Source organism: Bidens hawaiensis, unplaced genomic scaffold (genome assembly GCF_021521415.1).
Source record: "Bidens hawaiensis isolate Kalapana, Puna unplaced genomic scaffold, B.hawaiensis_p1.1 tig00020413_1, whole genome shotgun sequence".
NCBI lineage: Eukaryota > Viridiplantae > Streptophyta > Magnoliopsida > Asterales > Asteraceae > Bidens > Bidens hawaiensis.
In genome coordinates this window covers 62,164-134,252 of record NW_027493107.1, presented here as the reverse complement: position 1 = coordinate 134,252, position 72,089 = coordinate 62,164, and the positions used below count along the sequence as shown (strand labels likewise).

General features: G+C 37.2%; 3 protein-coding genes, 1 long non-coding RNA gene and 1 pseudogene across 4 annotated transcripts; 3 read left to right on the top strand and 2 right to left on the bottom strand.

The window, feature by feature from the left end:
• The first annotated feature begins 29,375 nt into the window (after positions 1–29,375).
• LOC143560577 (BTB/POZ domain-containing protein At1g55760-like) lies at positions 29,376–33,120 on the top strand. The gene is made up of 4 exons (XM_077048855.1): positions 29,376–29,639; positions 31,116–31,264; positions 31,353–31,471; positions 32,332–33,120. Exons 1-4 carry the CDS (start codon positions 29,440–29,442, stop codon positions 32,932–32,934), a joined length of 1,071 nt encoding a protein of 356 aa, XP_076904970.1. The 5' UTR covers positions 29,376–29,439; the 3' UTR covers positions 32,935–33,120.
• Positions 33,121–36,066: 2,946 nt separating this feature from the next.
• On the bottom strand, positions 36,067–36,255 carry LOC143560588 (uncharacterized). Its single transcript, XM_077048864.1, has one exon. The coding sequence runs from the start codon at positions 36,253–36,255 to the stop codon at positions 36,067–36,069; it is 189 nt and encodes a 62-aa protein (XP_076904979.1).
• A 10,439-nt stretch (positions 36,256–46,694) lies between these two features.
• Positions 46,695–47,691, top strand: LOC143560576 (uncharacterized). The gene is made up of 3 exons (XR_013140145.1): positions 46,695–47,403; positions 47,482–47,541; positions 47,634–47,691. It is a non-coding gene; the product is annotated as an uncharacterized LOC143560576 (long non-coding RNA).
• A 370-nt stretch (positions 47,692–48,061) lies between these two features.
• Positions 48,062–51,158, top strand: LOC143560583 (uncharacterized). The gene is made up of 4 exons (XM_077048859.1): positions 48,062–48,685; positions 48,776–49,833; positions 49,913–50,445; positions 50,534–51,158. Exons 2-3 carry the CDS (start codon positions 49,187–49,189, stop codon positions 50,100–50,102), a joined length of 837 nt encoding a protein of 278 aa, XP_076904974.1. The 5' UTR covers positions 48,062–48,685; positions 48,776–49,186; the 3' UTR covers positions 50,103–50,445; positions 50,534–51,158.
• A 283-nt stretch (positions 51,159–51,441) lies between these two features.
• Positions 51,442–55,844, bottom strand: LOC143560582 (protein FAR1-RELATED SEQUENCE 5-like; annotated as a pseudogene).
• Between the last annotated feature and the right edge of the window lie 16,245 nt (positions 55,845–72,089).

The window sequence follows — 72,089 nt, the reverse complement described above, 5'->3', positions numbered from 1 at the left end:
ATTTTATCTACTGTTCATTGATTATGATTGGCTAAACCCCTTTGGTCTACCTAGGTTAGATGATTATTGTTCATTTTTGATGAACTAAATGGATTGTTTGATTAATATGACTCGAATTTCTATTGAAAGTTTGGTTTAATAATGAATTAGGTTGTGTTTAGTGGCTGTGATTTTATTGGTTTTATCTCATAATCTCGTGCTTCGATTAAATGAATTGGTTTTGATTAATAGTTGCATGTTCAATTTTTACTTTGTGTTTAGAGTTTGTTTGCTGTAGGTATAACCGTAGGGTTCTGTTGAGATTATTGATTGATATAATTCAGCGGTTAAGAATCTTCTTATAGACCGAGAGGTGATAGAAAGTAAAGTCGTCTCATAGCCGTTGCTTGTTAGGATTAGGATTGCGCGAGAGCGGGTTCGGTTCTTGTCGTGTTTGGGTTCGTGAGCGATTAGTTGGTCTAGTTTATGTTAAATCAAATTGTTCCTCTATCCTTGGTTGCGTAGTATTCGTTTCCATTAGGGTCGTGTGTCGGTAAGTCCGAGAGGAGAGTCGACATTAGAACACCTTAGCATTCGTTTCCCGGTTTGTTCTTAAATCAATTAAGCGTAAGCTAGAGTTTGTTAGTAAGACCGAGAGGTGATCTAGCTTTCTTGAGCGAACCTTAGTTGTGTCATCTTTGGATACCGGTGTAATGAGATCATTCAATCCATTAGCTTGTTAGACCGTCAATTTGATTCTTACCTAGGTAGACGTTTCTCCATATTCGTTAAGAGCTCCGTTAGTGTCGTTAAGTTTTCTTATTATCGTTAGTTCCGTTAAGTTTTATCGTTAGTTAAGTTAAATTAGTTAAGTTCAGTTAGTTTAAATAATTAAGTTAAATAAATATATTATTTAGGAAGGTCTTGTCTAGGGTTTAGTGATCATAGGCGTTCTCACGTGTCCTTGTGTTCGATACTTGGACTTCTTAGTTCTATATTACTTATGATCGGTACACTTGCTGGTTGTGTGTGGTTTTATTAGGAAAATCCGTTTTAAAAATTTAAAGCTTAGTTGTGAGTTCCAAAGAAAGAAACACCCTTTAGACACACATCAAGGCTCAACAACAACAAAAATAAACACTCGTGCACGTAAAGCATATGAGGCATATAACACACAATCGGACAATTATTCAAGGTATCATACACCCTAGAGTTTGTGGTTTGAGGATCTAGTATCTTAAATCAATATTGTTTTGAGTAGGTATGCATGTTACCCCATAGTATAAAAATGAAAACGGGGGATGAAATGACTCACTTGGAATAAGTGACTTGAAGATGAACTTGTCCAAAAGATATCTTGGGAAAGGGCTCGACGAGTTAACGGGCGAATCCTAGATTAAATTAAACAAAGTTTTAGGTTTAAAGTGAAATAAAACTTAAGAAAATAAAATGACGGTTTAAAAGTAAGTTATCTCGGAATCGGTCTCGGTGTTTTTATCCATAAGTTTTACTTAATTTGTTAAGTAAATGTGTGGGGATTGGTTTAAAGCAACAGTGCACGACCCTTGTTAGATAAATACCAAAACGGGATTTAACGAGTGTTCGGTTTAGTCGGTTCGGGTCTTGATAATTGGTCAAGTCCGAATCTGGTATTCCAAAATGACAAATGTTATGAAAATACTCATTAAAAACAGAAAGCTTAACTAAGTTAGAAGTCCTATGAGGAAGAACTCCAAACGCCAATGTTAAGCGGGTGTTCGGTCTTGTCGGTCCAAGCTTGTTATAAGATCAAGTTGGTTTCGAAATCCCAAGTACTTTAAGAAAACATTTATAATCAGTTTATAAAATGATCTTTTAAAGAAAATATGAGATTCCGTGGTCCGAAACACAACTAGTGTGTTTTAAGCGAGTGAACTCGGTTTGGTTCGGTTTGTATGGTTTGGTTGGTTCAAGACTTGGTATATGACCAAGTTTGGGTCCAGCATAACCATATCATAGTAACAAATATAAAAAGTAAATTAAAAACTTTAAATATTTGAATTTTATATACAACTTTGTTTTAAAATAATGAAATAAAGAGTTAAACGAGAGTTCGGTTTCGATTCGGTCCATGACTTGGTATGAGACCCGAGGTTCGCTGTCACATACCCAAAACTATAGAACTAATATAAACTCTTAAAACTCAGATCTTAAACACAAACATAAAGCTTAAATGAATCAAAACGTTAAAATGGACTAAAATAGCCTTTTCATACATATTTGCCTTAAAATGGCATAAGCACCTAATCCAACCATTGTTGGAGAAGGGAAAGTAAAGAAGAATGGTATTATAATATAAAAAAACTGAAAATACAAGATTTAATTACCAAAAACAGATTCAAATATAAGATTAGCTTCTGTTTGACTTTAGAAAGTCAAACTATCAAGAACATGGTAAAAGAAGCTTATAACTAAGATTTGAGAGGAGGTTTGAGCAACTGAAAATGCGTGGGAATGGGTTGGTATTTATAAGGAAAGAGTTAGGGGGTTGCCACCAAGTTCCACCAATAGGACAACATACATTTAAGATGGTTGGTTGGAGGTTAATGAAGTTAAAACCTTTAATTTATATATATTAATTAAAAGAATTATAATAATTAAAACTAATCAGGTCATAAATTATATTTTATAGTTGGTAAAATATTTACGGGATTTATCTTGGTTGGTTTTAGGCAACTTTGGTCTTTGTAGTTCGTTTTAAGTCGTTTTTAGCCATAAAAGAGTGTTTTAAAATACCGTAAATGGTGTTTTCTTGATCCGACAATTGTATAACATAAATGAAAGACAACTGAAAGACAAAACGGGTCGGGTTTTCAATATAAATACAAATACGAATTAAATCAAAATTGACGAATGTCACAATTCGGGCCGAGCCCATTAGTTACTGTCTCAACTGTTTGGGCAAAGCCCATCAATGTACGATCGCTTCCACTATTAGATTAACATCACACTTGGTATCTAAAGATAAGGTTTTTTTTTAAAAAAAAATCTAGCCCTATTTTTGGGGGTGTTACATATAGGCTGATTTTGGATCCCATCGCGTATCGCGGTGGCCTTTTTCGTAGGCCATCGCGTATCGCGATGACTCATCAATGTCTGAAGTTGCCACGTGTTGACACGTGGCTGATGGTTGGTATTATATATATATATATTAGTGTATTAATTATGTAGTTCTATTGAGTATATTGTTAGAACTTTGGTACTTCATACGTGCTTTTGTATTTCATGTCATTGATCGTTAAAGATGCTAAATTGGAGACTTGTACGAGCATGGAATGATATCTCGAGAAGACGGGAACATGATTTGAAGTCTTGGGAAGTGTTAGAAGGATTCAGGAAAAGTATGGATGAGAAATCATAAGCCGATGCTAAAAATGAACAAGATGGGTTGACAAAATGCGACCAAGAAACTTTGGTACATCATACATGCTTTTGTATTTCATGTCATTAATCGTTAAAGATGCTAAATTGGAGACTTGTACGAGCATGGAATGATATCTCGAGAAGACCGAAACATGATTTGAAGTCTTGGGAAGTGTTAGAAGGATTCAGGAAGAGTATGGATGAGAAATCATAAGCCGATGCTAAAAATGAACTAGATTGGTTGACAAAATGCGACCAAGAAGTAAAACGAGCATATCATGGGCTAGAAAACGAGTTACGGGACCCAAAATATATGAATTTTGGGTTTCTCGACGAGAGGAATCTGAATATGAAGTTATCTTTGGCCGCGGTATATGACAAGATGGGAATATGTTAATCATGATAAGCGATGGACGTAAAAAAAATGTGAAAAATCGGGTTTTGGCTTATATCTTCTAATTTTCAAACCCTAAACCATGATGACGACTTCCAGCAACTTTTAGGTGATTTTGGGTGAATTCCAGGGCTACCAATCATATCTTGATCAATCCTAGTGGAATTCCTCATTATAATTGAATTTATATCGATGACGATGCTCGGCTAGTCTTATCGAATCATACCCGGGATGTAGAGTATTGTAGTTTACAGTTTTTCTCATGTCTTAAGAACGAATTATTTGTAATTGTTTATAATTAATCTATGAGTATTCCAGTTTGGTGTTACTGTGCACTCAGTCGGTTTAGGTTTATTTCGATCAGAACGATTAGTTTGCCAGTTGCTATGATAATTTCTTATAGGGTTGTTTTGACTAGTTTGAATATGATGAAGCATACAATTGCCATTAGTTGAGTCACACTGGCAGGGAATGTTTGATAACCAGTGCCGTGTGTTAGCGATTGTTGATGGCTAAGGTTTGCCTAGTTAGTCAGTCTGATTTGATTTTTGACAGTTAATCTGTTTAGTAAACATGAGAAAACTGTATATTTGCTTACTTGAAACCCGATTGTGATTTGTCTTAATTAATTGTTTAAAATTTGTTTAATTGCTTTCTTAATGTTAGAACCAAAACTTGTTTGATAGTGTGATCAACATTGTTATTGTTACTTCATAATCTTAGAAATCTGTTGCATGTTACATTGACCACATACTCAACGTGGTTCGACACCCTACTTACACTAGCTTTCTTAGGTGATTAGGACTTGATTTTAATTGTTTTGACTAGATAGCGACAATCTAGTATTAGTGGCTTGCCTAGTGGCCGCCACACGTCTTTGGTTGCTTAGCCTAGTTATCGCATTTCGCGATGACCCAAGGTTTAGAACTGTCGAGAAGCGCGACACCGCCCTTTCTAGGGTTTGGTGAGACTTCCATCGCATATCACGATGGTTGGTTGGCTATGCCCGTTGCATAACACGATGGGTTAAAACATCATAATTTTCATTTTTGGTCCGTTGTCTTTGGTAACTTGTCATGTCTTGGTCTTACTTCAATTTTCCAAAAATACTAAGGTGACTCTCAAGTGTGTGAAGTGCAAAGTGCGCCGTCAAAGTGCCACATTGCGCCTATAGCCTGAGCCCGTGCGCTTCAGGTTCTTCGTACCCTCCGCTAGGACCACCGAGTGCATCTTGGCATATAAGAATATTACTATGGAAATTCTTTTTTCTATTTATGCCCACGTGAAATGCTTTTGTTTTCTTCTTTCTTCTAATATGGGATGAACCCACTTCTTTATCTCACTTATTCCATCACATATCTTCAATTTAATTTTGAGCCCTCATATTTTCTAATTTGTCAAATTTAAACCAAAATTTTTGGGATGTTACATCCTCCCCACCTTGGAATGAATCTTGTCCTTGAGATTCGTCGTCTAGGGATTGATAAATCTTCTTTCTAGAATCTGACTTTCATAGTCTAAGATTCATTTTGAAGTTTCAAATTTTTCTTGTTTACTCTCTATCTTTAAATAATGCTTTAGTCAATACTACAATTTGCTAAGCGTTTGTTTATCATAACATTTGTGTTTAACTACCGACTTTCTGCATTCCGTGCATGCACTGTTGATAAATAAATTAGTCCTTCTAATTCAGTTTGTCGAATCTTTTCCATCATTGATCTTGACCAATACTTATCATTGGTTTTCCTTATATTCTAACAGTACCTTTGTACTTTTGCTTAATCATATATGTTATGCTATCAACTGTTTTTCTTGAATATTCTCGAGCTCTTTTTCTGTGACTTTTTTTTATCAACAATATATGACATTCTATCAGTTTTGTTCCTTGATTTCTTGTGGTTAATCAAAAATCCTTTCTATAATATACTCTCCTTGTATATTTTGATGTCTCCAAACATTTGATTTATCTTTCCTTTTCTAGTCATCCTTTGGGATGATAAGTTAAATCAACCTTTTATTTCCTTTTTACTTTTCTAAAAATCGTTTAAATATGAACATCTGGCTGTCTCTTCCTTGAGATAATAAATATAAGCATTATTTTGTATTGACACGATCGGTATGCGAATATTTTCGTTTATAATAATATAGGGAATTAAATACCCTTAGTCTGTTTACAAAATTTCTCGTTTTAAAACGAGTTACAACTAATGTATAAAAGTTAACTAATCTATCTGGTATTCCTTTGATATGATCTTGTTGGCTCTTGACTTGATTGTTGTCAGAGTTCTTAGGTTTTCTTCCAACACTAATGTCTTATCACACGTCAGTTTTGATTAACTTTCCTTTTTGCCCAATCTGTCTTAAAATGGCCCATTTCTCCACATGTAAAACATACTTCTAATTTCTTTTTGCATTCTTCTATTGAGTGTTCTGCTCTTTTGCAGTATGCACAATTTTCTGTATTCTATAATCGATATTTCCCATATAGTTTTCTTCCACAAGTTTTGCAGGCAGTCTTTGGTGTATTTTCTTCTTTTTCTGTCTTCACATAATCTTTTGGTTTCTTGGTTTCTTTTTCTTCTTTTCTTTTTGTATTAATTCTCCTTTCCTCTTCTTGATTTATGATCGTACTGTTGATTAAGTATCCAGTCAATTCCATAGACGAATCAACTGTTTATGGCATATGGGATCTTACCAAGTTTCTTATCTCTCTTGCTAACCCATATATATAGCGTGTAACTTTGTTGTACTCTGGAGTGACTAAATGCGGAACTAGTCGAAAATATTCTAGAAATTTGGTATTATATTCCTTGAGATTTGTTCCAATAACCTCATGATTCCATAGTTGAGTTTGTATCTGATACATCTCGTGGATTGGGCAGAATTTCTTTAAAATGAGATCTTTAAACATTTTCCAGTTTAGATTGTATATTGTTTCTCTACCATTATTCGGAATCCGGGCATTCCACCATTCAAGAGATTCTCCTTTTAACATTTGAGAAGAGTACTGAATAGCTTCTTCACCAGTGCATTTGCTAATGATGATGATTGATTCTTGTTCTTCTAGCCATCTCATAGCGGCTATAGCATTCATTTCTCCACACAATTCTTTAGGGTTGTAAGCTTTAAAATTTCTAAAGCTGCATCCTTTTCGGAGTTTTAATCTCTTTCTAGTTCCTTCCCCTGAATTACTATCTGCTGTAGAGCTGTCATGGGTTTCTTTTTTTCTTGAACGAACGGAATTACTTCGACTTCTCTTGTTGGATTTTGATTGACTTTGACTTGTTATAAGACCCCGTCACCGGTGCCTCACATTTGGACGTTGGATTTACTCATTAACATAGTTTTAATCATCAAAGTTAATAAAAACATTCGCGAATATAAAACTTTCATTAAATAATACATATTACTTCATGAATATGTCTTAACAACATTCCCATCTTTCAAAATAAACGTTAGTAACATTAAAACATCTTGAGTCTTCGGATGCCAGTCTCTTATTTGCCCACCATGTGCCCGCTCAAGCTAGCTGCCTCAATTTACTCACCTGCGTGCATACTAAAATTTATCTACGCTGAGTGAGTTCTAGTTAATCATACAACATACAATATTCTCATAACTACGTACTTTCATACATACTGCATATTCTCATACTTGGTTCATAACATACATACTTACCTTCATACTTTATTTTAAATTCTACTTTACTTTATTCTATTCTGCCTCGGATATTATTAGGGTCCGGTCCCATTTCTGCCTTGGATATTATTAGGCTCCAGTCCCTTTTTCTGCCTCGAGATTATTAAAGGGCTCGGTCCCTTTTCTGCCTTGGATATTATTAGGGTTCAGTCTCTTTTCTGCCTCGAGATTATTAAAGGGATCGGTCCCTTTTCTGCCTTGGATATTATTAGGGTCCAGTCCCTTTTCTACCTTTCTATCTCTTACATTCATTCATAACATACATACATATCATTCATAGTTCATACATAACATTATAACTTGACAGTGCGTGCAATATCCGAAGATCATTCATGTACCGACAAGCAATCATTCTTACCTTTCACATAATCACATAAGACATACACTTATCACTTAGGATAAATGTATTAACAATCACATCGAGTATGCACACAGCCCCGAAAAAATAACACAGAAATAGGGCTAGAAACTCACCTGGATTCGGTTACGTCTTCCGAATGGTTATCCTTTTCTTGAGCTGTGCGCGACTAACTGTTTAATAAAATGCAATATTAAATACCGCTCTAGTCATTCTCATTGCTACTTAATTAGGCTTACGCGTCTAAGCCGGTTTTACTTCATTGAATCTTTACCCGGTTAGTTAATCGTTACTCGTTAACCTTTAAAGGTATCTTTCATAAATTATCAAAGTCCAAGGGCTATTATGTAATTATATCATTCTTTTCTAAGTTCGGTGACCATTCTGTAATTCTGCCAAACTTCTAGTTCGTTATACAGCCCTTAATGAATGGGGTTTTTAACGAATGAACCCATTCGTTATAACGAACTGACTATAATAACGAACTGGTCCTTGTAACGAACTGGACCTTAACGAACTGGTCATCATAACGAACTGGACCTTAACGAATTTCCTCTAGTTCGTTATCCCTTCATAACGAGCTGTTTCTAATTCGTCATTTCGGCTTAACGAAAGGGCATAACGAACTACTCGCTAATTCGTTATGTCTCCGTTAACGAAACATGGTTAGTTCGTCACGTTCCCGCTAACGAACTAGGATTAGGTCAAAACATTCCCTGACAAGACCTTAACATCGTACCACACTCTCCGGCGCCGTAGTGCCGGAAAACCGTATCTTACCCCCATTTACCCATTTTTCATTTCAAACAACTTATTTATGTTAAAGTTTACATCTTTCTCACATAATAGGGTCCGATTTACTATCCTACCAAGTTTCATGCAAAACCGACTTCGTTTACCCGTCATTTTTACAAACCGAACACTACTCGTTTTACCCAAAACGAACCAACTAACCCGTTTACTATCAAGTTCATTACTTTATCAATAACCATGACCCGATCTATCATCCTACCAATTTTCATTTAAATCCGTACACGAAAAGTAAACCTTTTTAACAAAAACGTACCTTTGAGGTTTTTGTATGAAATCACTCGAGATGCTCAAAACCATATCAAACGAACTCTGATTTGAGTGATTCAAGCGGCTACGGAACCGTCTCGTCCCGATATACAAACCCATCAGCTCAAATTCTCCGGAAACTGCCTCTACAGTCGCCGAAACAGCTGAACAGTTTCCGGAATCTTTACTTTTGAGCTGCTATGGTTTTGCTGATAAAAATCGGACTTCCCGACCTCTGATCTAAGATCTAATCGTTGGACATCTTAGTTTATATACCATGAACACTCAGTTAAAATTTGAGAATGATCCGACGGCTAGATCTCCGGTAATCTTTGTGTCTTTGTGGGTGGTTTTCTCAAAAACGGGAATTGGGTTAAGTGTGTTTTTTGATGGTGTAGGCTATTGTGTGAAGATGTATGAAAATGGAAAGAATTAGGGTTTTAAGGGGTATTTATACTACCTTAAGCCCATGGACCTTAGGTCCATCTTTCCCTTTTGATCCATAAATAATTCAATGTAATTAGCTTACTTGTCCTTCCATATTTATTATTTTACAATTTTTTATTATTAACTCAAGTAAACTTAAATAATATACTAATTATTTATTCTTAAAAATTTCGGGATGTTACAAGAGATGTCCTTGAGTGCATCAAGAACTGGAGTCATAGCTTCCTGATCATCTTTTGGTTTCCATCCATATATTGGGTGGGAATTTCTCTATTTTCATATTTAATGTTCTCCTCATTTCTAGTTTCTTGGAAGGATTGTTATGAGAATTTGTGTTTTCTTCTCTTCACGTACTATAATAAATTTTAAAGATAAGTTCAATATTTGAGGAAATCAAAACATATCTTTTATTTATTTATGTTGTAGTTACAAGAGTGCACAACATTATTACAAGTATATTGTTTACAACTATTAAGGTTCTTATTGTCTATTTCTTCCAACGAACGATTAATTTATTGATCTTGCTATCATTCTTGGTGTTTTTATCTGTCTCATTTTCCGTTTTCTTCTTTTCCATTTATATTTCTTTATAGAGCATTGTTTCTGCTAACTTGGTAATATCGATTTCATAATGAGTTGAATATTCTTGCATGACACATACTATTCTTGGATACTGTGAATTCATGGAAGTACATTCACCATGATTATATGAAAAGTAGGGATCTTGAATTGATGGAAATTTAAAATATTCTTGTTCCTGAGGATATCTTCTGGATAGGTCATTACTTTTTTTCCCTTTGACATTATTGGTTTCTTGGATCTACTTGATCCTGCTCCATGCATTTTCTTATTTGAAATTATCTGAGCTAGTGGGATGTAAGTATCAAATGAATCTGAATCTGATCTTCCTTCATTGTTGTTTGATATGAGTCTTCATTATGTAAGATTAAATATATAATCTATTTATATATATATGACCATTATAATCATTTATATTATAATAGATCAAAATATTAATTATACCTTATTATATATTAGTATGGTAATTGTTGATGGGTCGTATTACCCTTACTAACTAATAAAGGGTTTCCCCATGGGTGTATAAAAAGAGAGATAAATATTAACATCATAAGCTAGTCACACACACATAATAATTTTGTGTGCCTCCTCTCTCCTAAGTCGGGTTCCTCTCAAGAGCCCTAACATCATCCTTAACTATACATCCTAAAGGGGAACTCGATCAAGCTGACACCATGTTGTCTACACCCTTCCCTGCTGCGATTACTACTCTATCTGCTGTAACAGGTTCATAGGTTTAATATTTATCATGTTTTCTATTACTTACATGAAGAACTGATCAACATGTGACATCATAGTGATGCTGATTAATGAGTTCTTAATGTATTCCCTAAATCTGGAATTAAAATCGAAAAACATGAATTTTGATTAAAACCCTACTTTTTTCGGTTTTCATGTTTTGTTAAGAAAACTGGTTATAATTGCTAAAATTCATATTTAAAACTCTAATATATTCGAAATCTGTTAAAAATATGTTTAAGATTTCGATTCTAGAGAAAAATGACTAAAGATTCTTCGAAGATATTCTTCATGTTCATCATAAAAACCGAAGAATCGTCCTTATTTTGGATGATCGTAGGATTAAAATATGTTGTTTCCAATTTTGATTGCTTTTTATCTATTAAAAATTTTAAAACATGATATAGTTTTATCAATAAAAGATTTCAAAATCTTGGATAATTATAATTAAATCTTTTAAATTTGGAAACAAGATAATCCATTAAAATTCGAATTCCATCTTTATCATAAATTAGTTTATGGGATATAAAAATAATTGATGGGATAAACTAATTATGGGTTAAAAATAGTTTATGGGTTAAGGATTTAAAATTAAATATCGGTTTTTTTTTCTATAATGGTTTTGGTTTACCAAAATTTTGAAAACCTTATAAAATCTGAAAACTCTCATAATCCCGAAAACGCACTAAAAACCGGGCTCACTAAAATTCCTGAGAACTCATAATTCTCAAGAACTCAAAAGACTCGATAACTAATTTCCCGAGAACTCTAATTTTCCTATAAACTATTCCTAATTAAATGTTTTGTAAACAATCAAATCTTATAAAATTTTACAAAACATAAAAGCTTAATTTGAGTGAATTTTGATGTATCACTTCTGCCCAAAGGTGATGTGTTACACTCACCATATCATTCAAGTCTAATTGAAAGATTTTGTTAGTTTTTGCATAACATGATGTAAATATCTCACTTTTGCCCAAAGATGATGTGTTACATTTTTATCTAGCAAAACTAGCCCGTGCATAATTAAAGTAATTGTCTCACTTCTGCCCAAAGGTGAAGTGTTAAAATTGTTTTGCATACATACTTAAATAAATTTTAATTCTGCCCAAAGGTGATTTATTTTCTATTTAAGTAGAACTTTTAATTATAGTCTATTAGTTTGATGTTAATAATAGACATATCACATCTTCAATAAAATATAATGATCCTTACATTAATGACCCTTCATTAAGCTAATGATCATAAATTTTAATCTGTATTATTTTAAATCCCATAACATTACTCACTATAATTTTCTTCAATAAATAACTATCTCATCCAAATCATCCACTTTAATCTCAAAACACAACTGAATTTTGTCTCATAAAGAGTTTTCATAACATTTAGCTCTTCTCAGTTTTAATTATCCACTAAGACATGATATGACTATCCTACTGCTCTTTCTAATAACAATAATTATATTGAAAACTAAAGCATAACAAATGGGATGAGTCAAACGTAATGTCTCTTATGATAATAATAATCAAGAACTTATTTAAATAAATGTTATCACTAGAGTTATTCTAGATTTAGTTTTTCCTAAGACTAATCAAAATAACTCCTCAGATGTATGCATTTCTTCTAAATTCTAACTATAAGGTTAAATGGTACCCCTGAATACATCATAATGCACAATATCATGACCCATAAAATTAAGGGTTCGTACATGAAAATAACTACAATTTTATAGTACATTACATACTAAATTTTTCAATAGTACAATTTGGTGCCTTACGAATCAACTATAACACTCAGAAGTACCAAAGGAAAATGAGTGTGTTGATCAGCAACATATGTACATGAAAAGAAACGTCTGGTACTAGAAATAAGATGTTATTCAACTCACTACCACTAAAACCTAAAAGAGAATAATTCTAAGGTTCATAGACAAAATACAAGTATTACTTCCAGCTTTAAGTTCTTAAGGAGAAATCCCATTGCAAATATATGTCATTAGATTAGGCATAGGCATTTGTAAGGCTTCGTTACCGGTAGCCCTACTTTAGCGTCGGATTTACTCATAAACACAGTTCTACAAATCAGAGTTCATTAAAACTTTCGCGGAAACGTTAACTAAAATCATTTGTTACAAAACATTAAGTCTTTTCTTTGATACCATAAAACAAATCATTATATTTAAAACATCTTTTCTTCCATCTTCAGATGCCAGCCGTTCAATCCATGCCATGTGTCATCCTCATGCCATCTCGATAAACATGTATACCTGCGTGCATACTAAAAGTCAGCTACGCTGAGTGAGTTCTAGTTAATCAGGTAATCATACATTACATACACATATCGTACATACTTACGTATCCGAAGATACATACTCATACTTAACTAGTTACCCTTCTGTTCTACATACATACTTACTACCATACATATCTACAATCACAATCCTCAGTCTACCGAGAGTACGTTCATAGTCCGCCGTCTATACCTGTACTCAAGGTCGTGAACATGTAAAAGGTCAGCAGTCCTTACCTATGTTCACCGATTATGGTACGTGCAAGGTCCGCAGTCCTTCCCTATACCATCCTATATTAACAACACGTACAAGGTCCTCAGTCCTTCCCTATGTTGCAACCCAACCATAGCACGTACGAAGTCCGCAGTCCTCCCCTATGCTACCACAACACAAATACAGCACATGTAAGGTCCACAGTCCTTTCCTATGCTGCCACAACACAAATATAGCACGTATAAGGTCCACCGTCCTTTCCTGTGCTGACGCCTATCTACAGTACGTATAAGGTCCGCAGTCCTTATCTACGTTGACGTCTATACCTATAACACGTATAAGGCCCACTGTCCCTATCTACGTTTACATCTATCATCTATATCACGTATAAGGCCCACAGTCCTTAACTACGCCATCACCTGCCAAGTCCATGTCTAACGGGCGTTAGAGGGATTTGCCATCCTAACTCGCTACGTCGGACGTAGAACTACCACACTGTTCCTGTACCTGCATACACATTCTTCACATATACAGTTTATATCATAAGAACACTCTAAGCGTTCTTCACATCATTCTATTAACAATCATACTCCTTGTCGGCATGTGCAATATCCGAAGATCGTTCACACCCCGACAAGCATTCATTCATAACAATCATACATCATCCATATATAATATTTATATCTTTATTTATAACCTGACAGTAAGCGCAATATCCGAAGATCGTTCGCGTACCGACAAGCAATCATTCATATCTATCACATATATCACATATGGCATACACTTATCACTTAGGATAAATGTATTAACAAACACATCGAGTATGCACACAGCCCCGGAAACATAACAAGGAATGGGGCAAGAAACTCACCTGAACTCGGTTACTTCTTCTGCTAACGGTTACTCCTTCTTGAGCTGTGCGCGTCTAACTGTTTAATAATTACAGTATTACGTACCGCTCTAGTCATCTCATTGCTACTTAATTAGTCTTACACGTCTAAGCTGTTTTACTTCATTAAATCATTACCTGGTTAGTTAATCGTTACTCATTAACCTTTAAAGGTATCTTTCATAAATTGCCAAACTCCAAGGGCTGTTATGTAATTATATAATTCTTTTCTAAGTCCAGGGACCATTCTGTCTTTATATTAAACTCCTAGTTCGTTACTTTGCCCTTAACGAATTGGGTAAAGAATCATCCTCTGATTCGCTAAGCTCCCATAACGAACTAGCTAACGAATATTCGCTAAGCTCCCATAACGAACTAGCTAACGAATCACCCTCTGATTCGCTAAGCTCCCATAACGAACTAGCTAACGAATCACCCTCTGATTCGCTAAGCTCCCATAACGAACTAGCTAACGAATCACCCTCTGATTCGCTAAGCTCCCATAACGAACTAGCTAACGAATTACCCTCTGATTCGCTAAGCTCCCATAACGAACTAGCAAACGAATCACCCTCTAGTTCTCTAAGTTTCCTTAGCGAACTAGCTAACAAATCACCCTCTAGTTCTCTAAGTTTCCTTAGCGAACTAGGGTTAGGTCAGGGAACATTCCCTGACACCTTTATCTTTTCCGGCGCCGCCTTTCCGGCGCCGTCATCGCCGGAAAACCGTGTTTTCGCCGGAAAAACGAGATCTCACTCGTTCTTCCACCGTTTTCATCGTTTTTAGTCCCGTTTGATCCAGATTTGAGCTAGGGTGATCCCTAAACTCATCTTAGGTTCGGTTTATACCTGATTCCACCCGGATCTTGTGATTTAAACGGTTTAACGGTGTCGGCTCGTCGTTACGCGAGTATAACTAACGGGTTTGAGTATAAATAACATCATACTACCATTACCTCGGGTCGGAAATCGTTTATCCTTCTTCTTACTCTTGATTTCGGGAGAGAGAGAGAGTAGGATGAGAGAGAGCTAAGTGTGTGTTTTGGTGGTGTATGGAATATGTGTGAAATGAATGAAAAATGGGGATTAAGGTTTATATAATTATGGATCATGGGCTTAAGCCCATGGTCTCTTCCTTCCCAAGTCCATAACCCATATCCATTACCCAACACTAGCCCGACCCATACTAGCTTCTACTCTATTAATTATTTCCCGACTAACCCGAGTAAACTTTCCCACTGATATTAATTAATTTAATTATAATATTCTTAGAAATTTCGGGATGTTATAGCATTACAAGACTATCCATAATTCAAAAGAACGACTGACTAAAATTGATAGTTTTATAATAATGATATATAAGTATGCTAATCCTAATATTCTCTTTAACACATGATTTGTTGAGTCTAATTCTATATGTTTACCCGAAATCAACAAATAACTAACATGAGTGTCAGTGACAAATTTAAATGTTAAGGTTATTAGAACCATGATAAACTGTCTTCTAATTACGCTTTATGATACCTTAAATATTCTGGAGATTAATCAAAATTTAGTATCAATACTTAAGCCACATTATGACATTTATGAGGTTTGCATAGCCAACATAAATTCACTATTACCTTAAACTCTCATATTATTTGTTATCAATACTTGGATTGAAACATTTATAAAACAAAACTAGATGAAACTATATACTTTCACAACTTTTGTTATCATGCAAATAAAAATTTAACAAAAGACAAATGAGACCTATAAAATTCATCCATTAAAATCAAATTTCATGAGAAAAAATGACATGGTTGATGAGGGTAACTTTTCATATAATCTCATTCTTAGTGATTTTAAATCATGTATTAGATGCCCTAAACTTTGTTTGGCTTAAGAAATAAGTATGGGTCCACCATAAGTTATATTTCAATTAAATTCGTGAAACTTATTCAAACAGAATATTCAGACATAATTCTTTTATCAATTAAAAGCCTATTTACTTGTATCTAATATGTATTCCATGGTACAAGGTCTTAAAGAAATCCATTCATATATACTTAATATGATTTCTTCTACTTATGTTCCTATATCTCTTATGACATCTGAACGTTAATGGATTTCAAATCAAGTCTAACATATATATCCCACGTCATATACATCATTGAAACCTTTCTTGTATTTTTCTTAGAGATATCTAAGATCAGTGGGAGCATTAAGTGTCTCAATCATAACTTACACGATTTGCAAGAGGCGGGGGAGTGAAAACTTGATATTATTTCAATTACACCTCTTGCACAAGACACTGCTCCATAACAACACTATTCCATCAAAACTTATCGTTTTAAAATTTATTACTACTCTTACAAAAGTTTCATTATTTATTAAAAGTGGGCATACTCTGATTTCTTACTAAAATAATCCTCACAAGAGAAACTATAACAACTTATATTATTAACTTGTTTCTCTGTTAGAATCTATTGGTCTTTAAATATTGACCCTAAGCATGCTAATTTCTTAAAGGTTTCTAAAGTCAGTAGGAGCAGTAAAAGTCCTTATAATGTTGTTAAAAGTACAAGAAGCGGGGGAAAGAGAGTCATTAAATTTTACTCCACCAGTTACACCTCTTATACACCATACAACATCAACTCTTATACACTTAGAATTCTGAAAATGATAGCAACCTAACCAAGAGCTAATCCATAAAACCGAGACTTTTAAAATTACCCAATAATCAACTTAGGAGGCCATCTGGGTTTTAAAAACTACTGACATTGATGATTATGTAACCTCCCTAACTAAAGTTGAAATGGATGTTGGAAAGTTTAATGATCCTACCCCTTCTAATTAAACCATTAAATCAATAAATCTTCTGAATGGAATAAAGCTAGTATTAGCAAAATTGACTCCATAAGTCAGAATAACATTTGAGATTTGGTTGAATCACCTAAGAGTGTTCATAACTAAACTAAATCCCAATAAAAAAAAGTTAAGACATTAAGAAGCACGATTGATTGTTAAAGGTTATATTCAAGGAGAAACCAATTATCAAAGAATCTTCTTCCCTATATTACAAAAGATTTCTTTAAGTATCATTATTGTTCTAGTAGCTTATAATAGTTAAGAGCTACATTAGATGAACATTAAAACAACTTTCCCTAATAATCGGATTACATACTTATTTGTTCATAAAACAACCTAAAAGTTATAAACCAAAGGTTAAAGAACTTTTAGTCTATAAGTCAATAAAATCCATATATGGGTCAAACATCAAAATGTGATGAAATCTTTATACAATTATTTTCATCAAAAATCAAGTGGATTAATATACCTACCTCAAGATGAGTGGGAGCAACTAAAAATAAACTTGTCCTTATATAGATGACATTATTCTGACAAGTATATGTTACATAAGTCAAAGCATTGTTCACACACTTTGATATTATAGATCTCAGAGATATTCCTTACACATGTAACAAACAATATTGCTCTACTTTAGAGGATAATAGAAACACCTAGATTATTTCCTTATGCTTCATTAAGTAGAAGCCTTATATAAGTTCAAGTCTATACTCGTTTAGATATTACTCAAAATTGCAACACACTAGATATGTCTAGATTAATGTGAAGAGTCTAAAAGAGTACTTAGATATCTTTAAAGGAAACGAAAGACTATAATTTAAAAGAAGAAGTGAGAATTTAAACCGTTAGATAACTCTAAACTTTATCATATTCAGAGATAAGAAAATATAATTTTCGGGATATATTCTTATGTTAGCAGATAAATCTATCTCATGGAGGAGTAATAATGAACTGATAACAATAATCTAAGTTATAATGGCATAATGTGTTGATTAATCACAACACAATTAGCAATAAATGTTGTTGAAAATTTGTCAGTGGACTCATAAGTTTATTAACTCCATATAAATAATATATTAAAGATTCATAGTGATAAAGTCAGCTACCATGTAATCCCAAACAGTAACAGTTCGAGAAGTGCTGCACCAAAATTTCGATATGAAATTAATTATTTGTTTATAAACGAATTGAGGAATCTAAATTTTCGTATCGAATACATTCATGATATGCTTAAGGATCCAATAACTAATGGTTTGTCACCCATAAGTCTTATGAAAGCGCTTAATAATTAAGATGAGATTACTAATGACCATTTTAATTGCATATCGTACTATGAATGACTTACTATTAATTTTTCCTCAGTTTTGATTTTGTACGTCTCCTAATATGTTCTGCATGCATAATGACATATAAACGAATTATTATACAAATCAAACCATCTGAAGGGCTTACTTGAAATTTTTTATCATAACTACTTAGGTTTTAAATAAGGACTGCAATATGATTAATGGGGTCTTGAGCTTATGTTCAATTCAATGATTGTATTTCTCTGCTCTAGTTTAAGTTTAAAGCTAAAATGAGTGTTAACTCCTGATCATGCTTATCTAATACTCATAATAAATTATTACTTGGCCAAGTGGTAGAATGTAAGATTAAATATATAATATATTTATATATGGCCATTATAATCATTTATATTATAATAGATCAAAATATTAATTATACCTTATTATATATTAGTTTGGTAATTGTTGACGGGCCGTATTACCCTTACTAACTAATAAAGGGTTTCCCTTGGGTGTATAAAAAGAGAGATAAATATTAACATCATAAGCTAATCAAACACACATAATAATTTTGTGTGCCCCCTCTCTCCTAAACCGGGTTCCTCTCAAGAACCCTGACACCATCCTTAACTATACATCCTAAAGGGGAACTAGACCAAGATGACAACCATGTCGTCTACACCCTTCACTGCTGCGGTTACTACTCTCTCTGCTGTAACATGTTCATAGGTTTAATATTTATCATGTTTTCTATTACTTACATGAAGAACTGATCAACACATTACTGAATACATGAATTGGGAATAGAGTTGTCCCCATATATCCTTTTCCTTTACCAAATGTAGGTTGATATGATCCTCGACTAGAATGATTGTGGTGATCGGGCATCTGTGCGGGGTTTGTTTAGGGATAGGAGTGTGTTCCTATCTTATATGTATTGTTATATCTTATCCGTAACAATTTTAATCATTTAATGGTTGCAATTATGTTACTTTCAATCAAGTATCTAATTTGTTGGAACCAATATATGTATAATAAGTATTGAAACTTATTCCTGATCAAAGCCTATGTATACTAAATACCTAATTCTCTAAGATCGATGGCTTTAATACTAACCTGACACACCCCGATTTAGGGCCTATGCGTGTGACCCATTAGTTTATACCTGTTTTGTAATATATCAGAGTTACATTTATTTAGCGGGAGTCTTTGAATAAAATATTATTATTTTAAAAACTCGGGATTTAAATACACGTTTGATAATTCAAATACATGATTTTTTTCAAATATGATTATTTTATTCTTAATAAAATATGGAGCCACCTGATAACATCTAAAGACTATGTCTCCAATCTTCTATCCTAACTTGCTTGTCTAATCTAACCTTTCTGATTTCTTGTAAAATGGGTTGGAAAGCACATTAGAACACAACTAGTGAATGACGTTGACTCTGTTATAAAATCTTTACATTACCATTGTGAAATCAACAATAATACCTTTGTGACTACTCATTACGCACCCAACTTAATTGGAATAAAATTACCCTAAGTACATGTACAATTAATCATATACACGATATCATTTCTCTAAACAGTCCCGTAGACTTTCAGAGACATGTTGATGATATGCATGGCCTTAGAGAACCCTGAGTCACCACGTATAAATGGATCTAGACACATGTATACTTTTAATCGGAGTGTTTGTTTCTTATTATTGTAACACAAGGTTTTGAGGATTCATAGAACATATGCAAACATTCTGACTCTTAAAGAGTTTGTAAAAGTTTATGGCGTATTTACCTATTCTGTTTATGATCAGTTTCTGTTACTAATTTTTGCTTCTGATTGTTACCTCGGACCTGTAGTACGAGAATAACCTTTGTGTAAATATCTAGATCAACGATCTAGCTACAGACATTTAGTTTGTTTTGTATGGCTTTAAACCTTGACATATTATTTATTTATATAAAACTTTTGGACCTTTAGTTCCTTTATTTATTTACCAATTATATGCTATGTTCTTCTTCATGAAGATATATTGAGTTTCTTCTTCGAGAAGAAACATTAATTTAACTATAACCTATGTATTTAAATATTATATTTCATAATCCTCAAAAAATATTATATTAAATATACCCCTTGTATATAAAAGCTTTTTACGTTTCTTAATCATGAAGAAACAATATCTTACTATAACCTCTGCCTATGAAATGTATATTATGTTTAAATGTGATACCCCCGACTATGTTCATCTACTATAATAATAATAAAATAACAACTTAAGCAGAACTCCTACCTTACACGGGTATGTGAGTTATATGTCTAAGAATGATCGAGCAACACTTATACTCTATGTTGCGTTCTAGGGCTTAAACCGTTAGAACTTCGGAGCTTGGCACACAAATCGAGGTAAACTATGTGAAAGTGGAGGTGTTTTGGTGTGTGAGAAGTGAGATGTCGTTCACCTCTATTTATAAGCTGATTTTGGATCCCATCGCGTATCGCGATGGCCTTTTTCATGGGTCGGAAGTTGACACGTGACCTGCCACGTGGCAGACACACGTCTTCGGTTGCTTAGATTGGTCATCGCATATCGCGATGACCTAAAGTTTAGAACTGTCGCGTAGCGCGATACTGCCCTTTCTATGGTTTGGTGTGAGTGCCATCACGTATCGCGATGGTTGGTTGGCTATGTCCGTCGCAAAACATGATGGGTTAAAATATAAGAATTTTCATTTTTGGTCCACTGTCTTTGGTAACTTGTCACGTTTTGGTCTTGCTTCCATTTTCCAAAAATACTAAAGCGGCTCTCAAGCATGCGAAGTGCAAAGTGCGCCATCAAAGCACCGCATTGCGCCGATCATCCGTACCCGTGCGCGTCGGGTGCTTAACACTCTCTGCCACGACCATTGGGTGCATCGTGACATATAAGAATATTACTGTGGAAATTCTTTACCTTATAATGAGCTCACAAGTATTATAATTTATCAATGTGGGAGGCAATTCTCTTTTCTATTTATACCCATGTGAAATACTTTCATTTCCTTCTTTCATTCCAATGTGGGATAAACCCACTTTTCTTATTTGACTTCTTTCATGTCATATATCAGAATTATTTTAAGTCCCTCATCTTTTCTAATTTGTCAAATGTGAAATGAAATTTTCGGGATGTTACTAGAGCGGTTTGAATGGGTGCTTCAGGTGAAACAGATTGTGGTGGTTATGAAGATTCGGTTGATAATTGGGCAACTTTGGTAAGGGTAGATGAGTGGGTTAGTGTTTGTTGGGTCTTAATGGGTGATTGAGGTGAGTTAGTGTCATCACGTAATGTAGGTGGAAGAGCAGGATCGTTGGGATAGGACGAAAAAACAGGGTTGGGTTGGTGGATCAAAAGGTTGGGATGGGGTGGTTTTATCAAACGGAAAACATTGTTCATTGAAGCGGACATGTCGGGGGCATAAATACATTCAGCTTGTGTGTCAATGCATAGTACCCATGGTGAGAGTTACTGTAGCCGAGAAATACACAACTAATTAATCGAAAATCCATTTCGTGTCGGTTATATGGTCAGACTTGTGGATAACATTGAAAACCAAAAACCCATAAAAATGAAAAATCACGTTTGTGGCATAACACTTGTTCAAACGGTGAGATGTTAGTGTTACTTCGTGAGGGCATCCTGTTTGTTAGGTAAACTGTTGTGTCAAATTCAAAGTGCCAAAAACATTATGGAATGTGAGCATGGGCTAGTATGGTAAGACCGGTTTCGACTACGTGGACTATGTCGACATTCAAAATAGCTGTTTTGGTCACTCGTATGTGGAAACGAGAGGCGCTACTTAATGCCAATAGAGGAGAAGAATGTGAAAAGACCACGAAATTCTCCTCCCCAATCGGTTTGAACATATTTGAGCTTAGTTGTAAACTGGCGTTCAACCATGATGAGAAACTGTTTAAAGAGATTATAGGTATCAGATTTTAATTTTAAAGGATATATCCACATAAAACGAGAATAATGATCAACGCACTACATTAAATACATATGACCATCAAAGGAACAAACGAGAGCCACCCCCCCCCCCCCAACATCACAAAAAACAAGATCCAAAAAATTTGACTATGATAACGTGATGGTATCAAATGAAGTTTCATTGACTTGACATTAGCACAAAAATTACAAAAAGAAATACAACAATTGTTTTGTAAAGGTAAATGATATTTGGATGGCATAGACTTCAAAAGTTGTGAATGTGGATGTCCGAATTTTTGATGCCATATGTTGGAAGAAGAATGAAGTGCAGAAAAAGCTACTATATCCATGGGTTGTATATGTGGAAGTTAAAAAGAGTAGAGACCACCATTACATGGTTCTTTAAGGAGGATGGTGTGTGTAGACGTGTCATTCGCAACAAAGAATTACGACATGTAGTGGTGGCTGCAAAAGCTTGGGCATGTGGCACTTCAGAAGCGGTGTTGTGAATCATATAGTCGTGATCGGACAAGGTAGATCAACAAATTGTATTGGGGTTGGACGAATTGTAGACTTTAGCGCATTGTACTCGTCAAGAAGATCCGAGAGAACAAGCATTACAAGGTCCTTTTCCTTCATAGGTTAGCTAGTGTTGGCGAGAGCATCTAAATATTCTTTGGCTCGAGTTAGATAGGCTAAGGTTGATTCGTCACCCCCATCTTGATTTTCAAAAGTTGGGTATTCAGAGTTTACTCCCTTGAAGACGAATGAAGGGCATAAGCACGCTCGAGAGACAACCAAAGATCTCGTGATGTAGTTCCTTGAACGTGTTGGAAGGAAGCTTTAGAAATAGCAGACAATATTAACATACGAACATGAGCATCATTAGAAACCCAGATGGCATGATTAGGGTTTGGTGAGGATGAATCGGTTGCTGCTTCTTTGACTTTTCCGAAGGAGGATGTGGTTGGTGGTGGACGGAATAGTGCCATCAACATAACCGAATAAATTGTTTGTTACCAGAAACAGTAAAGCCTTCCAGTAGCCATAGTCGGTTGGAGACAATGTGAATCCAAACTTGTGGGAATTATGAGTGGTCTTGACGGTTTGAGAGAAGGCTACAATAAAATCCATTGTTGTGTGATTGTGATTAGAAAAAAAAAAGAAAAAAACAGGGAAGAATGAGTCGGCTGTGTATGGGGGCTGTTTAGGGTTAGACCCTGTTACCAAGTTAATCTTGGTAATCAGTATATTGTATTATTGTGTAATGATATTCAAGATATAAGGGATATAAATAAGAAACATATTTACACCCTAGACCTTCTACTATAACATAACATAAATATAGTCTAATGCAAACAAATGAACATGAACACATGTTTTGTTCATTTATTTATGTCTGTTCGTTTACATATAAATAGAAAATAATTAAATATTATCTTGAAGTGTTATTTATTTAATGGTTTTATCTTTGTACATTTAAGTGTGTTCATTTATATTCGTTTATGTTTGTTTATATTCAATTACATTTGTTCATTTATGTTTGTTTATGTTCGTGAACTGTTTGTTTATAATTTAAACAAACGAACATGAACATGCTCATTTTTTAAATAAACGAACATGTACACAAATATATGTTCGATTAAGTGTTCATGTTCGTTCGGTTCGTTTACATGCCTATTGAAAACATTTATGGTAACTATTATTTGCAATTGATTAATAGTTATATACCCGATTTAATTCATCATCATCATTATCGTACTCAGTATATCTCACCAATAGCAAAGCTATGGTAGGGTCTGAGGAGGGTAAGATGTAGACAGTCTTACCTCTACCCCATGGGGATAGAGAGGCTGCTTCCGGTGAGACCCCCGGCTCTATACTAGTTTTGCATCAAGCCTTGGACATAAGGCACATAGCACTCAATCATCGGGACGCTGGCTGATTGGTGCATGTACCCTTGTCTTTCGGCTGACTAGTTATAAATTGTAAAAACCCATGGGTTTGTACGATACTCGAGAATTATCCGATGGTTTTGGGATAGACTTTACTAACCCGGTATAATTTGGGATGCCTAAACTCGTTTCAAACCTGACCCATTATCATCTCAAGATGTGACGATTAATAACAATCTCACTCAATATATCAGCTTTGTATTAGTAACAATTGAACATGAAATGGTTCAATGTGTTACATAAATCAGATTAAAAAATATAATTTTATAAACATTTAAAAATTCTTAGAATCTAGCATTTGAAAGTAAGTACACACTTAATGGTTCATTATTAAGTGAAAAGGTCTGTTTGAAATATGAATAAAGTAAAACACTTTACGTTTATATCCTAAATAGTGTTGATAAAAAAATAAGAAGTTAAGGACTTTTGGGTAAGCTTCATAGGTTTCAAACTACAAAACAAACCCACCCCTATCTGTGTAAGGTCTTGTTACCGGTGCCCTACTTTGGACGTTGGATTTACTCATAAACACAGTCTAAATATCAGAGTTAATTAAAATTTTACGCAGAATATAAAACTTTCATAAAACACTACATATAATTCATAACTTGTCTCAAAACATTCTTGTTCTTCAAAATTTAAATCATTAAATATAAAACTTCATGAGTCTTCATATGTCAGACTCTTATTCTTCTGCCATGTGTCCCCGCTCAAGCCAGCTGTCTCATCCTACTCACATGCGTGCATACTAAAAGTCAGCTACGCTGAGTGAGTTCTAGTTAATCACATATCATATAATACATACGCTTACCTTCAATTATGCATCCGAAGATACATAATAATTACTTTACTAACTTACTTTCATTACATAATTCCATACATACATTCATACTTTATTGCTTTCATATTATATAATTACTATCCTTTCTATTTCGGATATTATTAGGGTCTGATCCCTTCCTTTTCTATCTCAGATATTATTAGGTTCTGATCCCTCTTTCCTTTATCTATCTCAGATATTAGTAGGGTCTGATCCCTCTTTACTTCTCTATCTCAGATATTAGTAGGGTCTGATCTCTCTTTACTTCACTATCTCAGATATTATTAGGGTCTGATCTCTTTCTTCTCTATCTTAGATATTATTAGGGTCTGAACCCTTACTTCTTCATCTTCGTACATTTTGTCATTACATACCCGTAACATACATATACATTCTTTATTCATTCATACATGTTCATATGTTGCACATATATCTATCATACACATTCATCTACTTTATACATACCTCCCTTGTCAATACGTGCAATATCCGAAGATCGTTCACGTACCAACAAGCTTTCGTTCACATTCAAGATATACATAATTAACATATAAATCATACATGGTATACACTTACCATTTAAGGTAAGTGTATTAACTATCACATCGAATATGCACACAGCCCCGAAAATATAACAAGGAATGGGGCTAGAAACTCACCTGAATGCGGTTACGTTCACCGTTATTCCTTTCTTGAGCTGTGCACGGCTAACTGTATAATAATTACATGTATCAATTAACTATTACTAATCATATCGTATTTCTATCTTTATTCATTACCCTCAATGAACGGGGGTCCGGGGCAGCGCCCATGGCAGCGGGGTTCTAGGGGCTGCAGCCCCTAGCGGGGTCCAAGGGGCAGAGCCCCTGACTGGGGTTAAGCGACAGGTCAGCTTGAAAAAATTTTATTTCTATTAACTGTCTTAGCATATTTTCCATTAGGATTTTAAATTTTTTTCTATTTCGTTAACTCATTCGTTATAACGAATTAAGCCTGATTCGCTAACTAATTCGTTACTTTTCGCGATCTGATTCGTTAGTCTGGTTCGTTGTCTCAACATAGCGAATTGGTGCTTGACGAATCACCTGATTCGTTACCTGGTTCGTTATCCGAGTTCGCTAGCCTAATTCGTTATCCTAACGAATTGGGCGGGTAACGAATCACTTGATTCATTATCTGATCATAACGGACTGGGGAAACTGATTCGTTATTTGGACATAACGAATTGGTGAACTAATTCGTTCTTTCCAGAATGAATTGGGCTAATTAATTCGTTACCTTATCTTAACGAATTACCTTATCTTAACGAATTACACAAATCTTATCCAGACTTTGACTCATGGGTCAAAGTCAAAATCGTCAAGAACATCAATAGTCAACATATCATAGATCTGCAATTAAACCTTCGTTTCTTAACCAAATAACACGATTTAGGTATCAATGGATTCGGAATTACAGCGCCTACAAACCCTAACCCATTAATCATTCAAACATTTGAGTTTACATGGTGCGATTTATGTATATATATTACGGGTCTTTCAAACTAACAATTAGCCCATCAAACTGTAATGGATTGTACTACGGATTAGTTCATTGGACTCGTTTTCATCACATTCATACAGATCTAGGACTTCCTAAATGAATCCGAACCTAAATGAACGATTTCTAGATATAAACGTACCATAAACGAGTCGGGTTATGAACACGTTCTAGTCTTGATGTTGTCTTGGTTCGTTTCCACGTTCTGGCACCAATAATCTCGGGTTTTCGCCTTCGGATCTTGACTCGGGTTATAGGATAGTGTTTGTGTGTGTTTTTGATGGTGTAGGCTATGGTGTAGAGATGGATAAAAATGGAAAGGTTTAGGGTTTAAGGGGTATTTATACTCCCTTAAGCTCATGGACCTAAGGCCCATTCCATCTTATATTCCATCTTCTAAAGTCCAAGCCCAACCGTGTACAGTTTATTATCTAAACCGATAAACGACACAATATAAAATAAACGAAATTTATTTTATTATTATAACCAAAAGTAAGATGTTACAATCTGTATGGGTAGATTTTCACATTACAATCTAATGTAAACCTCTACCATGAAGAATATATGACCGTTGGAAAACATAAATATGTAATTAATTATTATTATTATTATTATTATTACATATAGATACTAATAACTTTTCACCATTTTATTAACTCAAATATTTCATCATTTTTATTCATTCAAACGTTCACTAGTTTTATTCACTCAAACCCACAATGATTAATTTCTCAAACAATGATCTCGAAAAACTCATACCGTCGAACGATTCTTATAACGACATTTTTTCAAATGATAGTAGCATACAATTTTCAAAGATCTCATCGAGCACGTAGAAGAGGAAGACACGACAATATCATCGAGCATTCCTAAAGAAATACACGACAACATCATCATCGAGCAATATAATTGGTTGAATGATCATTTAGTTTTAATTTTCCTCTTTTAATTTTTTTTGGTTTGAATTGTCGTATTTTATTTTTCCGATTTTAAGACATGATGTATTTTTAATTTTAATGAAAATTTAATTTTAATTACATTTAATTGTTTTATTTATTTTAGATTATAAAAAATAAAAATATACAAAATTTTCTAGGGTACTTGTGGATATGTGTGCCGCGCACTGATTTGTGGTTTGTAGATAAATGAGGGTGGAAATGAGATAACAGTACATAATTGACCGATTCATGAATAATACTCATAAGTACCCCTTTCATATCATCCCCTTGGATGTTTCCTAATCTTTTTAGGACCAACTCCACACACAAATATGTATGTATACTATGTAGGGAAGCATTATTTTCAAAACCAACTTTATGTTAAAAACTAAAAAAAAATTCGTATAACTTGTAACTAGTATAATAAAAAACGAGATCTCCGTTTTAAGCAATCGATGCAACTCCATCAACATTTTTCTTATAAAAGTGGAAGCGGTTGCTTGGGATTTTGGTACTCAAAGTTAGATGGATCAAAATGATGTAGGGATGGCCCACATAAAAGGATTCTGTTCTTGTCCATTTGCATAATATTCATTGGAATCCAACTTGCGATATTTTTAATACCTGAAAGATTCCACTCACTTCACCCCACACTCCAATTTGCGGTTATAATAGTCAACAAGCAACTTATATTTGTTTGTTCGCACTCTACAAATAATACATAGCCATCCCAATCATCCATTTTTGTGTGTACATTATACGCACACACACTCATACAACTAAAAATATAAAAATCATGCAATTGAATAAATTTAATCAATAAACATGTAAAATAGACATATCTTGAGGCAAATACACCCTATTTTAGAAAAAAAAAAAAACAAAGTTTTAAATAGTTCGGGTTCAGTTTCTCTTCGGATTTTTCATTTATCGTATTCATCCAACTCTTAGTGTTGGCGGTAGTTAAAGTAGTTTGGGTGTCTGTATTGTTGCGGGTGGTGGTGTTGTTGCAGGTGTTTGATATGGTTGCGGGCATTGGAAATGTTGAGGTTTGGGTCGAGCATAGAGTTCGACAAAAGGTTACTGAATCACGGAGGTTGCTTTGATGGAGTCGATATTAGTTGTGTTAGGTCTTGGAATTGGGATGGGTTTTGATTTGCATACGACCCGAACCCAGGTAGACGACATTTGTTGATTTGATTCGGGATTACGAGAACCACCAGCTCTTGGTTTCTTTAACCTCTAACTTTATGTGAAGGATTAATATTTGTTTAAGAAGATTTAGGTGTTAGGAGAGGATAGTGGATAAATTTGTGTGGGAAAAATGTTGATTGTTTAGGTTAATATATAGTTTGGATTTTAACTGTTTTTTGTTTAATAAATTTGGCTGTTGATTGGTCATGAGACCCTTAAGATGAGAGGGATGATCATGATGGATACCCCTTTTGAGACAAATTTTTGTCGGGCCCGATGAAGGCGTGATGGTGTTCGAAGCCACCCGAGACCATCAAATGATAGTTCGAGATCTTTGTGATCTTCGGTTCGATCCTAAGGGCGTCCGTGTTTTACCACCAGTAAGCTTTTGGGCGGGTGGATTTTTCCCAGAACTTAGAGATAACCTAGAGGTACTTAAGGCTTTCATATGACTGGGTTAAGCCAGCTAGCGATGACCTTTGCCGAAAAACAATTAAGGCGTATTATTATAACGTAACGTGCTAAAGTAAATATCTTAAGTGACTTTTAAATGGCATAGCCAATGAGTATCGTCAACGCCAACCCTTTAATCGTTCGTCACTCTTTGTTTATATTTTCCCACTAGTGGCTGGCTGCTACTATTATACCAACATTAATATCATACATAATATCCCCATCATATCAAATCAAATTCTAGATTCTTGAGTCTCCTACAGAGAATCTAATCACCTTTCAAAAACAATTAATCAGATTCTAATCACTTGATCATGGCAAGAAGGAATAAGCAGACACAGTGAGTGTGTTTTTTTATATGTACAAGAGTTTAAACCTTAAACGACAATATGGGAAAGCACGGGGAGTTGTTGTTGGCTGGAATATTCAACTGTTTCCATGATATTACGGCGGGGTTTGCTTTTGCTAGGATGCCTGACAACGTTTATTATGTTGATACTACAGCACGACTTGCTCAGTGGCGTATCGATGGTTTGGGTTCATCTACGTATCGAAAATCTGATCCGTTTAAGATCGGTAAATGGAATTGGTATGTTTCTTGTTTCCCCTGTTTTTTGGAACATCAAAATTTACAATCGAAACCAAGTCAATCGCATGTTTGACCTCTGCTTTAACATAAACGCTACTTTTTTTTTTGAACGGCCAACTAAGTAACGCCGGGTACTCCGTACGCGGCCCTCATTGGTTAAAGGTAGCCCGAGCCGGCCACTAGTCCGGACGGACGGAGCCCCTAGCGGTCCACCTATTGAGGGATTCACCGGATAAAACCCGACCCCCACGCCCGCCAAACGGCACGACAGCGAGTAGCCGGTAAAACCGGGTGAGATCACCCTGGCAAGCCACGGTCATCCCTTATATCTCTCATATAAGTTGGTGGTAGTGAGGTTTGATCCCCCTACCTCTCACTTGTAAAATGAGTGCTCTATCATTGAGTCACAACCAACTTATTAACATAAACACTGCTAATAACCATTATTGTTATTTTCCTTCCTTTTTTTCCCACCAGAGGAAAATAAAGCTGGTTAGGGGAAAGAAAAAGAAATAATTAATTATTGTTATTATTATTTTCATTTTTGTCTTTAAAAGAAATGATAAATTGAATGTGACCCAATGGTAAAGCACTCAATTTACTAGTGAGAGATAGGGGGTTCAAACCCCATTATTACCAATTTATATGGAAGATATGAGGGATGACCCTGGCTTGCCAGGGTTCGAGTCCTGATCTCGCCCAGTTTTACCGGCTCCTCGCTGTCGTGTCGTTTGGCGGGCGTGGGGTCGGGTTTTATTCGGGAAATCCCTCAATAGGTGGACCGCTAGGGGCTCTGTCCGTCCGGACTCGTGCCGACTCGGGCTACCTTTAGCCAATGGGGACCGCGTACGGAGAACCCGACTTTACGTAGTTAGTCGTTAAAAAAAATATATATATAAGAAAATAATTGAAATATAAATTTTTGTCTATTAAAATATAAGAAAATGATTGAAATATAATTTTTTGAGTTTCTCCTTAGATTTAAATAAATATACACAAATACATTTATTTAGAAAATCTATATGTATGCAAGTCACGTGTAAATTATATTATCTACGTATAACTTACACATGCTTTGGTAAAATATTTACAAATTAAAAATATATATATGAACAAATTATCTTAATGGTTTTTAACTTTTTTTTTATGTAGACAACATATGCACTTGTATTAAAAAAAATAAACCATTTATAAAATAAAATTAAACAACTTAAATTTGCTATTTATGAGTTTTGCAATAATTTTGGTATTATATGATGAACATTGTCACATTAAGTTATGTATATAACATATTCATGAACAATTCTTTTATCATTTTATTGAATATCTAGTTGGAACCACTTGGTGCGGTATATTCCCAGTCTTCTATGTGAATCTTGAATCTTGAATTTAGTATATTATTATTGTTTTTCTTTCTTGTAGTTTTATCCAACCATTATATATTAGTAACTTCTTTTACAATAATATGAAATGAAGGCGACTGGTTCTGGAGAAGAATCGTCATTTTTTGATTAAATTGTACCCAGAAATATCAAGTTTGAATAATAAAGACAGTCCTCCAATTGCTTCCTTCATTATACAAGTGGTTTGTTCATTGGGAGGTAGAACAGCCTGGGTTCATCCAGGTACTTCATGTTGACTTCATAAAAGTCAACTATCTAACCAACATCATTAGAATATTAATTGTGATTTAATTTAACTATTTGATTGCAGAAATTAGAGATAAGCAGCTAAAAAGCAGTGAGGATTTTGTGTGGGCGATCGACGTTCCGGTTGGCGGGAAATTCATCATAGATGTTGAGTTTCTTGATCTTAAGACTTCATCTCCAAACGTAATTCTACTAACATTCTCTTTGGTTAAGTTTTATGGTTTTGAGTGTTGTGTTTTAATAGGTTGTTACTTGTTACTAAATAGTTAATATGACATTAAGAATTGGTTGGTGAACAGGAAGGTATGTTGTTGTCGGTTGATGAGCTAACATTAGTCGTTAGTAATTAGATTTAGGTCATGGGTCGATGTCATGTGATCTTATTGCACCAATAAAAGTTTTTATATGACTTACATTGATTAATATGTCATACTAAAGATATGAAGAAATCTAATCTACACGTGACATGTGACTTATATGAAAAAGAAAACGACATGTAGACGAGGAAAATAAAAGTAAAATTAGGAGGTGTGCCGTTATCTTGTTTCTACCCTCTTTTACTCAAATTTCACTCTTATTATTTTATTTTGTTCTAACAAGAATCAAATAAAAGGCGAGACCTTAAAACCAATGAGGATCATTAGATTATTTGATCAAAGACATTTTGATGTTTGGAGCCGGTGGTCCTATATCCTTCTATATATATTTCATATTCTCTCTTAAACCACGGTACAAACACCACCATCCTTCAATGAAAACCATTTAAGTATCGAAACACTAGAGTTACTCGTTAAACTAATTAACCTTGAAATCACAAGTCCAACATGAAATTCGTATGTTAAAAAGACCTGTTTAAAACTTTGGTGGTGTTTAGTATTGTATTTTGAAAGTGATTATTTCATTATATTGTTTTCAAGTGGTTCATAGTCTCTAAATGACAATCTAATCATCCAGTGGTCAAATAATCAATTTCTAGTTATTTGTATAGGCCATTTTACATGTACATCCTTAAGTGACCATTTTGGTGTGACATGATGCAACAGGGTGGTGAATCTTACTCCGTGTGGACTGAACATTTCACACACAAATATTCACAAGCAACAGCACTTTCCTCCATCGGAAAAATGTTATCAGAAAGCATTCACACAGATATCATCATCAACGCTTTCGACGGAAGCATTGGGGCCCACCGGGCCGTCCTTGATGCCAGGTCACCGGTCTTCAAAACCATGTTCTCCCATGACCTTAAAGAAAAAGAAATGTCTGTCATAAACATATCCGACATGTCCATTGAAACTTGCCAAGTATTTTTAAACTACATATATGGTAACATCATAGACCAAGATTTTATTACTCACAGGCTCGATCTTCTTAGAGCAGCCGATAAATATGATATCATGGATTTAAAAGACGCGTGTCATGAAAGTTTGTTAGACGATATTGATACGAATAATGTGCTTGAAAGGCTTCAAAATGCTTCTTTATATCATCTACCAAAGTTGAAGATTTGTTGCATGCGGTATCTTGTGAAGTTTGGTAAGGTATTTGATATTCTAGAAGATTTCACTATGTTTATACAGTCAGCAGACAGAGAACTGATAGGTGAAGTGTTTAATGAAGTTCTTTCTGTGTGGAAAGGCTTCTGAGTAAGTTGCTCAACTTGTAAATATATAGATATGCATATATGTGGCATTACTGGTAAGTTGATTATTTGTTGTATATGTTGATTTATGAAACTGGCCGTGCCCAAGATTTGTTTTGTACATAATTTGTTGTATATAAATGTACAAAATAGTTTGTTCAGTGAAAAGATTATGCTTGAATTGTGTTTATGGTTTTGATGATTGATGAACATGATGTAGCATTAAGCTTGCCTTGTTTCATAATAAATTTGCATTTGCAGAATTATACAAACGGTCAATTTGAATGTAGTCAAATTATAAAATGGGCCGCTCTTATAAAACTTGCTAACTTAAAACAAGTCGAAACGGATGTAAATTACGCAACAGGTCAAAAAGCCTTTTACATAAAACAATGTAGGTCTAAGTGATTAGGAAATGTTTTGACATACCTTCTTAGGACTTTAGCTTGAAGGACCAAACCATGGTTCCAAAACAGGTGTTCCCTGAATCATGGGCTAAAGGCGAAAGCCCTTTTGTTTCTTTGCAGCTTCACCTTTGTTTCAGTTTCTAAGAACCCTCAATTAATTAATGAGAGAGAGAGAGGAATATTTGAGCATATGAGGATATAAAGAGGAATACTATGAAAGCACCTTTTGTTAAAGATAGCATATTCCTTGGGTGACTTGGATTCAAGTTAAATGGTTTAGGATTATGCAAAACAATAAAGCTTCACTAGACTATTGACAAGTCCCAGATCAATAATTAAACACGAATTAAACGATTAACTCTTATTTATATTAATCAGAAAATATTACTCAAAAAACTGATTACAACTTTCAAACTCTAACTCGGTTTGACTCTAGATGAACCCTAAACTTGGTTGCCCTATTTTAATGTTAACTCAACTTAGCTAACAAGAAACCAAATAACCCCTTTTTAATTCTTAGGCTGGGACTTCACTTGACCCAAACAACAATTGAGCCAACATATTGTACCTATAGTTGCTGACTAAAGGATAACAACTAATATTAATGGCTGTTTGTTTTATTTGTTATAGAGACAACTAGTTATAGAGACAAGTTCTAGTCTTGGCAATCTGGTAGGTCGGATGGGCTCGAGTGATGAGTCGATATGGGTTCTGAGCAAAATTTGTTTGGATCGACAAAAGTTCGGGCTCAAATGAAAGTGGGTTGAAATTATAAGTCGTTTTAGAACAAAAGATTATCAAAATAGGTTTACCCACTAGATTTTTTATGGTTGACAGCAAAAGTGGTGCAGTGAAACGAGCAAGTGGTGGGGACAAACAATGGTCATCGGTGGTACTAACCATTTGAAGCTAAGTTTTAAAATGGTTATAGGTTTTAACTTGCTACCATATTGACCCGTAGTCGAAATTGAGGTGACCCAAATAAAGCTATATATAATTTTATTTTTGCCTAAAGAACAGGTCACAAAATTATGTAGAGACATCCGATTATCATTGCAGCTTGGTGTTGCTGCAAATTAGTTTTGAGTTTCTTGCTTTAGACTATGATTATTACGTTTGAACGTCTGCAGTTGTTCTAAGATAAAGTAGTATTAATTTTGTTGTCAACAAGATTTCTCATATTCTGATACACATTAATGTTATTTCAACAAGCTATCTCATGCTTGATCATATCACCAATGGACACCAGTTTCTCAACATAACATAAAAGAGTGTTTCTCAAAATATCATGTGGGTCTTAGATTGACATTTTGCCAGCAAAATTTTGGACAGTTTCTATCTGTACAAGGTGATTGGGGTGGCAATAGAGGTGCACAAATTGGTTTCGAACCATCAGTCGGTTCTGGTTTGATGTATCAAACCCGTTTAGTTAATCAGGTCGAGCTAACCTGTCAACCCATATACGACTCTTTTACAACTTGACTACAACATATTTACAGCTAAAAAGCTTGTATAACTCTTTTAAGTAAATGGGTTACATGAGTCACGTAGAATTTCAAGTGAATACATGTTAAGGTTGAAGTCTTTGACACGTATAAACAAATGGGTCTTTATCCTGAGTTATGGAGCCTTATCTCCAATGTTGACATCAAAACAGAAGTCATGCCATTGAATACAATTTGTTTTTTTTTTTAAATATTTTATCATTTAACACTTAATTTATGAGTCAAAACACCAAAGGAATTTCTATTGCATGCATTATTCGTTATATGAATTCTACTGCTGCATTAATGGAAACTGCATGGGAGCTCATGTCTCTGCACCTGTTTGGATCTCTGATATGAGTGATGCACATTATTTTAAGTAGCAGGTTGGTGAGCTCATTTAAGATGTTCAAAAGCCATTAAAATTGCCCAAACCATCTAAACCAAGCTATATCAACCGAGTTTGGTTTACGGTTTGCAACCGGCCGGGTAAACAGAAAACCATAGTTACTGGTTCGGACAAGAGATTCTATTAAAAGTTAAAACCCCTTAAACCAGACCATGAACATCTTTAGCTTTCATTATGTCTCCATTTTAGTTTGGATCTTCGCAATTCAAGCTTCATTACAGTGTCATAAATTTCTTATAACAAACTATAATAATTTTTTTAACCTAGCTTCAAGGACCATTGATACATAGGGGTGCAAACGAGCCGAGCTACTCGAGCTAAGCTTTTTTTAGCTTGAGCCGAGCCAGATCCTCAAATAAAGATCATTTAGTTATCGAGTCCGAGCTCGAGCCTCGTGTATTTTCAAGTTTTACCTCTTTTGGACTTCTATGTATTAATTTTACACTACATAGGTAAGCTCAAGGCGAGCTTTGGCTCATTTAAGGTGCTACATGAGCTCTAGCCAAGATTAGGCGCGTTTAAGGGTTTTCTCAAAATATATAAACATAATTTAAAACGTATGTAAGTTTATTAATAACAAATAAACGAGCTGAACTTGGGGTTAAATTGCTCGATCACAAATAAAAAGTAGATGATTTCACGAGTAAGCCACACTTTCAAATTCCAATTATCACAAAAAAAGCATCTTATATAATCAAGCAATTAAACCACATTTCATGAGAACAAATTCTATACGTCAACAAAACAATCTAAAATAAAAATAAAAGTAGCAATTGATTGATATACCTAGCTAGGGTGGTTTGAAATTGACATAATGATTCACAAAAAGCTTCAGCTTAATAGGTAGGAGGAGCAGCGAAATTGATGAACGGCCTGCCGGTTGGCGGAGAAGAATAAGAATAATGCAATTCGTTGTTAACCTTGTGGAAGGCTTTGCTGAAAACACCGAATCCGAATAACATTCCGATTGCAATCACCACAACGATCAAACACGTACACAACATGCATATTCTGCCACAACACATGGTGAATTGTAAGAGATCTGAATTGATTATCTGAATTCAATTGATAATAACAATAATAAGAGGAATGAATGGTAGGGTTAATGGATTGGTGGTGAGTGGAGCGGTTACTGCACGCTTTATTTGTTTGTTGGATTATTATTATTTATATTGATTGATTGATATTGATCTGTTAGGCGAATTGTTTGATTCGTTTACGTTATGATATGTGAGACATGATTTGAATACAACGCGTAACGGAAATATCTATTATTACGGTTTCAGATTCTATTTTTCTTAAAAAAGTGGTTAGATAAAGGGAAAGTTGATAGAAATCTACTTCTCTAGAAAAATTCTTTTAAATGATTCTACTTTCCTGGATATTCTAATTGTATAGAGTTTTTTAAATTAAGTGAATGAAATGTAACATTATGAATCTGAAGAAACACTAATCGACCCCGGGCAGATTACGGATAATCTGGGGGTTAAATAGATGTTTCCCACGAGGGGTTAGATCCGGCAAAGATGGTTCTTCTGATAACCTGCAAAACAGACACCGTGAGCTCGTCACTGAGAAGGGGGGGGGGTACCTCCTTGTGACCACCCTCCGGCGTGAGAATCAGACTAGATTGCTCTTGAATATAAATGTATATTAAAAGAATGACTAGAGCAGATATCAGGTAATATATCAAGATATGAGATATGAGATACGATGTAAGATAAGATAATACCATTCCAAGGTGTTGGAGTATTTATAGTCGAAGGTAGGTTTCCAAGCAGGTACAGCCGGCTGAATAGTGTTCCTGTTCTGCCAACTGTGGGCTACGCACATGCCATGCTGGTGGTTGGTGGATAGGCAGCGGCTGATAGTGACCAGGCCGGCTGTGTACTATTCCTGTTCCACCAACTGCAGGCCATGCCATGCACGTCCTCCGACAGGTTGGTGAGTAGGCAGCGGCTAATAGTGACATACAGTACAAGAGCGTGCTGCTCGTCATACTGTTGTCAGTGAGCTGTCGTATCTTTGGTCAGATCTTTTGTCCATACCTCGTCAGGTACAGTACAAAAGATCCTCCAGTATCGTACGGACTGGCTCATTTGGGCGGGAGTTTTCCCGGCTTTGTGCGGGAGTATTCCCGGCTTTGCTCATTCCTTCTTCAGGTGACATTACTGAATTATTATGAGTTAAGTGCCTTGTGCGTGTAGCTTTGCTGCGCAGGTAGCCTTCCCTGATGGCTTGTATCCGCAGCTGCGGGAACAGGCAGAGTACTTCACCATTGGGAGGCTTTTCCTGCGGGAACAGCTTGCGTACTGCGCGTAAGGACGTCACGTCTCTGAGCATGGTGGGTCCTGCGGACCCAGTTGGTTTCTGCGCAGACGTCCTTCTTAAAGGTGAGTCTTGCGGGTCCAACTGGGCTCTGCTGGGACCTACCTCTTCAAGTCCCCCCAGTCCAATGTTCTTCTCATGAATTGATAATAAGTGAGGTGAACTTTTGGATTTAAACAAGGGGTTTTCAAAAGGTTTTAGTTTTAAGGTTTTCCATGGGGATTCTTCCCGCGGAAGTCCTAATGCCACGTGCAGAAATTCCCGATTTTTCTGCTTGATCTTTGGGTGTGATGCGGGTAGGTCTGTAACCTCCTCGCAAGTCAGGAGCGTTGAGTTCCACTTGTGTAGATTCTCCATGAGGTTTTGGTAGTTTTGAACATAGTGATCAATTATGTTTAAACAACCAATTCCATCTTGGAGGTTCAAACAATCTAGTTCTCGACATTCCCGCTATGCGGGGATGTTATTCCCGTTTCCGCAAGCACTGCCCAGAAGATCCTTCTTAGTTTCAATTCCCTGCGGAGTGCTAGGTATGTGAAGGGTTTCGCCTTGACACTGTACCCGCACTCGTCTTATAGTTACTTTACTTCCAAGGTATTCCTGGCTTCAATTCCCTGCAGGTGCTAAGTATGTGAAGGGTTTTGCCTTGACACTGTACTCGCACCCGTCTTATGGTTACTTGGTTGCCGAGGTATTCTTGGCTTCAATTCCTAGCAGGTGCTAAGTATGTGAAGGGTTTTGCCTTAACACTGTACTCGCACCTGTCTTATAGTTACTTGGTTGCCAAGGTAAGGGGTATTTTCCCGCTTACTTTTGAATCTTTTTGAAATTCAAAGAGTTGGTGAAAGGATAAGAACAGTCCAAACTGTTGAAACGTCGTCCGACGGTTTCTTCTGACAGTGTCAGGACGTGCAGGAAGTTATGGCGACGTGACAGTATATGGTCATTCCAGGCGCTTTTTCAGGCGCGTGGGCACGATTTTTCGGGCGCGTGGCCGCGAAATTAATGGCACGCGTCCTTTCAACAGCTGTTGCCAGCTTGCTCTTTGCCACGTGTCATAGTTTCATTGCACCTGCGATTTCTCTCTCTTCCGCATTAAATTCATCGCATTAATTGCGATGAGTATATAAAGGGGGAGAGGGTCCTTTGTAATCCACACTTTCACTTCTATCTTCTCCTTCTAAGCGATTTCCGGCGAATATTCTCCGAAATCGTTGCCTTTCATCCTTCCAGAATGTCTTCTTTTACCGAGGAGTCTGACGTGTTCGTCGAGAATCCGTCGTCCACTTCCGATAAGGATGACAAGAGTACTGCTGGCGAGTGCCAGTGTGCTCTTCCGGCTGACCTCTATCAGTACGTCGTCCGGAAGTTCATGCTCGAGCCGTTCGAGCCTGAGTTTCCGGAGCCACACCAGACGGTGTACGATGCCCCCAAGGGCAAGATAGGGGTGTACGCTGCATTCTTCGTTTATGGGAATCTCAGGTTCCCATTGACGAAGTTTGTATACCGTGTCTTGGAGAGGCACGGTGTGCATCTGACGGAGGTACACCCGATGGCGATCGCCAAGATCCGCCACTTTGAGTGGGTCTGCCTCATTCTGGGCGTGGAGCCCCACGTAGATCGGTTGATGACCTTCTAATCCTGGAGGTGCATCCAGGGGTGGTACACCTTAGTCAATCGGATCAAGGGTTTGAAGATCTGCGCCACCGAGCGCAGTCTTCGGTCGTGGAAGCGGGAGTTTTTTTATATCTCCGCTCGCGTCGTCCCCCTTGCGATGACGTTTAAGAATGGGAGAGCACTCCCCGCCCTTCACGCCCTCAACTACCAGGAGGCGGAGTGGTTCGCCAAGATCTCCCGAGTCCAGACTCCAGTGTACCGCTTTGCGGAGTCCGGGATGGTGATGCTCGGGATGAGCCGGGTGTGGAAGGAGGCGTCACAGGTTCCCATCGTCCTCGAATACGGTTTGAACTCTGTCCCTTACGGTATGCTCTGTCTTCTTTGTTGATATAGGTTTTTCTTCTAACTGTTTCTTTTTTTATTTCAGAGGGGAATGACTTGCAGTCGCTCCTACAGCCGCGGGAGAGTGATGGTCCCGCTCGGATGGGTACTCGTGCTCTAGATGAGAACGAGTTGCCCATCCTTGAACAGACGGCGGATCGGTTCGTGGAGGTCTACCCGCCAGGCCACGAGATCCTGAGCGCCAGGCGGCCAGGTAAAGAACTTTTTGACCCTCGCCCTCTCAATGCTCAAACCTCTGCGGGAATTCCTCTAATCTTGTCATCTTCTGACGAGGAATCCGCAGATGGTCCTTTGTTGGTGCGGAAAAAGAAGGCTGCCGGCGGGAAGGGGAAGGCGAAGGTTGCCTCCACTGCCGATCCGGTGAATCGGTCTGATTCAGAGACCGAAAGCGAGGAGGTGGCGGGGAACCCTGGTGGTGATAAGACCACTGCTCCGGAGGCTGAGACGACTGTCACCTCCGAGCAGCCCAGGACGACGACGGTGAGCGGCGTGAAGAGGCCGGCTCCATCGGGTTCGTCCCCGCCTGTTCGCACCTTTAGGCTCAAGAAAACCCGTAAGTACAAACTTCCTTTACTTTTAACTTCATATCTTTCCGCCATTATACTTATATATCTTGTCTTCGTGCAGGCGTGGATGCTACCGCATTCCAGGGTGGAGCGAGGAGGAGCACCTCCGGACCCATGACGGTAGGCTTGGTCAACCTACCTGAAGCGATGACCCAGGCGGCTGCGCCTGCTTCAGTTGGTTCAGTTGCTCACCCAGTTGAGCCAACTGTTCCAACTGTGACGACCTCTCCGCCGGCTATCAGTGCCATATTCACTGATTCTTTCACTGAGCCGGCGGTGAGTGTTTCTGTGGATTCTTCCGCAGCCGCGGCCGCGGTTGTGAGTTCACCTCCGGTGAGTTCACCTCCGCTGGTTTCTACCGCGGCGGCCTCCGCTATGCCTCCTCCGGCGCCGGCGACTACGGCCAGTCCTTCAGGTATGTCCGGGGTTGGGGCGTCAAGCCAATCTCTGCCTCCTTCCCATCTGCCTGACCTCTTGGATGGATATCCGTTAGGTTCGGGTGATGGGTTTGGCGGCTACAGGCCTGTCGTCGACCCTACAGGTGCGTAGGGTTATTTTGGCCTTTATTTTAAATATATTTTTTTATCATCTTTTCCTAACTGCTTTTTGCTTTTGCAGTGTCGGATTCCAATGAAGTGTATGTTCCACGATGGAACATCCGCCGAGGAACAACCCTTCGGAAGCCTGTAGAATGCGTCGAATGGGCGCGCCACGCCGCCCCCGCCGGTGCGCTGGGGGAAGCCATGTCCAGCTACCAGGAGGGTAGGCTGTCGAATGAACTGCGGATTCTCCTTGCCCGGATGCAGCCGCGCGTCGAGTTACTTTGTCGTGAAAACGATAAGTTAAAGACGGCGCGTAGCCTGGAAGTGGCTCAGGCGCGGGCCATCCGGGAGGAGAACAAGAGGCTTGCCGCAGTGGCTGCGGAAAAGGTGAAGGCCTTCCAGGCCCTTGAAGTTGAAGTTCAGGCCCGTCTCGAGGCCCGTTCCAAGGCTGCCAAGCTGTTAACGAACAGCTTCGGCTGGCTAAGAAAACTGCACGGAACGCAACTGAGAGGGCCACCAAGGCTGAAGCTGTTGCTGAGCCTCTACGCATTGAGAACGAGGAGCTTAAAGCCAAGCTAGAGAAGCTCCAGCAGGCTCATGATGCCTTGGCTATGGAAGACGCCAAGAAGCTCCAAGAGATCTTGGACCAGAGGGGCGTGCTTGACCACACTGAGCGGAAGCTAAAGGGCGTTGAAGAGGCTGCTGCTAAGGAAGTGTTGCTCGCCAACCTTAACAAAAGTGAAGCCGAACGCGCCCGTAACCAAGCTCAAGCTCCCCTCCAGGAGGCTCTGGTTGCCAAGGAATGGCTTCTTCGAGAAGCGTTGTCTCAGGTATGCGTAATTTCATAATATCTTTACGCTTTTCTTTGTAAATAGAAAAGGTTTTGATACTTGTATTTTTTCTTGTAGGTTGTGCATCGAGTCTTCACGGACACATCATACGACGATGCCATGAGCGCAGCCCTCAACGCTTCTCATGAGGATGGGGAAAAGGCCGGCTTCCTGCTTGGTCTAGGGTTCGTTGAGAAAGGCATCCCGCCTTCCAACTTCCCTTTATATGATGTGGATACTGAAGCTGTATATGACCAAGCAGTGAACCAGTATGCCGCCTTCCCGCATCCGGTGGTGGAGAAGGTGAACGAAGTTGCTGCTGCTGATGACGGGCTAACCATTCTAAAGACCTTCCTTGAACCGCCACAGCCAACTGATGGTGCGGGTACAAGTGGGTTTGGAGGGAGTGGTCCTGAAGCTTGAACCTTAAGATCCCTTCCCACTGTTAGGATAGGTTTACATTGTATAGATTTATATTCTTGTAGGCGGGTAGATACCCGGCAATTCTTGTAATACTTTATTTATTATGAAATATAAATCTTTGTGCGGGTAGGGCCGCTACTTTCACTGGATGACTTGCTTTATAAACGTTATATGACTTGCTCATGCATACTTTAGTTTAAATTAGCAACCTTCCAAGTGTTCTGAATAAGTTAACCTTTGAACGTGGTAGATAATAGGTTGAAGTTTTGCTTCCTCCTTCGTGATTGTGCGGGTAAGACCGTCAGTTGCACTTAGGATGGCTAAACTTTATCTATATCTGACATGCGTGGAGGTTTTCCTCATCTTCGAAATTTTCTAAGTGTTTAGAATAAGTTAACCTTTGAACGTGGTAGATAATAGGTTGAAGTTTGCTTCCTCCTTCGTGATTGTGCGGGTAAGACCGTCACTTGCACTTGGGAGGATGGCTAAACTTCACCGATTTCTGACCTGCGTGGAGGTTTTCCTCATCTTTTCGTTAGAAATTTTCTAAGGGTTTAGAATAAGTTAACCTTTGAACGTGGTAGATAATAGGTTGAAGTTTTGCTTCTTCCTTCGTGATTGTGCGGGTAAAACCGTCACTTGCACTTGGTAGGATGGCTAAACTTCACCTATATCTGACCTGCGTGGAGGTTTTCCTCATCCTTCCGTTAGAAATTTTCTAAGTATTTTGAATAGGTTAACCGTTCGACGCGTGGTTGTCAATAGGTTAGTTCGGTTTCTTTTATCATGATTTGTGCGGTTAGGACCGGCACTTTCATTTAGTGGGATCACCAAACTTTACCTATGACTGACCTGCGTGAAGGTTTGCCGTTTTTTGTGTTTATGCGGGTTTTGCCGCCGTCCACACGCAACGATTTCTTTACACTTATTTATGCAGTGAAAACCGGCATCAGTGTTTTGAATAAATTAACCGTTCAATGCGCGGTAGTCAATAGGTTAGTTCGGTTTCCTCTATCATGATTTGTGCGGTTAGGACCGGCACTTTCATTTAGTGGGATGACCAAACTTTACCTATGACTGACCTGCGTGAAGGTTTGCCGTTTTTTGTGTTTATGCGGGTTTTGCCGCCTTCCACAAGCAACGCTTTCCCCACTTATGTATGCGGTGAAGACCGGCATATCAGTGTGGAAAGTTCATAAGTATAAATGTAAGATCGTCAGCATCAATGTTCTAAGGAGAATCATTTCCATTAGAAGTGGCTCTGGGCCTTTTCTTTACAAGTTTGGAATTGATCTACATGCAAACTGTGTAATTGAGCTCCCTTCCATGTTGTTGGGATGGGAGTGCCATCGAGCCGATATGCACCTGGTTCAGGATCTCGTTGTTTACGCAGTATGTAGTCTCCAACATTGAAGCTGCAATTTTATTCGTGTTTTCCCCAACTGAGGTTCTACACGCATCAGCCTGCTCAGCGTTCGTTACGCCACGAGGTGCGCGAGCGTCCCATCTCTGACAAATGCTTCGACGATGTCCTTCACGTCTGTGCATTCTTCAGTGTTGTGGCCTTTTGTCCTGTGAAAGTCACAGTATTTGCTCCGATCAGCATTGTGACGATGTCGGATTATTAGAGCCTTTGGCCATGGGAGCTTCTCAGTGGCGAATATCTCGGTGACGCTTTTGGTGAGTGGCGTCCATCTGGAGTTCTGGTTCGACTGTACGTTATCCCTTCCGCCTAACCGATGTTGCAAGCCGGATGAGGTGTCAAAGTTTACCCTTGACTGCCAAATGCCTAGCTTCCGCTTTTTGTTTAGTCGGGCGGTAAGGACGTTGTCTTCTCTTGTTTTCTGGGTGTAGAGGTTTGTGCTCTGGGGGAGATCTCTACCCAGTTGTCTCTCTGTTTACGCAAAGCGTTTAGCTGCTGTCATGATGGCATCCCATGTGGATGGCATGCCATCTTTACCCGTTAAGGTGCGGATGAGCTCTGGGTCTTTCGCGCCCTGGATGAAAGCAGCGCGAACAAGATCTTCGCTAATATTACCCAGACTTAGCTTCTTTGAGTTGAAGTGAGTGATGAAGTCTGGCAAAGATTCATCTTCCTCTCGAATGCAATTGAGGATTGTCCATTGCTCTTCGGTATATTTTCTTTGTTGGCTGAAGTGTTGGCTAAACTTCTGTTGGAAGTCCGCCCAATCGTAGATGTGGTTGACCGGTAGACGATCGAACCACGCTCTAGCTGGCCCAACAAGCGTCATTTGGAACATGTAACACCACGTAGGTTCCGTCCAATTACTGACGGTTGCCCCCGCTATGAATCTGTTCAAATGATCGTCTGGATCAGATATACCATCGTAAGTGCCGATGTTGGACATCTGTTTGGCACTTTTCGAGGCGATTGCTTCCGCAATGTCCATTGCAAATTTGGACGTTCCCGCATTTGCCGCAGTTGGTCTAAATGTTTTGGAGAAGTCACGTGGGTTTCCACCCGCGTTTTTTGGTTTGAAGGTTTCTCCAAAATGCCTTCTCGGTTGGGAGTCCGTTTCCTTACGCTTCCCTTTCGCCCTATGACGAGGGTTTGCGTCACTATCGGATTCCTCCGAATCATCGTCCAAGTACTCTACGAATTCATCAGCCTGTTGGAATGAACGCAAGCGTTCATCCAACTCAGCTTGGAATTCTTTTTGACGTGCTTCCGCCCACGCTTTAACTTCATCGAGTGTTTGGCGGGGGAGCCTCGTTCGTTGTCTCTCTAACTGGGTATCGGTGAATCCCAGTGAAAGATTATTTACTGCACTTGCCCCAGCTTGGGTAACCGGGGTAGTGTTCGTAAAAACTGTGTAGTCGCCGGTATTCCCCCTAGTAGCTGGGGTTGTGGTTACCGGTATTTCTTGGTCACTTGCTGGTTTTGGGACCGGAGTAACTTTAACCATCTTTCCAGAAGTTTTGAGAAAACTGAGAATTAAGTTCTAGCTTTTATGCACGGATGGCGCCAATGAAGAAACACTAATCGACCCCGGGCAGATTACGGATAATCTGGGGGTTAAATAGATGTTTCCCACGAGGTGTTAGATCCGGCAAAGATGGTTCTTCTGATAACCTGCAAAACAGACACCGTGAGCTCGTCACTGAGAAGGGGGGGGGGGGTACCTCCTTGTGACCACCCTCCGGCGTGAGAATCAGACTAGATTGCTCTTGAATATAAATGTATATTAAGAGAATGACTAGAGCAGATATCAGGTAATATATCAAGATATGAGATATGAGATACGATGTAAGATAAGATAATACCATTCCAAGGTGTTGGAGTATTTATAGCCGAAGGTAGGTTTCCAAGCAGGTACAGCCGGCTGAATAGTGTTCCTGTTCTGCCAACTGTGGGCTACGCACATGCCATGCTGGTGGTTGGTGGATAGGCAGCGGCTGATAGTGACCAGGCCGGCTGTGTACTATTCCTGTTCCACCAACTGCAGGCCATGCCATGCACGTCCTCCGACAGGTTGGTGAGTAGGCAGCGGCTAATAGTGACATACAGTACAAGAGCGTGCTGCTCGTCATACTGTTGTCAGTGAGCTGTCGTATCTTTGGTCAGATCTTTTGTCCATACCTCGTCAGGTACAGTACAAAAGATCCTCCAGTATCGTACGGACTGGCTCATTTGGGCGGGAGTTTTCCCGGCTTTGTGCGGGAGTATTCCCGGCTTTGCTCATTCCTTCTTCAGGTGACATTACTGAATTATTATGAGTTAAGTGCCTTGTGCGTGTAGCTTTGCTGCGCAGGTAGCCTTCCCTGATGGCTTGTATCCGCAGCTGCGGGAACAGGCAGAGTACTTCACCATTGGGAGGCTTTTCCTGCCCGAACAGCTTGCGTACTGCGCGTAAGGACGTCACGTCTCTGAGCATGGTGGGTCCTGCGGACCCAGTTGGTTTCTGCGCAGACGTCCTTCTTAAAGGTGAGTCTTGCGGGTCCAACTGGGCTCTGCTGGGACCTACCTCTTCAGAATCATAGTTTCAGCATATGAGTGGGGCTGGAGAGAGGCTATGAGAATATAGGGTGGGAGGGAACACCATTCCCCCTGTTTATCTTGGCTTAAATTTTACGGATTTCGAGGATTACAAAGCCAGTTTATCCCGTGTGTATTTGTGTGAGGTGGACCTCCTTTGGTAAGAAAGGGGGGAAAGTAGGATGACACCAAATGTCCACGAGTTATACGAATAACTTTTGTGTAAAATTAATAAACGCTTTGTATAGAAAGGATACAGTTTATATAGGGAAAGGATCCTGTGCAATTTGTTGTTAACGTGAAAATGAAGGAAATGATCGTAGCCTTTTATTGCTGTTGATCTACGGTCAATATTCCATTATGGCATTCTTGTAATTAAGTTGCTTATTTTATAATATAAAAGGGTAGGTTTGGGATTTCCCAAAACAAAACCAACAAAACCACGACCCCCCAAATCGGAGATGCCTCCCACGATCACCATGCGGTTTCAAAGTCCAAATCAATATGCTGACACATTGCATATCTTCAAGAAATTGTCTCGCATACATTGTAAGTTGGTAATTAGTTGGTAGATTTCAGCAATTTAGATTTTTTTGATAATAGCCCTAAAAAATTACAGATTTCAAGAAGATTAAAGAAGAAGTTGAAGAACAATATTTAAGATATAGAAAATTGCTGAAACTATAAAGAAGAAGCTTCAAACAGTTAAGTTTTATGGAATTGTTGTTATTGAATAAAACACTAGTGAGAATTTTTTGTTTTGGTTTTTTTTTTTTTTTTTTTTTTTTGCTGACTTATGCTGGTATGCTGATTTGAGTTGGTAAATGATGAGTTGCTGATTTTTATTTTGTGGTTAAACGTAGTTATTATAATCAGTTGTCATGTGTTGTTTTAGACTTTTAGGCATTTGTTATTTGTTGTTATATGCTGCTTGGTTTCAGTTGAAGTTAGGATGCCATTTGTTGTTTTCACATGTTGTTAACCACTACAAAACATAACATGGTATGCTGATATGTTTTCCAGATTTCTGTTGTGTTGTTTTTACGTATATGTGATTGACTTTAAGAAATATTGTTGTTATTATTATTGTTTGATGTCTTGTTGTTTTGCTGTTTTATGGGCCTGCAATTTGTTGATATGTTCAGTTTTGTTGTTAGATATCTTGTTTTGTTTGATGTTTTATGGTGATGTATCTTTAAGATATGCATTGAAACCCTAGTTAGAAGATTATGTTGGACATCTGAATTGAATATGTTGATTGAACACATATGGAGGTGCATGTTTATGTAAACTACTTTGGACATCTGCATATGCATGTTTATATATTTTGCTGTTATATATGTGTTATGATTTAATTTAAATGCATTACTTAAGCTTCTTTTTGTAGCTTGATCTGAAGAGACGTCTGCTGAAAAATTTGAGAAACCATCAGATTGGGATGATGATTTCCAAACTCCAAAGAAGAAAGGTAAAAATTTTCAACAATGTTATTGTTAGTATTCAAATGACAAGAGATTATAGTTGCTTTTATTATATTTTTATGCAGATGTGTTTAGTAAAGGGAAAGCTATTGAGATTGTTGATGTTGATTTAAGTGTAAAGAAAGGTGGGTTTCATTTTAAATGTAACTTACTGTTATTTAGTGGTTGATTAACAAAATATAATTAATAAAAAAATTTAATTATTATTTTATGTTAGATGGAAGGTTTAAACGAAAGGGAGGCACAACAGAGAGACAAAATGAAAAGTATGTGGTGTTAAGTACACAAGAAAGGAGAGGTACCTATTATATTTTAATGCTGGTGTTTTTTTTTTCCTAATAAATAACAAAATGAAGATAAGTGAAATGGGTTATATATGGGTGTGTAGTCTCTGGAAGGAAAAGGCAAACAACTCAGGAAAGCATGGTTGTTCAAAACGTAGGACCATTATACAAACCAATGACACATGAAAGAATTACCGTGAGAAATATACCTGGAAACCTGGTATCCTTAGTTGAAAATCTGAATACTGCTCAGTTAATTGCTATTGAAGATATGGGATTTTCTAGTGTGGTTTTTCTCAAATTACCTAATATCCCAACCTGTTTAGGACGATGGCTTATAGACAGCTATGATGCTAACAAACCAATGACACATGAAAGAATTACCGTGAGAAATATACCTGGAAACCTGGTATCCTTAGTTGAAAATCTGAATACTGCTCAGTTAATTGCTATTGAAGATATGGGATTTTCTAGTGTGGTTTTTCTCAAATTACCTAATATCCCAACCTGTTTAGGACGATGGCTTATAGACAGCTATGATGCTAACAACAACAGTCTTAATGCCGGGTCTCACAAAATTGAGATAACACGAGAACTAGTTAGTGATGTATTAGGAATACCCCATGGAAAACGTGGCATAACTGAGATGAAAAAACCAAGTTATAAAGATCCAGTAATAGCTGAGTGGAGGAACCAGTTTGGTCCTAAATGTCCACTTATGACAGCATTAGATGTTATCAAAAAAATGAAGGCGTGCTCTGAACATGATAGGATTTTTAAGCTGAATTTCCTAGTTGTGTATATGACAATTATGGGTGAGACAACTAAAGGTGGAACAGTAAATATGAAGTTCTTGAAATCGATGAAAAGGATTGAAGATGTACCAAATATGGATTGGTGTGGTTACATGATTACTCTTCTGAAAAGAACCAAAATGTTATGGAAAACTACATAACATTACAATGGTCCTTTGCCTTTGCTTGCGGTACGTAAATTTACAAACACTTTAGGAAACGTTGCTTATATATTTTGTTGTAATTGATATAAGTATGACTTATTTTATAATGTTTTGTAGTTAGTGTATGCTCATGATAAAGGCAAACATCTTCTACCACAATTACCAGCATTACAACATTATGAGGTAGAAGCACTTGAAAAACTTCAAGACGACTTGAAAGGGGACACAAATAGTTTCATAATATATATGAAAGAATATATCGAAATGAAAAACATGGAAAGTACTGTAGATCTGTGATTGATGGTTTTAATGTAAACAATTGTTTGGTTAATAGAGACGGTGGTGATCCAATGACATCGGATGTAGTTGCCAAACAAGTCAATGCCGAAACAGAGGTAACTGGAAATGTTGTTAACCAAAAACCGAGGCTAAGTTATAAAGGTTCAACAATTTTGGTCTTTTATTAACTATTATTTTAACTATTAACTGATATAACTTATTAACATTATTTGCAAGGAGGATGTAAAGATGAAAATCAATGAGATTGGTAAACTACTAGATGAGGTTGTCCAGCTAGTAGAAGACGGTTGTTACAAATACAATGAAGACGATGGATTAAAAGAGAAAGTTTGTAGTCGGGGTTCATTGGTTGATCATTTAAAATCTAATATGTTTTATAATAGCACCAACAATACAGATGATGAGGATGGGTTCACAAGTACAATGTGGTGTGAAGCGGAGAAGGCAGCAAGAAATATAGAGAGTATATTTCTAGGTGGAGAAACAATGAATTTGGGACAAGCAACAAATGTTACTATGGGGTGTGAACAACCAAACTTTGATCTAGGGATATCACAAGTTACACCCACTTTTCACTCAATGACAACGAAAACGCCAACAACAAAACCGCAACCCAATGCTGAACTTGATAAAGCAAGTGCTCCAACCGTTGGTCTATCTGTTAACAAAACACCTGAATTTGTAATCACACCGGCAGTAGCAATCTCTCTGGTGAAACCAATAGCAGAAGAAATGAAGAGGGAACCTCGTTTGATTAAGTTACCAGACATTTTACGTTCGCTCTTTGTGAGGAAAAAAGTAAGCCTTGTGATGAAAAAATCAACAGTTGAAGTCAACTTAGGGACCACAGTGTTTGCAGCGAATAAGGATCCATGGTAATTATATATTTGTATACGTTATAAAATTTAACACAAAAAAAATCGTAATAATAATTTCACATAAAATTTTGGGCAGGAATTTGTTGTTTGAATCAGAAACCGGGGCTGCTGTTAAAAGGGTGTCTTTTGAGACATTGCACCCTGATGTGCCTGTGCATGTAAGTGTGATACAGGCTTGGGCTTCGGTGCTTAATAGCGAAGATAAATTCAGGAACAAGAGTGACCCACCAAGATTATTCTGTCCCCCTAATATGTTGGTAAGTTAATAAATGTTTTATTTATTTGGCAATAATATTTATATATATGTATTGAGAGTTAATTACAACAATGACAATAAGATCTCTAGTATTAAATTATTCTTGTAAGTAGTTTGCTGAAGATTTTGAAGTCAGCCGAAGAATAACAACTTTTCACAATAACATGGACATTGTCCTAAAAGATGCAGGGCTGGATAGCCTAGTTGGTATAGAATTGGTATTTATTCCGATGTTACATTTAGATCATTATTACGTGATGTGCTTTAATTTGAAGAAGGGACAAGATGATGTTATTGACAACTCTGAGACTGTGATGTTTGATTCAAAATATGAGAGGAAACTACAAATAATGGTATGGCTATGATTACAAGTGATATACATAAGTTAAAATTACATATTTAATATTTGGTTCTTATGATTTTTTTAAATAATTTATACAGCAAGAAACTATCTGTCTTTACTTGACAATGGCATCACACCTGATTGCTGATGAATTGAGAAGATGCACCCAACTCGACTATCAATGCCTTGGAGGACCTTAAACAACACAGTTGACAGTGGTATTTTTATGATGAGGCATATGGAGACGTATAAAGGGACTTCCATCAACGCCTGGAAATGTGGTCTAACGGCTGAATCGGAAGCGCAAAACAGCCAGTTGACTGATTTGAGAGTGAAATACGTGGCAAAAATCTTATTGGCTGACATCAACAAACACAAAGAGTTTGTCATCTCAGAAATTCGTGACTATGTGAAACTTCCGATTGAAGAACGTGCAATGATGAGGAACAACTCGGTTGAAAGGATCATGGAGCGTGTAGGAATGTGTTGCTCTTAAAAAATCATTGGTTGCCATGTTATGTTTATTCCATCAAAACTTCAGGTTAAGTTTGAAACGATTGTGGTTATGTTATGCTTATTCTAGCAAGACTTTATTTGGTTAAGGTTTAGTTACTGGATGATATTATGGCAGACTAATAGTTAAGGTTTATTTAGATCTTGTTTTAGCTTGAACTCTCATTTTGTTGACTTTGGTTGACTAAACTTATGTTATGATTTGAGAATTCAACACCGAAAAAAATATTTGGTTGATTGAAACTGTTAAAAGTTACTTGTAAAACATTTAACTATAAAAACATTATCAATATATTGTATCATAACATAGAACTAATACACAATTTGGAAAATTTGCTATGACCATAAAAAGTCAACACTGCGTAAAGCATAATTATAACCCTAGGTTGGTGTAAACAAAAACTATAAGCTGTTAAATGCTTTAGGAATTAAGTATAAAACGTTCCATACTGTTTAAAAAAAAAGCAGACAGCATAACAATACAATACCAGCAAAGATTACGTTAAACACATAATATTGTAGCCGTCTTAAAGTTTTTATAAGTTAAGTTTACTTTCAAAATACAATCTTGAACAACATAAATACCAAATATGATAGAATATCTATCACTATAAAAAGAAATAGAAAAGAGTGTATTGATATCATCATATGTGATATCAACATCACGGATTTCAATTGTAATGAGTTAAAAAAAGTATAGTAACATAGCACAAAGAGCAACTATAGCTTTAAAAGCAATTGTTAAAACAATAGTTAATAGTCCAAAACATAGATAACATTGACAATTCAAACAATCCCAAAACACCAGATCAAGGTACGGGTTACATAACATCAAACTTGCAATAACAAAAAAAACAAACGATAAACTGAAATAAAAACTAATTTTTGTTGTTATTTGGGTTTAACTCGGGGCACGTGCGCCTATTATGTCCTGGTTTTCCACAAACATGGCAGGCTCGCGGTTTTCCAATAGGTGCATCAGCAACATGCTCCGAAACTTGGCAGGCTGGTGGTTTTCTAGGATGTTTACCAGCAGCAACCAGCTCTGAAATAGATTTGAATCTTTTTTTAGACCCATTTCCCTTGGTCCTTATACCCACTGGAACACGAATAGTAGCTTCTGAAGGTTGATTAAACCCGAGTAAATTGGCAATCCTGTCTTTTTTTGTTGGTGGCTGTGACACCCCACAAACTTCATCTGCTTTTACCATATCCTCTTTGACTTTATCACCATATATCTTCATCTCTTCGATGTTGGTAACCAATTTGTTGATAATATAGTCATGGCCAATCCTTATGTCGCGTAAAGCACCTTGTATAACATCAACATTCTGAGTAATTCCTTGATCAATTACAACATTTCTATAAGAATTGTTGTTAACAACCTCTCTAGTCCATCTACGTTTGACATAATTTTTGGGGAACACTTCGATCTGACAGAACTTGAGTACACAAAAAACATGGCTACACAACAATCCATATTGCTCATATCTGTTACAGCTACACGTAATAGCCATATCTTCCTCCCTAAAAACACCTACAAATATCAAAATATTATAATGTTAAATAGAGCTTTAATACATAAAATTGCATAATTGTAAGACAACTGCAATATTGTAAGCAAAATATTATGAAAAACATCTGAACATACCTCATATAGACCAGAGCCTTCAATCTTTGTATCTTTTATTGAAAACTTATAAAAATCACCTACTTCCTCGACAGATCTAGACATACAATAATCTACTCCATGACAGATTTCCTTCTGAATATCATAAAAAATGTTTCGAGTGTATATTTCACTAGCTTATCTCTCAATTTCATATTTGGTTTCCCAACGAGGAATTGTATCCCTTGTATCATGATCATTCTTCCTATGGTTATATTTTTGAGACTCCATGGCGGTATCGAAATTACTTAAAAACTCAACCAATGTAAAACTACTGTTAGTAAGTTGTCCGAAAAAATGATTCTCACTTTCAGAGCGGGAGGTTGTACGTATTAGTCCAGACATGTGCTCATGACGATAGTATGCTGGTATCCAATCGCCTCTAATTTCGTACATATCACTTAACCATTTATTAGAATCCAATTGGAAATCTTTCATTATCTCATCCCACTTCTCCTCAAACTCGTGCGGCTCTATAGAATCAGTCCACACGATATCACATATACGCCTCTTAAAATTAGAATTTCTACGCATTGCTTTTCCCACCTTATAACAAACGAAACAAGAATATTATAAATAAATTACAAAAAAGTGATAACATGTCTTATCCAATCTCTCTTAAAAACATATCAATAACTTGCAAGATCATATGAAATAATCATATCAGCTACATAGTAAATCACATAAACACAAATCTACAAAACATATCAACAAACCATCATAAGGTTAATTGCGTTATAAATAAATGATAACAACAAATGACAGCAAAACGTTAAACAAGGAGTCATCAAATGAAAGATAACAACATATAACAACAAATAACACACACATATAACAGCAAAGCCAGCAAGTGACAACAAACAATGCTAATTGATAACAAGGAAAGTTATTATAAACAATGACATATATATCTTTAGAAACATAAAACATAAATTAGTAAAGCATAGCAGCATATTATCACAAGTTTTATTGTGTTAGCAACATAAATCAGCAAAACATATGAAAGTAATAATAAACAATTGCACATTCTTAGAACCATAAATTAGACATATAGTAGCATAAATAAGCAAAACATATCAGCAGACTGTCACACGTTTTATTGTGTTAACATAAATCTGAAAACATATCAACAAAATACATTTGAGTATCATAATGTTAGCAAATAAAAACAAATACATTGTTAAAATTTAGAAACAATACATAATCTTAGTAACACAACACATAACTAAGCAAATATATATCAGACCAAAACATATAGTAATAAACAAATCAACATAATAGTTGTAAGTCAAATAACATATATATGACAACAAGTCTTCATAACAATAAAAGTTCTTCTTTTTACGAATTACCTTATCAGTAAGTTTTTTCATTATGTGCCACATACACAACTGATGTCTGCTAGTGGTGAATTCAGCTTTAATGGCCTTTTTCATGGCAGGGTCCTGGTCTGTTACAACAACTCTGGGTTCATTTCCTAGACAATCTTTAAATCTCTGTAACAGCCACTGGTATGACTCGGCTGTCTCTGAAGTTAGCAAAGCAGCAGCAAATGTCACATTACGATGATGATTGTCAATACCAGTAAAAGGAACAAACACCATATCGTATCTGCAAAAAAAATTATAATAAATAAGTGTAGTTAAAAACATATTAAAATATAATGGATAAGATATGACATAAATAACATACTTGTTTGAGCGAAAGGTAGAATCAAAAGACATAACGTCTCCAAATATTTTGTAGTTAAGTTTCATATCTTGATCCACCCAAAACAGGCCAACAAGTCTACCATTTTCACTAGTAAAGTACTCACAAGAAAAGTCGGGTAGATAGTCCTTCTTCGACATCAGGCGACTAACTGCCATTTCGGCATCAAACTCACCAATGAACACATTAAGATCTCGCTTGAAGTTCTTTACATCAATCTTCGTAGCACCAACTTCCTCAAACCCACCATAATGGGTTCTCATAATGTTAAATGCCTTAACATGCCCAACATTAATCCTTGATAAACTATAATCAGTTGCTCCTTAACAAATGATAGACTCCTAGCAGAACTTAACAAATGATAATCTTGTTTGTCAACTAAAGAGTGATTATGTTCTTCTATAAACGAACATACTTCATACTTGTTTTTTTCATCTAACCGCAAACGTAAATGTGCTTGGCAACCGGTCCTAATTGATGGACGTTTCCTCATTTGTTTTTCATTATTATGGTTTGCTGTATCAATTTGCCTAAAGTTTTTTTGACCGTCTTTAGAGCAAACAAGATATTTTCGAGTAACTACCCCACGTTTGGTAATTTGAGTATTCTTGCGAACAGTAAAACCTCCTTCTTTAGCATAATTCTTATAAAATGTAATAGCATCTTGCACAAACTCAAACTTCATAGTTCATACCCACCTCAGGACGACACGACATTGCAACAACAGGCTTGTAATACCTCTTCCCAGATCTAGGAGAAATCCTTTCAATGCCCACAGTAGGTCTTACTGTCGTTATTGAACTCTGAATCAGAATTTGCCATGGTAGTTTTGATGATGACGATAGATTGATTAATTATGTGAGGGAATTAATGAGTTCGTGTTCTAATATACTCACGTCTCAAAAAAAAAAAAAAAAACTAAATGTAGTGGGAGATATTTAAGGAATAACAATATCATGTATTTGAAAAAAATATATATTAATTGACTATTATGCCCTTTTAAATAAATTCTCTAGGCTATTTCCTATTGGTTCTCATGATTCTCACGTTAAAATTGTTTTGTATTTGTTCCTACATCCAGTTCATATAATATAACATGTGAATCGTCTAAGTAAATGAGAGTTTGATGTATGCTAGTATTTATATTTTTATGTATTTGTTATACAACTATGTGAGCTTAGTACTTAGGATTGTTCATAGTTTCGTGTTTTTTAGGTCAAACTTGTGCTAAACAGTTACTAGCGGTTTTTGGTAGTTGAAATCGAATTAAAGTAACACAAAACACACGATGAAAATCGTAGCCGAACAAATTTAATAAGCTTGTGGAACAATTACAATAACTATGTATTATCAAAAACCAAATATTATAAATATTATAAAAATAAAATATATTAAAATTATGCGTCCGGTAACAAGTTGAAATGAAAGTGAGAAGTGATATATGAACATAGATTTTATTACAGAAAGATTGTGTTTATTTAACGTTCACATGTTCTCTACACCTCGTAAAATGTCATATTATCTAATTTACACAAAAGTGGGAGTACGACTAGTATACAATTTAGACGATTCACATGTTATATTATATGAATTGTATCCTTTCTATACGAGACGTTTATTAATTTTACACAAAAGTTATTCATACGACTCGTACACATTTTAGATGATTCGTATTTAAGCTATACGAACTGTATCCTTTCATATTATTCGTATTTTTGTTTATATTAGCTATATGAACCGTATAACATTACATACAAAGCGTATGACGACGGAAAAAGTTTTTCAGTATACGGGTTGTATGCTGAACATACGAAGCGTATGCTGAATGGTGTATAATTAAGCCTAGTTGATAGGCATAGATGGTGTGTGAATAGAATTGCCTTTACAAAATGGTTTTTATACCTAAGTTCAATATTTTGGGCCAACTTTTTTTCTTGGCCCAAACTTTTCAAATTTAGATGAAAAACTGGAAAAACCAAATTAAAACAAACACCGACAGACCGAAACTGAAAAAAGGGAAACCAAGCAGTTTTTAATAACTAAAAACCGAAGTTTTGGTTTTTGATTTAGTTTTAGCCCATGACCGATCCATGCACACCCGTAGTTGTAATTGTAGTTGAAAATGTATAAATGACGTGATTTGTTACACAAATAAAATAAAACTCTATATTCTCTTTTTAACGGCTTGTTTTTTAAAATATGAAAACTTTAAAGCTAAAAAGATGAAATAAAGGGATGGTAGGGGTGGAGCCGTGGAGAGAATGGTGCAGGTGGTTGCACGCTTTGTATGTTTTTTTGCCAATATAGATCAAACTTTTGATAAAATGGTCTTGTTGTTTGGATTAGTTATTTGATTCCTTCACGTTATAAAAGATGACCAACAATAATATACGTAAGGAGAACATAGAATAGTAATTCAGATTCCCCTATCTTTATCTCCTTTGGTTCAAAGAATTCATTGAAATTGAAATTGAATAATGTTTTATAGCCCGTGTTACATATGGATGGAAAAACATGTCAACAAGCATAATAAATTTAAACAACAAATTCATACAACATAAAACTTCTTCAAACTTTCGGACCAAAACGTTAACCATTTACATTGTCTAGATATTAAAAGTTAAAAGTTACAATAAGTTAATGTACATCGAACAACCAAAAAATATCAACAAAAGAAATAAACATGTTCTTTCATATTAAACCATCATCAACTTCTTCAAGCATTCTATCAAAAGAAACTCATTTTACTTCACCACCTTAAAATATAATAAAACAATAGCATCCAAATTAAATATACAATAATAGCATATTTAATAATGAGTAACATTTGAACATTAATAAAGTTGTTTTTATCAAATTGTTGTTTTTATTAAAACAAAATAACATATAACAACAAACAAAGTAAAATGACAACATAAAACATCTTTCTAACTTAAACCATTAAACCAAAAAGATATATCAGTAAAACCCTTTTTTTGCCGTCATTTTATAACTAACAAATTTGATACTATTTCAAAACAACCCGTTTTGAAATATTTCAAAATAGTTACAAAATATAAAAAAAATTGGAATTAGTCAATTTCAATTCTATTAATAAATAGAAACATAGATATTACATCAACATAGCAGGTAGGCGGGCAACAAGCTGCGCCGCCATCCCTTTCTGAATTGCAAACCCTAACCTGCTAAAGACATACCCCTGCCCCTTTGGAGTCGACACATTGCTATGCACAACCCGTTGGACCCTAGTTAGGAAACGGATAGCTTCCGCTGCCAAGGAGCCAAATGTATCAAAAGTCAGAGGGACAAAAACATGTTGGTTCTCTTTGCAGGCTTTAGCATGTTTCTCCACCTTCTTCGTTTCAGCCCTTTTCATTGCTTGCCCAGCTACAAACCCATTATCCCTCAAACCAGCTAAATCAGATACTCTTGTGAGGTCAACACAAGCGTGTTTTCCCCCGGCCCAACCAAAGACGAGCAAATCTGCCGGTCGTAGAGTGGATTTCCCTTCCGTGGGGTCTGTAAGGAAGTTTACGGGGACTTCCTTTTTAGCTGATATCCCAGCTCGCCTTAAGTTGTCCTAAAGAACGTCCCGCACCCAATCATGTCGGTATTTGAACCCAGGCATCTCCTTGCAATGAACCGCATGCTCTCCGAATGTATCCAGGCAAGCCTTACGGCAGATCGAACATGTTTCATCTTCTGGGTACATTGGGACCATCAAACGGTACTTAAGAATGACCCTATACTCGACCGCAGACATGCTTTGGCCCAAGCCATCAATCGGGATAACGGTCAGAAAATCTTGGGCATGAGGACCTTGTAAGCATTCAATAACCGCATTCTGTCGGGGGGACAATCCAAAAACTTCTCCCAGGATCTGAGCGATTTTGCTAAAAAGGGCATTCGTCAAAGTTTTTTGAGGCTTTGGTGGGGGCAGTGTCCTTATTAGAGAAACCGCCAATGTCAAAGTCTGGGAGAGCGCCATTTAGGCGTTCCAGTGCCTGCACGTATTCTGAGTCCAGGTCGACAACTCCGCTATTCGTTAAGATGTGATTCTGTAGCTTCCAAGACTGAGCCCTCGATGCTACAAAGCGTAAACCCCAACATCATGAACCGACAGAAGACCTAAACCCCCCAAGCGCATCGGTAAAGATGTAAGTCGCCATTGAAGATCACCAAAGAACGGGCCTCCACATACAACTATGTCTTCGATGGCTTCTCGAAGCCCCTTATCAAAACATGATAACACATCATGAATTTGTTTTTGATTTTTTTAATTAGTCAATTTCAAAAAATTATGAAATTGTTTTTGATTTTTGACCAATCTTGCAACAAACTTTTAAATCTCTGACATTAATATTTTGTTAAATTTGCAAAACTTAAAAACGTTTTACTATAAATGAATTCTCAAATAACTTTGGAAAGATTAAAAAAATTTATGTTGACTTTGAAAATAAATTAAAGCTGAAAAAATATGACTAGTTAATTTAGAAATAATTACAAAAATGAAAATCAAATCGGTTAATTTGAAAACTTCATCAAATTATGGAAAGATTTTGAAATGAGTTTAAAATTATGGAGAATATTAAAACCTTTAAAACTTTATTGAAAGATTGGTCAATTTCCGAATTTAAGTTTAAATATGTTAATTAAATTTTGTAGTTTTAAGTTTAAATTTGAAATATCTTGATTCATGGGAATAATAATATTAATAAATTATGAAAAATTGTCATGTTTAATAATATTCACTAAATCATATGTGCTGAATAATATTTATAAATGATGATAAAACGATTATTTAATTTATGATATATTAAGTATTGATTATTAGAAATTATGTCAATTTGAATATTGTGTTCTAAAATAACGCGGTTATTATTTTAGTATTAATTAATAATTAATATTCACGTAATTTAAAATAAGATTACATTACAATTATGACAAGTATTTTTCGTTTGACAATCAGTTTTTTGAATATTAAAATGATAACTTATTCTAGTTAATGCCAAATAACAAAAATTAAAATCAAATATGTTCTACTTTTACTAATATGACTAATTAATTTAGAAATAATTACAAAAATGAAAATGAAATCGGTTAATTTGAAAACTTCAAAAAAATTATGGAAATATTTTGAAATGAGTTTAAAATTATAGAGAGTATTAAAACCTTTAAAACTTTGTTGAATTTAAAATGAGTTTCAAATGATGAATTTAAAAGGAGTTTAAATACTTAATTAAACTGTATTAAAACCATTAATATAATTTTTTGATTTTAACTATCCTTATTAGTTATTTAAACAAATAAGAATAGTCAACCTCAATAAATTTTATTAATGGGATACTTAAACCTTGTTGCAAGTAAGAATCAGAAATTTATTTAAGTTATAACTTATTCATTCGGTTTTTTTAACAAATAAGAAAAGTTAAAAGATATAAATTGTAATAATGGGATAATTAGGTAATTATTTCGGTCAAACCACAAATTAAGGAATGAGTTTATAAAAATGGAAAAAATTAAAAACATAAAAAATGGGTTGTTCATTCGGTTTTTTTAAAAAAATAAGGAATGTCAAACTTTATAAAGTGCCATAATTGGATTCTTAAATGTGTATAAACCTAAAAATGTAAACTAATATGAATTGTCAAAAACGATTTAATATAAATGGTCAAAAACGATTTAATATGAATGGTCAAACACTTAAATCAGTCGGAAATTTATTTAAGTTATAACTTATTCATTCGGTTTTTAACAAATAAGGAAAGTCAAAAAATATAAATTGTAATATTGGGATAATTAGGTTATTATTTCGGTCAAACCACAAATTAAGGAATGGGTTTATAAAAATGGAAAAAATTAAAAACATAAAAAATGGTTGTCAATTCGGTTTAAAAAAAAATAAGGAATGTCAAACTCTATAAATTGTATTAATGAGATTCTTCAATGTGTATAAATCTACAAATGAAAACTAATATAATATTGGAAATTATAATGAGATTTTAAATTGGACGGAATATTTGTCACTTAATTGGAAGTTGACAAAAACAATAGAATAATGATTATATAATATAGGTAATTTAATGTATATTATAATCTTACAAATAAGGAATATACATGAATATTAAAAAAAATATTACATCAATATTAAAAAAATTTAAAAATACATCTTATTAACTAGTGTTCAATCCATGCAATTAGCTTATATGAGTCGGAACAATAACCAGAAATGATAAAGTCAAATACTAATAGTCATATTATGGAAGATTTTAATTATAATTTTATAACCGAAAAATTTGAATGGTCTTACCGGAAAAACGAAATACTGATAATGACGATGGTATCTCCGATTTTTATTTAGAAGGTAAAATGAAATATTCCTTACATCAATCGGGACAATAACCTGAAATAATTAAGTTTTGTTATAACGTTGATATTATGGAAGATTTGAATTATAATTTATAACCGGAAAATTATAATTTATAATTTTCAGTTTTTAGTTTAAATTTTGTTTTACTTTATTTTATTTGTATTTTTTCATTTTACGCGGGTTGTTTTAGTTGTTCAGATTATAGGTTTATGCGCACCCGCCATTCGGGCCGACAGTCTCCGTTAGTTTACGAGCCCGAAATCGAGAGAGTAGCTCGGCAGAACCGAGTACAAAATAGAATCTCACAAATGGAAGACCAGAACTAGAATCAGAACCAGAACCAAAACGAAAACCAGAACCAGAACTAGAACAATAATCAAAACCAAGATCCACTTCCACAAACCAACATGTTTCACCCAGACAACATACCCGACCCACCAAACTTCAATAACCAGAATAACCAAAGCAACTCAGCTCGTGCCTCCAGAACCCGAAATCAAAACCGAAACCTTAACCGAAACTTAAACCTCAACTTTGATCAAGCCGGACCATCCGCTCCAAACAATAACCCCAACCGCCGAGTTCGGATAAATATTGATGATGTTCGATCGAGTGTCCCGACTGAAGATGAGGATGGGGGTGAAGATAATAATGGAAATGAAGGTTTTCGGGCAGCTGATGATGAGGTAGATCGATGGGTTAGGAGGAATCAGGCGGTTGAGCCCGAGAATGAGGTTGATGAACCAGAGATTGAGGGTGATAATCAGTATGAAGAAGAAGTGGAAGAGCCGGTAATTCGAAGACGGGCTGAACCAGTTAACAGAATTGGAAGGGGTCGAGACAGGGTTAATCGGGCGGAACGGCCCGAAAGAGTTCGTGGTATTCCGGGCGGTATGGGAAACTCCGGGGGGCAAAGGAGAAATTACATAACCCCGGATCATGGTGTTAACAGTCGGTTCAGACCGGCTATCTCAGACGGAGCATCCCCGTTGGTTCCACAAAAACGAGTGCAGGGGCAGCAAACTTTTAAGTCCCGGCCATCTTACATCAACATCGTTCCTCACTTCAACGGGATGGATTCGGAAGACTCGTATTCACACTTAGCCGACTTTTCGGCTATTTGCGGGTCTATTGGTGATGGTACGTTCGATCAGGATACAGTCCGGTTGCGGTTATTCTAGTTCTCATTAAAAGACAAAGCGAAACTGTGGTTTAACTCGTTACCAACACACAATATTAGAAACTGGGCCGAGATGCAACAAGTCTTCCTAAACGAGTTTTATTCACAGTCGAAGACTACCGAGGCCCGTTCAGACATTTGTCACTTTTCACAGTTACCAGGTGAGTTATTCCATGAAGCTTTTACCAGGTGTAAGGATATGATCAGAAAATGCCCACATCACCAAATCGAACTGTGGGAACTGATAAAGTGCTTTGTTGATGGTTTGACATACGAGGACCGAAAGCATCTTAAGGCCTCGTGTAATAATCAGTTGTTGAATCAGCTTGAGGAAGATGATTGGGAATTTTTAGAGTTCATGTGTGAAGATTCCAAGGCAGAAGTAGCAGCTGAAAGATGAAGACGTGGTAATTCATCCAGATCAGTTAAGTCAGTCACGAGTGAGTCTAAAAGAATTGCTGAGTCAGAACGTGAACTGGCTGTGTACAGAAAAGGTAAGAAGAAAGAAGTCGGGAAAGTTGGAGTAAAATTCCCGGTTTGTGAAGATTGTGGTGAACTCGGGCACAAAGCAGAAAATTGCCCCGAGTTTTATGATGAATAGGATGATGATAGTGAAGAAGTCAGTTATGCTTACGGGGATTCCAAAGGCTAAGGGTTCAATTCGAACACATATCACCTGGGCCTGAGGAACCACCCGAATTTTCGTTACGGGAACGCGTCTTCTCAGTTGAACCCGAACTTTCAGGGATCGAGTCAGAACAAATCGCAGGGTAATTACCGCCAGAGCGTTTATCAGCAGGGTTCGGGTAATCAGAATCGGGGGTATAACAGAGACGGTAACTGGGGGGGAAATTTTTCGGGTAATCAGGATCAGCAGAAACGATCCTTGGGTAATTCGGATGAGTCAGTACACTCGAAGTTGGATGCGTTATTGAAAGCCATGACTGATCAAAAGGCCGAGACGAAGCAACAGTTTGAGTTACGGGATAAATTATCGGAGGCAATGATGAAGAAAATTGGTCAGCTCGCTTCAGACATGGCGAAATTACAAAATAATGCGGGCCAACTTCCGAGCGACACCACAGTCAACCCGAATCATCACAGTTCAAGTTCGAAAAAGCACGTCAATCAGGTAAGTATTTTACGTAATGGTAAGAAGTATGATAATAAGGTTGGGGGTCCACCACCTTTGGTTGATGGGGTGGTGGAAGAGATTGATGAAAATCTCGTCAGTGATGACGAGCCAGAACCGATTGAATTAAATAAACCTAACAAAAGTGAAACTAAAAATAATAAATAAGTTCCGAAGGATGACACCAACACCGAAACTGCCCCGAGGAATATTGACTGACGTTATCGTCAAGGTGGAAGACTTTTACTTTCCAGTTGACTTTTTATTCCTCGATTATATTTCGGGTGAGAGGACTAAACAGCCTACGGTTATCCTTGGTAGACCATTTTTGGCTACCGCAAATGCCAACATTAATTGTAGAAATGGTACTGTTGACATGACATTCGGTAACCGTAAGCTGAGAATTAATGTTTTCACACGTGGAGATAACTCTCCGGTCGATGACGAATGCTTTATGGCCGATGTCATTGACGAGTGCATTCCGCTATACGACTCTGTCGTTAGTTCGGATGGCACAGCGGAGACGTGTTTTTTGTTTGACAGGTTACATATGGAAACATACAAGTTGCTGGAAGATGAGGAAAGACAGATGGAGATCGCAGCTGTGCGAGGAGACCGTCCACCATGGTCAGTTCAGGTGGAATCGCTTCTCGAGAAGATTGATAGCGGGTTGAAGCCGTCAATGCTGGAAGCACCGAAAGTCGAGCTGAAAGAGCTCCCAAAGCATTTAAAATATGCTTTTCTTGATAAGAATAATACATTGCCTGTTATTATAGCTTCTAACATATCTGTTGAACAGGAAAATGCTTTGATGGAGGTGTTGGTTGCGAATAAAGAAGCAATCAGGTGGACGATAGCGGATTTGAAGGGAATCAGTCCCTCAATTGTGATGCACAAAATTTTAACAGATCCGGCTGTCAAACCCGCGCACGATGCTCAGCGGAGGTTGAACCCGAACATGAGGGAAGTGGTGAAGAAGAAAGTGCTGAAGTGGTTAGATGCTGGCATTATCCTTGCCATATCAGACAGCACGTGGGTGAGCCCGACACAGACAGTACCGAAAAAGGCGAGCATCCAAGTCGTCAAGGACGACTCAGGTAACGAGGTCGCCACCCGGCCGGTAACCGGGTGGCGCATTTGTATTGATTATCGTAATCAGAACGCGGCAACATCAAAATATCACTTTCCGCTTCCTTTTATCGATCAAATTGTCGAAAAGCTATCTGGTTAAAAATTTTATTGCTTTTTAGACGGGTATTCCGGGTATAACCAGATAGCTATTCATCCTAAAGATCAGGAAAAGACCACGTTTACGTGCCCGTATGGCACATTCGCGTTTAGGCGAATGCCATTCGGGTAATGTAACGCCCCCGCCACCTTTCAGAGGTGCATGATGAGTATCTTTTCAGATATGGTGGGGGAGTCTTTGGAAATTTTCATGGATGATTTTTCGATTTTCGGCACATCTTTCGAGTCATGTTTAAACCAACTCGAAAGAGTTTTGAAAAGATGTGTTGAAACGAACTTGGTTCTTTGTTGGGAAAAGAGCCATTTTATGGTGCAAGAAGGAATTGTATTGGGCCATGTTGTTTCGAGTCGAGGGATCGAGGTGGACCGGGCTAAGGTCCAAGTCATTTCTACTTTATCTCATCCCACCAATGTCAAAGGCATTAGATCATTTTTGGGGCATGCCGGGTTTTATAGACGGTTTATTAAGGGTTTTAGTGACATTACCAAACCCTTTTGTAATTTATTGCTTAAGGATGCCCCGTTTGACTTTAATGACAAATGTGCTAAGGCCTTTGACATTTTGAAATTGAAATTAGTTGAAGCCCCAATCTTGCAATCACCCGATTGGAGTTTACCTTTTGAAATAATGTGTGATACAAGTGATTATGCGGTCAGGGCTGTTTTGGGTCAACGGGTCGACAAGAAACCCGTTGCTATATACTATGCAAGTAAAACCCTCTCGGATGCTCAATTAAATTATACCACAACCGGGAAGGAGTTACTAGCAGTAGTATATGCTCTAGATAAATTCCGGTCTTATATTTGGGGTAGTAAAGTTATTATATATTCTGACCACTCTGCTGTCAGGTACCTCATGGATAAAAAGGATGCAAAACCGAGGCTTATCAGATGGGTTTTGCTATTGCATGAATTTGATCTAGAGATTCGGGACAAGAAAGGGAGTGAAAATGTTGTTGCAGATCATTTGTCCCGAATTATGATGGAAAATGGGAATATTGATGGGCCCATTAACGAGTCCTTCCTGGATGAGCATATTCTGGTAGTTTCACAAAATCCCTGGTTTGCTCATATTGTTAATTTTAAAGTTGCAGGTGATTTACCAGAGCACTGGCCAAGGAGAAAGAAGAAACAGTTGATGTCCCAAGCTAAACAGTACATCTGGGACAATCCGGATTTGTTTAAAATTGGTGCAGATCAGATGATCAGACGATGCATACCCGAGGAGGATGTCAGATCAGTGTTGGAACAAGCGCATTAGTCTGCGTGTGTGGGTCATTTTAGTGGCCAGAAAACCGGTCGAAAAGTTTTAACGAGTGGTTTCTTTTGGCCTTCATTGTTTAAGGATGCTCACGAGTTCGCTACACACTATTTAAAGTGTCAACAACTCGGAAGTATTTCTAAGCGGGACGAGATGTCCTTGAACCTGATCCTATTTGTTGACATTTTTGATGTTTGGGGGATCGATTTCATGGGCCCGTTTCTGAATTCACACGGTAATTTGTATATCCTAGTGGCCGTCGATTACGTTTCTAAATGGGTTGAAGCGATAGCCACTAGGACAAATGATCACATAGTCATTTGCAATTTCATTCAAAGTAATATTTTTTCGAGATTTGGAGTCCCCCGAATCATCATAAGTGATGGGGGATCTCATTTTAAGAATTTTAAATTCAGGAAATTGCTTAAACGATATGGTGTTGATCATAGGATTTCAACTCCTTACCATCCACAAACGAGTGGACAAGTTAAGGTTTCCGATAGGCAAATCAAACAGATTTTACAGAAAACTGTTTGGACGGACCGAAAGGATTGGTCAACCAAGTTGACCGATGCCTTATGGGCCTACCGAACCGATTATAAAATGCCAATTGGAACCACTCCTTATAGACTTGTGTATGGAAATGATTGCCATTTACCGGTTGAAATTGCACAAAGAGCGTTTTGGGCTACTAAACAGGTTAACATGGGTTATGATGATGTATGTAAAGCGAGAAAATTGGCTTTATGCGAGATCGAGGAGTTGAGAGACGAGGCGTATGATTGCGCGTCCGATTACAAGGCGAAAATGAAGAAAGTTCATGATGCTAATATCCGGTTGAAGAATTTTGAGGTTGGTCAACGAGTGTGGTTGTACAACACAAGGATGAATCTCTTCCCGGGTAAGTTGAAAAGTAAGTGGACGGGCCCGTATTTGATTGTAAGGGTTGGAAATCATGGTCATTACGAGATTGAAGATTTCGATGATCATTTGAGGCAAGTGGTAAATGGCTATAGACTGAAGCCATATTTGGAGATGAAGGACATACACGAGCTGGATGAGGAATCGGTGAACTTTATTGTAACTTCACCGGTTTATGAAGATAACTGAGTTCGAGGCATTGTCGAGTAGTAGACTTTAAATTCAGCGCTTACGGGAGGCAACCTGGGGTTGTAAGTGTCTGTCCAGTTTTGTTTTTATTTTATTGAGTCTTGTACTTAGTGTCGTCTCGAGTTTAGTGAAGTAAACGCCAAGTGTGGGGAAGCTTGTTGAAGAATGGGAAATTAGAGAAGTTCGATAAGCGTTGGTGTAGTACACGTCACTCCAGGTATTTAAAGGTATTTTCAGTTTTTGAACGTGTCCAGTGTGATGTCGGGATGCCAAAATAGGTGCGTTTTCGAAAAATTTCATATCTGACTTTTGGACCCATCGCTGTACGTGATGGGCATGGCATAACACCCCATCGCGTACCGCGATGGGGTTAAAACCCTAATTATCTCTTTTTGGGCGGCGGTACGCGCCCAATCAGTTTCAACCCATCGCAGTACGCGATGGGCCTTGGAGCTCCGCTGACCCGGGTTCCTTATAACCATCTTCTTCTTTGTCTTCTTTCTTTGTTTCTTTCTTTATTCTTCTTCTTCTTCTTCTTCTTCTTCTTCTTCTCCGATCGTTCTCTTCCCTCCTTCTTCTCCGGCCAACATAACCACCACAGTCACCCCACCACAACCACCGCCTTCTCTCCAATCATCTCACCTCCACCATCCAAAAACCATCAACTTCCTACCACCACCACTGCCGTTTCCCTCCCATCTCTGACCACCGCCGCTACACCACCAAACCCCCACCATCATCATCCTATACCACTGCCACTGTAACCCCCGCCACCACTGCCGACCACTGTAACCCTCGCCGCTACCCCTGTCTCCATTCAAAATCACCACCACAGCCACCTATTGACCACCGCCACTTTTTCAACCACCCTGCCACCGCCGTCTCCGTCTCCGCTATTATTTTTGTTCTTTTTGGCTTTCCCATCCGACATCGAGGTAATTATTTATTATTATTATTACTTTTTGTCGGTTTATTGAGTTTGTTGATTACGTATTTTGACAACTTGCAGGATGGTTCGGTTTACAATATCGGGTTACGGAGTTGAATTTGGGGATTCGGTTTACAAGTTGGGCTATTTGTTAGTTTGCTAGAAAGTTATCGGGTTGGGTTAGTTGACCGGTTAATCGGGATGTTGGATTTTATGGGAGTCGGGTTTTGATATTCACATAAAAAAAGTGTTTGTTCGATATTAAACGATTTATGTGAATATATTTTTTAAAATATATTTTATTAATATTTCAGAACCCGAATAGGCATATCAGTTGTTTGCTGTGCATGTTTATCGAGACAGTTAGTTTATGTGTTAAATAGTTCGAGTCACTTAGTTGTGTTTTGTTTTGTTTGGTTGTTTGTGGTTAATCGAGTTGTGTCGAGTCAAGTTGGTTTGTGTTTGGTTATTCGGGTATGGGGGATACCTTGGCAGTTTGATTGATTGTTAATTGATTACTTACCCCTACTCAATCTCCATTCGGGCGGGTTAATATGGTTTTTAGACATACGCACAGGGTGTCCCCGAATTTTTCGGGTTTATTTATTTTTATTTTAATGTTTTATTAATATTTTAATATTATTTTATTATGTGGGACGACCGCGACCGAAATGCTATACGATCGTCGCCACGTCGATCTATTGACATATCTAACTTACATGTTTTATTTTGCAGATATGTCTGATGCACTAGAGTCCTCGCGCACCTGGCGCAAGAGGCAGCGGACTGACCCGCGTGTCATCCGTTACGGTAGCGATGAGGTCCAGATTGTCCCTGGCATCGAGCCAGCGGATATTATGGGAGATGGACGTATACCTCATCAGGTTCTTCGATTTGACTTGATATTAGAGGAGTATACCGGATTTGAGCGGGTTCGACAGATGCAGCTGCTTCGCCACCGTTCGTTTGACTGGACATTGCTGAGTGATCTGGAGATTACCGACCAGGTACGTGCTTTGTTGACAGGTCCGTGGGCAGCTGTGCTCGCGTGTGACTCGCGTTCATATGTCGAGCTCACACGTGAGTTCTACTCGACCTTTGACTTTACGCCCACGGACTTCAGTGGGCCACGCGCAGTATCATTCTCACTGGGACGACAGCTATACGAGATGTCAGTCACTATGACGACAGCTATACGAGATGTCAGTCCCAGATTTTGCCGTGGCCACTGGATTTTATACGGCCGAGGACGTTCAGGCGCCTGCATTTCTGCAGAGTATACGAGGTTACACCACACATGCTGAGGCGCCCCGTGAGCACTGGCTCACGGAGACCCAGCCCGGCCAGTATTGGGCGGAGATCGCCGACGGGGCCTACTGCAGTTCTGTTGTGGAGTCGTCTATTCGGGACCCCGTCCATCGCTACATTCACAGGATCATTGCCTGTACTTTCGTAGGCCGACATTCGGGCCACGAGAAGTGCAGCAACTTAGATCTGCTGTGCTTATATTCCATCCTTGGCCAGCGACCGGCCAATGTGGCGATGCTCCTGCTCACGTCATTCGCTCGGGGTAGCAGACTTCAGGGATCCTCGGCACGCTTACCTTTAGGGCCTTATATTACGAGGATCGCCGAGCAGCTTGGGGTTTTTAAGCGTTATCCGACTAGATATTTTACGCGGGGGCTAGATACAGGTGTTTTTGGGATATCGGAGGCCCGTTGGGCCGGGATCATTGAGGAGCAGGATCCAGTAGCTTTAGTCCCGGTCCGACAGGGTCCACAGGTACCACCACCAGAGGGATCGGAGGCTGCAGTCTCTCTTCAGAGAGGTATTCCGATACGTAGGCAGCGTCGTCCGACTCCACATATCGAGCTACCGCAATAGCAGCATCCACTCCGAGAGGCTTCAGCATCTTCCTCACGCCAGCCGCAGCAGCCAGTCACTTTGGCTATGATTTATCAGCAGCAGCAGCAGATTTTAGAGACCATTATGGCACAACGAGAGGAGACGCAGGCCCACTTGGCCCGCCATGATGACTACTTTCGTTTATTGTTTGTTGCTTCGCAGGTACCACTACCACCGTCATTGACTATTGCAGTGGACCTGCCGGTAGATCCGCAGGACGAGGCAGCTGATGATCCACCAGTACAGTAGCTTTTTGGTTACCCTTTTTCACTTTATTTTGTTTTTATTAGTATCATGGTCTGTATTATATTATATTATATTTTGGGGAATCATGTTAGGGTAACTGGTTGGGCTTATATGTTCATATATCTTTTGATTGCTACTGTGTTTGATTTTATCTGTATATTTTGTTGTAACCGAACTTTATGGGTGTAGTTCACTATAAACCCTCACGAGACCCCACTCGTCCTCCCGGCTACCGGGGGGTTTACAGGGCTTGTTGCATACGCTAAATGCAATCGTGATTCCTACGAAAGTGAGTTAGGTCTTTTAACGTTTTTAACTAATTTAGCAGAATTTATTATGAAACGAATTAATTTGGCTCGGTAATTGTTCTAATAAAATTAACAATTATTCATTTCCGAAAATCTTAAAAGACCTATGTCTTACACTTGTGAGAAGCTTGCTTCTACACATCTCGATATTTTGAAGGTTCGATTGTCAGTTTGGTAATTGGATGAGATGAGAGTATACGAGGGTTACGAGAGTTCACGAGCCGACTGGTCCTTCTCCAGTCACGTTAATATCAGGTGATTTTAGTTTCATAATTTAATTTTGTTTCTATTATTTTAAACGTTAAAAGTGTAATTGTATAATTGTTAGTAGAACCGCCACACCTGACCCCCGAAATTTTAAAATTGCTTAATAGTCAAAAAGTGAATTTCAACCCCGTCCCTCAAATTTTTATTAATCGTTCTATCATTTTTAACTTTGAGGACATTGTTAAGTGTTCTTACATTGAGGACAATGTAAACCTCAAGTGTGGGGATGGGAGAAATTTAAAAAATTTTAGCCCGATAGTACCTCGAAGAGTGTTCAGAAACCAAAGTTGTTAACTGTTAATTATTGTCATTAATGCCAAGTCATCGGTTTCTGGTCGTGGTCGGTTTTTCAGCGTCTCATTAGTCTTACTCATAAATGTTTTTATTACGAGAAGTTGAAAATGGGGTCGTTTAGGCGGGGATAACGAGTCATAGGGACAGGTACACATGTTTATATCGTCAACCCTATTACTCCGGTACGTGTGTGAGTTAACCCAAATATATATAATACACATATAATATATAGTACACACATGTCATTTGAGTGCTTTCACTGATGTTCATGGATTACGGGATCACAGTTGGCAAAATGCAAAAGTGATAGAGGCAACTAGGTTAAGCCTCGTCTGAATGAGTGCGAGTGTGGGTATTGGGGGGTTGGGGCCTCATTATTACACATATGAGGTGAGGTTAATGTGAGGGGCAGGGGGTTGGGTCCCTTAGAAAACATTTATTGGACTTATTTTTCGTTTGTTTAACCCCGACATCATGTTACGAGACGATCTGGCTTACTAGGTTTATTTGTAACTGTAATTGTATTTGCTTTTGTTTTGTATTTGTATTTATCTCATTGTTAAGCATCATGTTATTATGCTTAAAAAAATATATTATTGAGAAAAAGACAAAAAGATGTTTGTTTATATTCAGTTATGTATTCTGTAGTTCGTTGAAGTTCGTTTAAAAAAAATTATGAAATCAGTATGTTGATAGTTTGTTTATTTAGATGTATATAATCAGTCAGTTAGTTGTACAGTAGTTTCGTTTATATAGATGTTTTGTAATAAGCCGGGTCGGATCGTTTGAGCTACTTAAATATTTCCCTTCCATACCCTTACACCTGGCCCCGTTACAACCCTTTTAAAGACCTCTTGATTTGCATTTGTGCCAAAGCAGCTTGATGGATTAATATGTACCTATGAGTGATACTGAGAGCAGAGCGATACTAGCACATCTTTTGCTAGTCCATATATTAAACAGAGAAGAGAGATGTTATATTACGAGTGGTATGAGCATGTGTGCCTTAACCGGAAACAAAGTACACCTGTCTGGGCGGCTTTATTGTTTTTATTATAGCATTTAACCGTATTTGTGAGATGTCAATCTAAAAACGGTGTCAAGCTGGGAAACTGGGTATGACCTTAAACCTTACTAGTATTAATGGCGATAATCTACATACCTATGATAGAGGTCGATGTTTGCTTTAGAGTTTTGCTTGAGGGCAAGCAAAAGATAAGTGCGGGGATGCGATGGTCGGTTAATTTGTATATGTTTTAGTTTGTTTATTATCTAGTTTTAACTGTTTATTCTAGAACTATCGATACTTCATACGTGTATTATTTGATTTCAGGACACAGGCGTTAAAGTACTCAATATGGACCTGTTGTGACACGGAATGAAGACCTGGGATGTCCAGCACGTGAATCGAGGAAATAGTTGAAGATTGCTTAACAGGGTCCCATCGCGGTACGCGATGGGCCTGCTGAAGTACCCATCGCGTACCGCGATGGGTGATTGTAGGTTCCCAGCC

What these genes read in the sequence shown, in the direction of transcription:
- LOC143560577 (XM_077048855.1), top strand. Translation starts at nt 29,440, where the DNA reads ATGGGAAAGCACGGGGAGTTGTTGTTGGCTGGAATATTCAACTGTTTC. An exon ending in AACAGCCTGGGTTCATCCAG is followed by an intron (nt 31,265 to 31,352) that starts GTACTTCATGTT and finishes ATTTGATTGCAG; the next exon opens with AAATTAGAGATAAGCAGCTA. An exon ending in TTAAGACTTCATCTCCAAAC is followed by an intron (nt 31,472 to 32,331) that starts GTAATTCTACTA and finishes ATGATGCAACAG; the next exon opens with GGTGGTGAATCTTACTCCGT.
- LOC143560588 (XM_077048864.1), bottom strand. Translation starts at nt 36,255, where the DNA reads ATGTGTTGTGGCAGAATATGCATGTTGTGTACGTGTTTGATCGTTGTG.
- LOC143560583 (XM_077048859.1), top strand. Translation starts at nt 49,187, where the DNA reads ATGAAAATCAATGAGATTGGTAAACTACTAGATGAGGTTGTCCAGCTA. An exon ending in GCAGCGAATAAGGATCCATG is followed by an intron (nt 49,834 to 49,912) that starts GTAATTATATAT and finishes AATTTTGGGCAG; the next exon opens with GAATTTGTTGTTTGAATCAG.